We start from the raw sequence: 72,089 nt of genomic DNA, 5'->3' as shown, positions 1-72,089 counted from the left end.
ACTGTTTCTTCTAATACTAATTATATTTAATAATGTTACTGGACAACTTATATAGGTGATAAGTGTGATGGAATGGAATTATGAAGGCCAAACTCAGGGAGGGAAACATGCTCTTTCATCTCCTGAGGGGCGAGGAAGAGATAAGAGGATGAGGCTGGCACCTCCCTGAGGAATTCACTCTGTTTTGACTGGCTGACTTTCAGAACTGAGGTTTCAGTCTGGGAAGATTCTTGCTAGAGGTTGTAGCTAATAAACATTGCTGAACTGAATCTACATGGTCTCCTAGAGTTCCTTGGGCTAGGCCTGACATCAATCTTCCCAGAATCTAACCTCAGTTCCCAAAGTCAGCCAGTCAAAACAGAGTGAATTCCTCAGGGAGGTGCCAGCCTCATCCTCTTATCTCTTCCTCGCCCCTCAGGAGACGAAAGAGTATGTTTCCCTCCCTGAGTTTGGCCTTCATAATTCCATTCCATCACAATAAGCAATGGAAAAGTAGTTCTCAGAATTACAATATACTATACAATACAAATTTTTAATAATGTAAGTAATTACACAGGGCAACAGTGTTTGCCATGGTAGCACTATTGTACGTATGACGATATTTAGAATGTTTTTTAAAATTAAATTTCCCCAAAGATTCCCCCAACATTTCCCCAAGCAACTATCAAGAAAATGGTTCTGATATATTATTGATCTGCCAATTTTAAAATTTTTGTAGAGTTTTTGTAAATAGGATCCAAGAAAATCCTTTTACCAAATATATAATTAAACTAAAAATCAAAATGTCACTTTAAATATCAAATAAATCAAAGTTGTTTGATATTAGGACTGTGCATGCTTATAAATGATGTGAAAGAGCCCTTCAAAGTTCACACAAGTGCATTGGCAGCACTTCTTTGCTATTCATTGAAATAACTGGATTTTACTCTGGCTTCTCAGGAGAGACTGAAAAAAAGTTGCTGCTATTTCAAGAGCCACATTAACTTTAACCAGTGGATTCCTTAAAACAGCAGCACCCGTTTTTTTAAAGCCTACACGGAAACCTCAAAAAGTCAGACTACTATAATTAATAGCACAGAGGTGTTGTGCTTGTATGAGGTTTGAAGCAACAAATTTGAAAAAGATTGTTGAAAGACAATTGTTTACATAACTTTCCAGTTCAGCATCAGCTACGACAGGGTAGAATTCATTATCTAAATTAATTTAAGGTCAAGTATCCACATTGGTGATCTAATAATGCAATTTTAGTGCCCTTTACCCATCCTATCACTAAAAAAAGTTGAATATTTTAATTATTAACAAGACTTAAAAGGAGTAACATATTATTGGTTCATTCTCCAGTTGCCTGATCTTTGTATAAAACTTCCTCAAACTGTTTAAAGTAAATACACCGTCAGAACAAAATAAACTCTAGAAATAGAAAAGATGAGACAAGGGATGACTTGCTAAATGTTACTTGTGTCTACTGGCTCTTCTCTGAGTTTGGAAGATACATCAGTATAGGAGGAATCAGCAACTATAAACAAGGCATGAGTAGTTCATATCTGCTTTAAGAAACTGTCTATGTGAGCAAACTCTTTGGGTAAAGTGCACAGGTCACTATACCACTATATACCTGCTCAGGATATCCTTAAACCATCCAGCCCTAGTTCAGCATTTAGTATCAGACAGAGCATAGTGGAGTTCCTATTGAGTTATTCTATTCAGAAATTATGCATATGATGACTGAACAATTTACTACTGAAATATCTTTTGGGGCTCAATTACACTAATAAAATAACCTAATAAAAATAGTAAGCTTTCACAAACGGATGTCAAATTGTGAGTAGCATAGCATGATGGATCCAATCAGGCTGTTACTGAAGCCACTCAAAGCAAGCCATTATCACAGGTTTTTTTTTTCATTTTATAGGACTGGATGATACAAGAAGAAGATCAAAAAAGTCATGTCCTATAACATACAAGCTATAAAAGTTAGGAATCCCGTTTTATTATATAAAATCTTTAGTATTATCAACAGAAAACTAACTTTCAGAAACTTAGCCAAGCTACTCTGTTGCAGCAAAAAAATAAATAAAAATAAATTGTCTCCAAAATTAATGATAGACATAATAATTTTATTAGCTTTTAATCACTACAAAATTTTCATTTTGAGAAAACTAACATGTATGCATTGAATAAATGCTCCAGTTGATAAGACTATCATGGTAGATTTAAACACAGGGCTGCATTTGGAATTTAAATGTATTATGAAGTTAGAAAAATATTCACCTCCCTAAAAAGTGAGGTACATTTACATTTTTTGAACAGAATAGTTTCTTCTCTGACACACTTTCCAAGGTATTTGAAAATAGAAATATTAGCTTTAACAGAAGTTTATTTTCAAAGTAGGTCAGATCTTGAAACAAAATCTCAAAATGTATGCAGTGTTACAGAAGAAAAAAACATCCTGGTAGATATACAGCCAAGGTGATAATCACTTTTTAAATCCTGAAAAAAAAAAAAAATGTTTTGCACTGCTGTTAAATGTAGCGCTTTAAAATGCACAGTCACATACCTAAGGCTGTTCTTTCACTGTCATTTATAATTCAGTTTTTAATAGCCAACTGAATTGTAATTAACTGGATGTCTTTATTCATTTACTATTTCTATTTCCAAATACTTGGAAACCCTGACTCACTACCCCAAGCTAATTTATTCTGTTCTTTTTTTTATATAATAATTTTTATTGAAGTTTAAAAGTACAAAGATAAAAAACTAATACAAAGAAAAATATAAAGAATAAAAAAGGAAGAATAAAAAAGAATAAAAAGTGCAGAGAAAAAGAAAAAAGAAATATAAAGAAAAGAAGAAATGACTTCCCCCTCCATTAAGAAAAGTACAAACTACTTCAGTTACTTATCACCTTCTCTGATATTTCAACAAAAGATCTCTTTCCGTATCTCATTTCTTATAAATAAAGAAATTATCAAGTCTCATCGTTCAGTCCTAATCAACAAAAGTCCTTAAGAGTTACCAGAAACAATACATACATATTTTAACCTTAATAAAATAAATCTCTCTCAACCCAACTCACCTCACAGGGTTGTTGTTGTGGGGAAAATAGGAGGAGGAAGGAGTATTAGGTATGTTCATCACCTTGAGTTATTTATAAAAATAATAAAGGCAAGATAAAAAAATCTAAAATCTAAAAAAATGAGTTTTATATTCCTTTACTTTACTTTTAACACAGAGATCACCATTTTATGATCTCCTCATGGGGAACCTCTGCATGGAGTGCTGTGGGCAATACCAGGTCCTCCCCTTTATCTGGAGAGGAATTCAGAGGTGTCGATCCATTTGCCAGCTCCTCATTCCACTGTGGTCATCAGCTCCACTAAAACCGGAGCCATCTTTAGTCCACCATTGGTTCCCCAAAAGTCCCTGCTAATTTATTCCTAACTCTCTTTTATTTGTGTGGATAAAAATTACTGAACTGCTAGATGAATTTTTGCATGTTAGGATTACAAATATCCATAGGTAACTGATGTGCTCTTGAATTATGCTCCTCCCAACACACATACTATAACATAACCTACACATATGATTTCATGAAATTACATCATAACCCCATATTGCAGCTTTTCTACCGTTCCTCAGCCTTATTATTGTTATTGTTATTATTATTAAATAGAATATTTTATAAAGCTTTACTTTTTTCTTTGGTCTTTGATTATTGTACTATCATTCTCTGCCCCTCTCACTGCTCTCCTTCACCTCTGCTAATTAGCAGATCTAACCAGTAGTTTTTGAGATAGTATATCATATGCTGTCAAATCACATCTAATGCACAAATGTGTATGCATGTACAAATATAGTCCTACAAAAGAACCTTGGCCACTAATTTATTGTTCATAATTCTGTTAATAGTGTTATTTTGTTCCAGCAAATCTCACACCATCTGGATACATGAATATAAGAATTTTTAAAAAACATTTAAAAGCATAAAATACATTTATTTAGCCTTATTTTTCTTATAGTGATGGTTTATAGTCTGGATTTCTAGGTCCTAGGATCTTGTTGCCAAATATGATTGCCACAATTGTTTGCCTGCTAATTAATTTTATGTTTATCCTAAAACTCACTCACTTCAACCCATTTATTTGAGTCTAGGGATTTTCTGCATAAATGTCTGCATGGGCTTTCTTATTAATTCCAACTAAAGAGACAAGCCATTGTACACATTATGGTTTCATATTATGGTTAGCTAGGACAGCTGAATTGGTAGGTACAACAGAACATTTGTGTTGTTCAAACATCTATCAACACATCAGCTGGATTATCAAAATTCAGTTGGTCAAGTGTTGACTTATTATCAGACGTAGACTGAGGGCTGCTTAAATGTTCTGATGTCTGATTATGGAAATTAAGCAGAAGTAGACCTAGTTAATATATGGATGACAGAAATACTACAGCGGTAGGCTAGATTGGGAAATTAAAAAAAAAAAATCCTGGATGAATGGCAGACTACTTCTGTTTTGCTGCCAAGAAAATGAAGAGACAAATTTGATTCATAGAACTTTTGATCTTTTTAAATCTACTTAAGGCTTAAATAATCTTACCTACATACTGGATTATGACTGCATAAGAGACTGTACTACCCTATGTGTGAACTTGTTTTAGTCAGCAATAAAAAGATTACTAACCTTGATTTTTTTTAGCTGATTTAGAAACATTTCCAGTTGATTATGCATAATGTATAAAGAAAAATAATGAGTTCAATATCAGCGCAAAATAACCCACGATTTCAAGAACTGTCCTGCCCTTGTCCTGCCATACAGCTAGCTAGCCTTAATAGAAAAGTTATAATGAATTATAACCAATCCAAGTCTTTGTGCATTGCATATGCTATAATTAAGAATGGTATAATTCCCTCTATTTCAGAAACATAAAGGTAATTGAATATTTTTAGGAATCCTAAACAGAATCTAACACATATTTGGATCAACAGCCTTAGGATACAACCTAAGCTTTTTATCAGTATTTAAAGAAAATATTGGGAGCAAAACTAAAGAGCCAAACCACCCAAATACTCCTATATCAAGCTGGAATCTATATAATTTAAGCAACAGTTTCACTATACTCAATGATAGTAGCATTTATTAAGTTTCACATCTTGATATATCATAGTTATTAAAAAGGAAGGCAGTCTAACATTTAAGATGATTCCCACTTCTCCAAAAGGAAAAAGTTAGAAAATAAGTTTTCCCATTACCATGTGCTGAGATAAACTAAGCCTACCATCCATTTTTAAAAAATTTAAGGGGGAAAAATCATTCTAATACAGTAGACGTAGATTTACATAAAGTTATTACTATTACTAATTATTAGTAAATAATATGCTAATTACTAATTACTAGTAATTAGTTATATTACTAATTCATCATCTATTCAAAATATAGTTATTATTATTAGCTGATCAATTTTAATTCTATAAGCATTTAAAAACTAATTTTTAAGGTTGACAAATTGTTGTTACTATAATGTTTTTAGGCAAATATTCTCATCCTGTGCTTAAATAACAAAAATCAAATTATCCTTAGTCATATTTCTCCTTGAAGCAAAATATTTAGAAACTTGCAGGAGCTTTCTTGAAAAATTGATTATTTAAAAGCCATTAAAAATAAGGACAATAAAAATAAAACTCTCCCAGTACTAATTTTAGCTTGATTTGTCATCATGCTTTACTCCAATTTCTTGAGGAAGTACAACTTTTAGAAGTATAGATATATTGCTTCATTTCATTTCCTGTAGCAATTTATTTTAAATACACTTGCCTACATTTCCCCCTTATAAACAACATTACCCATGGTGACAGAATGCAAATGGACATTTTACAATTACCTTTAAATTGATGTTCCTCAAATGTTTTAATCCTGGCCTGCATTCTAAATTTATTCTTTTTTAAAAGGTCAAGTCTTTTGCAATAAGTAAAAAGAAGACTTATATATAACTCCACATGGACAGCCCCATTTGCTATGTTACTAGCTTCTGGAGAACGAAGTAGAAGTCCACATTGCCATTAGAAGAAAACCAAAATATGACAACTCAGATTTTTATGTCTGCCTTATACACATTTTTTCCCTCTCAATCTAGAACTTAGTGCTGCCTGTTTCAAATCTGTTGCAGTTCCTTCCCACACCTTTAGTCTCTGAACTTGAGCTGTATTACAAAGTTATAAACTATTGCTGGTTTTTGAAATGCATCACTACACCTTTATGATGTCATACTCTTTTTAAAATTTTTTAAGTTTTTAAAATTCAGAATAAGGAAAAAAAATTACCATGACCTGTTTTCCTTTCCTTCCCTTCTCAGTACAATGAAGTAGCATATTTTAAACCTTATTGACACAAGGTCTGTCTCCATTTATATAATTTAATATATATTTATAATATAATTATTTGTTCAGAACCATCTTTCAGCATTATACAAGGAAGAAAAAAGCCATCTTTACCCCAAGAAGACTGCTTTCTCTATTATTGTAAACAATGTAGGTTACCTTTGGGAATGAGGATTAACATTACAAGCTTTTGCAAGTTCATTTGGAAATAAAGTCCCATTAAATTCAATGAAGCTTGCTCACAGGTAAGTGCCTATAGAATTACAGCCTGAACAGTATATTGGAATGTACACTTATCAGGTACTTACTGTGGGATCCAACAGAGATTATCCCCTTTTACTTAAAAAAAAAAATTGCAAATATGTTCCCTCATGGTTGCAGGGAAAACAAAGTTTTCAAACCTTTTGATAGACAGGTAGTACTGTCTATTAAGATATTGGGGAATTTATACTGATTCTAGAGTAACTCTACTAATTAAAGCATAGCCCTTTCAGGAAACAAGGATTTCTTTACTATTGGTATAGAAAATCCCATTCTGTATAAATTGATATGCACAGAATAAAGATTTCCTTTCATATGAATTTGTTCCCTAGCCTCTTTTGGAATGACAGTTAAAATACAGTAAATAGTATTCTTCTTGCTGCTGAAAGTATTTGATGATAAATAAAAGAAAATGCAAGAAGAAAAAAATCCCATACTTACGTTTTCAGGCTGGGGGCAGGGGGTGGATTTACATTTAATATATGTCCTAAGAGATATTTGTATGTGTGTACTTTAAGACAATATTTTTGCTGTTGTATTCTTTGCTAAAAGAGCCTTCTTTACCACCATATGGATAGTGAATACGGAAAATGTCTACTGCTTTCATATATTTTTTTTAATCTTACAAATATACAGATACAACATGAAGTGTTTCACAACTTCCTCTATCTTCAACCAGAAGAGTGCTATCTTCAAGTGCTTCTATAACTGGGCTGCAAAAGTCCAAATTACAGTGGTACCTCGGGCTACGAACACCTCTGTTAACGAACTTTTCGGGTTACGACCAGCTCCGGCCGCAAAAAGTTACCTCGGTTTGAGAACTCCGCCTTGGGGTACGAACAGGATACGTGGCCATTTTCTCTCCTGTGACACGGTCTGTGGCCATTTTTCTGCCCCTGACATGTGGTCCGCAGCCATTTTTCCGCCCCTGACATGTGGTCCACGGCCATTTTCCGCCCCCGACACATGGTCCGCGGCCATTTTTCCACCCCCGACACGTGGTCCGCGGCCATTTTTCCACCCCCGACACGTGGTCCGCGGCCATTTTTCCGCCCCTGACACGCGGTCGTAGGGAGGGGGACTCTCCCTCCAAGCAATAGCCGCCTCCCTGTCCTCCACGCCAGAACGGATTAACGGTAATTACATTGAACCTTATGGGGAAATTTCCTTCAGGTTGCGACCAATTCGGGGTGCGACCAGAGTCATGGAACGAATTAAATTCGTAACCCGAGGTTCCACTAAACAGCCAAAACTAGAATTAGAAAACAATTTCTTTGCTATCTTGTGGTCATCTGGATTTTTGCAGCCCAGTTCTGATAGCACTAAACTTACCCTCCCCCTCCACCCTTTCAACCTCCCACCCTGTGATACTATCTCAAAACTTTGACGGGCACTGAAAATACACAGATAATGTCAACTATTAAGAAACAACTCTTATCCCATTAACTCTCACTCACTAACTCTGAGGTGACTGAATGGAACTCTTAAGCAATCTATCTGACACATTTTCCAAATCTATTGATAATGATGAGGATGAGGATGACAATGATGATATATTTTTAATAAACAAAACTTACATGTCTACAACATCGAACTAAATGAACAGGATACTGTTCACATTAATGTATCATTAAAATTGAAAAACAGACACAATAGAGATTAGCCTACATACCATTGTTCATCTTCAAAGGTCAGAGTTGACACTGACTTGATGGCATATAATCAATATTTTCACATAATTAATTCATTATTCTGCTCCAGGATAGAGACGCAGAAGTGTATTTTATAGTGTTTGCCTTTGTGAGAGCCTTTTGATTTTAGGAAATGAGCTATGTAGATATTCCAAGGCACTCTTCAAAGTAATAATCTTTATTAGGTGGAATATATATAGAAAGACACAAGGAAGCTTTACATAAGTCAGTTAATGATTAGCTGAACCCAAATTTGTAGCACATCTGTCAGAATTGCCTATCTTCAAATTAGACAAATGAGTGGGATGACTTTTTAAAATTTACTTTAACCAAAGACCTAAGAGTGTGTGTGTGTGTGTGTAAATACACACACAAATTTATATATTTGGTATTGTACAGTACAGTGTATCTGTACATATAGCATGTGGATATGTGTGCATGCGCACATATAGTCTTTACAAATTCCCAAACTCATAATATATTGTTTGTCAATCTCCTTTTTCTATTCTTCTTTCATCTCATTTTGCTATACTGTGCATTTGACATAAACACTGAGTGCAAAATAAAAGCAATAATGTTATTGCCCTGCTGTGCTACTCAGAAACAAGCCATTCCCCTTACTGAGATAAAGTATGAGGATGAGAGCGATTCTGTCTGGTGGGGGGCCAGATTACTGCTTCATAAAGCATCACAACAGTACCATTATCACATAATCATTATCATTATTTTGCTTGCAGCCATACAGATACTTCTAACCCTTAACAGTCTTTGTTCTTGTATCTTGTTCAATCTCCCATCCCATGCTGTGAAATTAGCATCTTCCATTTTCACTAGTGCTTAATGTAATCACAAGTTAAAAACACAAACCTCTGAGAATTGTTCATGTCTGTAGTTATCCATGCAAGTCTTTTTAGCGCATAGTGAAATTTAAAAGCAAATACAATAAAATTACAAAAAGTAGTTAATGCAAGTAAACAATATATAAGGTGCTATTTGATATTTATTTTCGCATTGTTTTGGTTGCAAGCAAAACAGGTTGTAAGACTATGATAGCATATATTATAAAATGGCCCTGCCCACCTAAAATCCCATAGGAAAAAAATGGAATTTTGGAATTAGACAAAGCTGCATGCTCATGTATCTTGAAATAACTATTCTGGCTAGTTTGCTTAGTTCAAACCCAACAAACTGTCAGGAAATGGAATAGGGATTTGGCATGCACAAAGGTTTGGAGAGATAATAGGTTATCAGCATGTTCACAAACTGTGAAATTATGCTATGGCCATAGTATTTGAAGTAATTCTCTGAGGAGACACCAAAGAAGAAGAAACATTTAGAAAGGAACAAATGCTTCATGAATCATTATACAGTAACACAGCCACATATTTTTGCAGGATCTGATCTCCTAAATCAAGCTCCCCATCCCAAGAATATCACAAAACAAAAAAGCCACTAAGTTGTTCCAAGATGATTTTACATATTCGTCTAAGAATTTTGGAGGATAAAACAATTAGTGACATAGGCCAAATCTGATTTAAAATTTAAACCAGCCAGAGAAGAAGAAATGGATCCCACTATTTACCTCTTGTTTGAAGCTGGCACTGAAACCAAATCAAACCTGGAAGTACATGTTTCACCAGCATCACTAGTTGCTATTCCTAATACACTATATAACACCCTCTAACTAAAGTTCACACAGAAAATACCTCACACTACTGAGACCATGATATATTCTGGATGGACTTTTTCACCTGAAAATGTTGGTATATATACTATTTGATTATCATAGGCACTAGACTGAAAAATTAGAAGCTTAACTATAACTATTCCATGTATAATCCAAAATCTGGAACCACAACTGCACATTATCACTAACTGAAAAAACACAAAGATAGCTTTGATAGAAGAAAAGAATTCTTTTGAGAATTTTGATAGAAGAAAAAATTCTTTGAGAATTTTTTTTTTCTTCCCAGTGTTTCCCACAGGCACAGGGTCTGTTTTTTTTTTTTTCAGATCAATTGAATGTTGATCCATTGGTTGCTCAGGAATTAACCAACCAGCTTGTTGCCCAAGCCTGACATTGTGGGCTGAGATGTAATAATATATATATATTCTTTATAATATATAATATATATATTCTGCAATATATATTATTTGATAATATTACAAAACAAAAATATTTACACTAACACACTGGTCTGAATGTAGAAGCAAATTTTAGAATATTCTGCTATTTGCTTATTTAAAATTATTATTTATTTTATTTCCTTGTGTCTCCCATAATCTCCCATTTAGATGACTGATCACATATATAGCTACAGGTAGTCCTTGTTTAGTGACTGCCTCATTAAGTGACCATTTGCAGTTATGACGGTGATAAAAAAGTAACTTTGCAACCAGTCCTCACATTTATGATCTTGTCAGGTTTGTAAAGCAAAAGAAAGCTGAAGTATGATCATAAGCACATTTATGGTTTCACTTAGTGGCTGCTTCGCATAATAACTGAGTTGTCAATCACAATTGTGGTAGCTGAAGGACTACCTGTTACTGTAAGATACAGGTTAAAACAAGAAAATATTTTAACATAAGCTTCTCTCTACCTGGCTTCAATATCACTATCTAAAGGCCCATTAATTTTTACATAAGGATTAGGGCAAATGGATGAAATCTACAAATTTTTTTCAAATCCTATTTGTTACTTATATTACTTAACTTTTTCCTACTACTGTAAGAGCCAATTTGGTGTAGTAGTTAAAACACTAGTCTAGAAACTGGGAGACCATGGAGTCCCGCCTTAGGCACAGAGCCAGCTGGGTGACTTTGGGTGGTCACCCTCTCTCAGTCCTAGGAAGAAGGCAATGGCAAACCACTTCTGAACTCTTGCTGAGAAATCTGCAGGACTTGTCCAGGCAGTCGCCAAGAGTCAAAACTGACTTGAAGGTGTGCACACAAACACTATCTCATTGTATCTCATTTCCTCCTTTTTCATACAGAACTCAACATCACAATCAACCTTCCTTCTCCAGACTGTCCATAACTTCCTTTTTCTTTCCTTCACCTTCTTTAGTGTAATGCCTGCATCCAAACATCATACACTACACTACTACATTATAACACTTTTGTTTGCTTTTCAAAATAGCATATTTGTGAACCATGAATTCTGGCTTAGCATTACTCATAAATGGCTCTGACGTATTGAACAAATCATGATTAAAATATACCATGACTTATTATGGTTTTTGAAGCCAGCGATTTAAGAGTATTCCTCTTCCATTTAAGGTAATGCAATATAAGAACTGTATCCCTCTCACATCTCCTTAAAGTGGACTAGTAACAAGTAATTCATTTCTAATACATTGCCTCCTTCTTCCTTCAGTCCAACTTATTTATTTATTTAAATTATTTTAAAGGCTGCCCATCTCATGGCAGAGACTCTGGGTGGTGTACAAAGTTAAAACAACAATTAAAACAATCCAAATAAGAAATGTCAGAGGTCACAAACGTGAATTCTAACTGACAGTAAAACAACATCAGCTGGTAGGGCTTACTTAATTCCTGGCCCAAATGCCTGGGGGGCAAGCAGGCCTTTAATGCATTGTGAAAGGGTTGGGGCCATCCAAATCTTAATTCTCTGAGCAATGTTTACCAGCACTACATTGAAAAAATTATAACAACAAATCAACTCTTTTGTTGATGTATTTTTTATAACAACATAATATTAAGTTCACTAAGGCCTTTTTGGTGAGGACACTTAGTCAAAGGACTAAGGAAGGCCTATCTTGTCAATATCATTGTCCTTCAGAAAATCTAAAAAACAATGTTCAAGGAGGCTTTGTATACTGATTATGTTTGTTTATTATTTATTAATTTAATGGCACTATTTTGCATTTTTGTAAAGCAACCAAAAAACTGATATAGTTAGGGCAGATCTGCATTTATCATTTAAGCTGCTCTTGTTATATCTTCATACTAGCTTTACTCTAAACCAGTTTAAGAAAATCCCTTATAAATTAAGAAATTTTGGGGAACAATTTACAAGTAGTATAGACTACGGATTCCTGCACTGGACAATTTCTCTGCTGCTGTGCCTTTCCACATTTCTGTTGCAGGAAATTGCTTTTTTTTTTTCTCTTGTGGGCAGGTCTTCCTAGATATATATGCAGGACATAATATACGCACATGCACACAGAGTAAAATTGAATATATATATATATATATATATATATATATATATATATTCAATTTTATATATATATACACACACACACACACAAAATTAAACCATCAAAATACACACATATGCATACTCAATAATCAGCTTTAAAAAATCTTTTCTTACTATCCTGTTTCTTTCTAACGTGTTTTAGACTCATTCTTGCCATAAGTCCTATAACAGTACAATGACTATAACTCTTGTCTTGTAAATAAAAGGTTGGTGGTTGTTCTAGCAGGGGAGCACAACTATTATATACCCTTAACTACAGATCAGTATGCTACTTCTATCTGGCATGGTTGTTGGCTTCCACTCAGCATGCAGCTCCAGGAGGGACACACATGTAGCAGTGAGAGAGGAAGGGGAAACCCGCCTAGCCAGCCAGATCAGCTGAATCAACCCTGAAATAATTGGGGTGATGAATGTCACAGCCATATCGCCCTCACATCCAAAGAGCGGTGATTCCAAATCAGACCAAAAGCCTTATACTTCAGATGATTGGAAAAATGGAGAAACAATGCACTACTGTAGTTTTTTTTTTTTTTTAAATAAAGTAAGTACAGGGAAAAGTAGGATACTCAGAGAAAGAAAAATGTAATTTTAAAGTTTTTCTGCCAGATTTCAAATGTCAAACCATCAACCTTCAATTTGCTAGGCAAGAATTACAGCCATAGTGTTATTGCAGCTCTCATGGTAAGAAGGCAGCTTTAAAAACTATTAAAGTACTGTATATAGTGTTCATTGGCTCAGCTGAAGGAATATTCCTTCCTCCACAAAGTAGCCAATATACTCTGAAACAAACTGAAGCATGCTGCCCCAAGTGGACAGGGCACCTCAAGGCAACATAACATGGAAAAGTGTATTCAGAAAAATGCCCCCTGAGGGTGCCTTGTTGGCGAGTTGGATTTAATAGAGAGTGACATTGTCTATGTCTTCCACAAACAGCTAAATTTCCATTCTGATGAAGGGGCAACAAGGCAGTGCAAAAAAGCCCTTAACTGAGTATTAAACAGAAAAATGTTAAGTACATTCTCATAATAATGTACATTATAAAGCTATGTTTAGGCTAGCATTTAACTTTAGTAATATAACACATTTATAATACAGCATTTCAGATTATAGAAAGCTCAAATACTTTTATTAGTATTATCTCTTGCTAGCATACCAATGACTGAGTTGTCATTGAGTTGTTGTCAAACATCATAGCTGAAAGGGAAAGCTTATATTTTACATAGTTACATAGTAATTTATGTCAAATTCAAAGGGACTTGTTTGGATGTAAACTTCCTAAGGATTGTGGCATCTACTGTATACTGTACATTTTTTTAAAAAATGTAAAATTTACTTTGGTGGTGAATTATATAAAAAAATTAAAGGTAATATCCAGTAAATACAGGTAGTCCTCACTTAGCAACCACATTTGGGATTGGCAATTCCATCACCAAGCACACGTGACCGCGACAGGCTTATGACCTCACTTCCCCTTCGGCTGTTAAGCAAAATGCTGCCATTGTTAAGTAAAATATCACATGACTGCAAGTTACGATTTTACTTCTGCCTTCTCTATTAACTTTACTTCTTGTGAGCCAGTTGCAAAGCACACACATAGTGATCATGTGACCACAGGACACTGTAAACACGCCAGTTGCAAAGCACCTGAATGCAATCATGTGACTATGGGATGCTGCAATGGTTATAAATGCGAGGATTGGTCACAAAGCTATTTTTTTAAACCGTTGTAACTTGCAAAAGCTACTACTACTATTTCCAGAATAAGAAATAGTAGCAGTAGAAAGATAAGAGCAAACAAAGCAACTGAAAATTTGCAGATGCCATTAGGAGCATCTGTACATTCTTAGAAATTTATTTCTTAATTATATTCTTAATTTATCTCTCTAAGGGGTCAGAGAAGTTGCTAAATGTATCTGTCAAAGGTATTTGCGGTCCCTTTGCCTTTGAATTGTTAATGTTTCTGCTTTTGAAGATATGGAAATTCCAATCAAAATGCATCTGACAGTATTATTTTAATTTATTCTGTTGTTGTTGTTCAGTCGTTCACTTGTATCCGACTCTTTGTGACCACATGAACCATATCGTGCCGGGCCTTCCTGTCCTTCACTGCCTGAGTTTGCTCAGTTTCATGCTCATTGCTTCAGTGATACTATCTAACCATCTCATCCTCTGCCGTCCCCTTCTCCTTTTGCCTTCAATCTTTCCCAGCATCAGGGTCTTTTCCAAAGAGTCCTCTCTTCACATTAGGTGACCAAAGTATCTGAGCTTGAGCTTCATTATCAATCCTTCCAATGAGCAGTCAGGGTTGATTTCCTTTAAGATTAACTGGTTTGACCTCCTAGCAGTCCAAGGGACTCTTAAGAGTCTTCTCCAGCACCACAGTTCAAAGGCATCAATTCTTCGGCACTCAGCCTTCTCTCACAGCTATACATTACTACTGGAAAAACTATGGCTTTGATTATGTGGATCTTTGTCGGCAAGGTGATGTCTCTGCTTTTTAATATGCTGTCTAGGTTTGCCATAGCAAACTTTATATTCTGTATGGAGATGCAAATAAAACTTCTAAGTGCAGTCTGACACAGAATACTGCTTTGAGACTTAAAATATAGTTACAGTATTATGGTACAATGAAAAAAAATAAGAACAGTACAAAGGCTTAAGACAAATATTTAAAGCCTGTAGTTCATCACATAAATATTGAAAACAGTGGTCACGCTGTCTCAGAATCAAAGATTATGTTCAACAGTTTCAGTGATTATCAAAAATGTTGAAGTAATAAATAGAAGCTTTTAAAAAGAAAGCATCATAGGAAGTGCTTTTAAAAAAATAGGAAAAAGATTATCAGGAAAGGGGGGTGCTTTTCTGCAACTTGGATAAAATGCTACTGCTTCCTTGTTAATATGTATTTTGTTATAATGCAAATAAGTGTTAGCTGAATGATGCAATCCACATTATTCTCTTCCAATTGCAAGGGAATGTGTGATAATTGTATCATTCTCATCTAGTTATAATAGGGAGAATTACAAAGGGAAGAGCAACAACAAGAAAAATAACAAAATGGATTGACTCCTTCATTGCAACATGTCATTGACTTAGGCTGACTTAAAATCAAATTATGTTACACACAGGAAGAAACAGAAAAAAATTGCTTTACACATAGCTGATAGACCATATGCATACACAAATCAAATAACAGCAAATTAAAATAAACAAAAATAACTACTATTTCTTCAAACAGGTATCTCCTATCTGTATCCATCTAGGTATTTAAATTAGACAATAACTATTTATCCATTTTGATAGCTTTCAAACAAAATTTAGCTACTTTATATTCTGGATAACCAGTCTACAAGAAGGAAGTTTATATCAACATCATCTGAGCGACCAGGAAGATATTTTATAATAAAGATAACTATTAAAAAATGCATGAAAACATTAGTTAGTGATTCCACTGCTCATAAACCATACAGAGAAATACATCTTTCATAAGGATTTGCATTAAATCTGCCTTCTAATACTATATATACGATTATGTTAAATACAGTCTTCAATATTTAGGAACAAAGAACAAATTGAGATACTTCAGTGGTCTAGAGCAGCTGAATTGATTCTGTACACTTAATTTTGCCAAGTAAATTTTACTCAGTTCATTTTGGCATCTATTTCACAATTATTGCTAAAGGGCTAACTTCATCCATTCACACCTCACGGGACATAATGCCTCTAGGAAAAAACCATCAATAAGCATAGAATTTAATTTATGATCCTTTTCCAATTTGTTGAATTAAATGAGGGGAGGTGCCCTTGTACAAAAATAAACTTCAGACAAAAGTTAAATATAACAATTATAGCCTTAGTTCCTTCCATTTGGAATATCATGCTTGACACATATATTGCAATTAGTTTGAATTATATCTAATAAGGAAAAGTTTAATAGTATTTAGTTACACACCATAAAGGAGTTAGCCTACCACATACATTTATTTGTTTGTTTCAGTTTATATGGCTGCCCATTTCATTGCAAGCTTCTCTTATGTGAAAAAAAAAGATACTGCTAAGATAGTCTTTTAATCAATTGTATGGTACATTCAACTTGGGAACTACAACTGCTTATGGCTTGAAAGTTTGTGTCCCAATGTTTAAGCACTTCATTGCTCAATCTAAAATCCATCAAGCTCTCAATTTCTCAGTCTGAATCTTTTCACAAATAACACAATCTTGATATTGCAGTAATTAGTCTGGAAAGATTTCTCACTGCAGCCCTTAGCCAATGCTACGGAGAAGCCTGTGAAGGATAACTGCATGAACTATAAGAAGCACCAAAGAGTCACTCTGCAGTGAGATGGGTGGTGACAAATTTGAAAAATAAATAAATAAATAAAAATAAGTAAATAAATATTTGCCAGCATTGGAAAAGATGCTGTAGATTGGCTAAACGTTCAACTAACAACTTGATACACAAATTGTTTTATTTTACCCCAACTTTCAAACTGTTTCATGAAATCTGTAAAAGATACCAAAAGATTTGTTGACCAAGTTTTGTCCACGTAAATTAGATCAAAGACCTATTTAAATCCACAAATATAGTATAATGAGACTAGTTTGGTTGATCAGAATGTTTCTTAGCAAAATGTTGAAGCACAAAGGCCAAGTCCATTGCTGAAGCCAGCCTGTTCTAGTATGCAGAATGAAACTGCACATTTTTAATATACAGCCTGTTTTCAGCAGGTTTCAGCAGATCATGAAAACATTGTGCGGCTTCAGTGGTTCATCAGCTCAAGGAAGGAGAACGCTGTCTGCCATTTTTAGTAATAAGCAGACTGTTTGTAAGTACAAGTTCGAACTTACATACAAATTCAAATTAAAGACAGACTTAGGAACAGAGCTCATTCTTAACCTGGGGACTGCCTATATTTGCCCAGCTACTCCAGTTTTCTCAGTGCTGATTGCCAATAGTTCTTCAGAGGTTCAAGTAGAATTTTCACCCTAACTAGAAAAATCAGAGAGCAAACTTACAATCTTCTGCAGGCAAAGGATGTGCTTTATCTGAAAGCGATAAACTATATGTAAAAAGCCAACCCAACAGCTACTATGGGTTCTTCCATTGGGCTGGGGTAAAAGTGCTTCATACAGAGCTAATCCTGATCCTCAAAACTATTCAATGACTTCCACAAACTTCTACAGTCAGATCTCCTTTATCCGAGAATTCATCAAAGGCAGACATAACACTTGTCCGTGAAAAAATTCAGGACCAATAACAATATTCATAATTCTATTGGAACCAACTTAACTACAGGTTTGCTTGTCAGCTTTTGAATTAGGTCCACACAGTTTGTCTTTATGAATATCATCCTATGCTAAGTACCTCCTTAGACATATCTGTAAAGCAAACATTAAAATAAATTAACATTTTTACTAGCTTCATAATTAAAAGTGTCTACTCTAAAACAAATATGTTTATCAAAACAGTTTGACTGGTAGACTACATTATTGAAGTTGAAGTCACCCATGTCTAAAGAAAAAAGAAAGCCATCTGGCTCATCTTAGATTTTCTAGAGAGCTTGCAGCTGGTTCTGATTAAGCAGCATCTCAAAAAGTCCCAGAAATCTATTTTTACCTCTGCTGGTTTATTTTTAGGGATCACACATCCAAGGCACATGGTGTTTACATTAATAAATGAACAACCACCTACAGTTATAAAAAGGTTTGTGCAATTGTTACAGCAGACTTGCTATCAGGCAAGATGGATGGGAAAGCTAAATAAAATAGTTTCTGTCCTACTTTTTTTTTCCAATTTCTTCAATAGATTCAGACACAGAGATATAAGCATGCTACCCATCCCCCACTCCAGCAAAAAAACAGTCCAGGGAGGTATAAAAAAAAAAAAACCCTTATAAAACTGAGCTAGATTATATATTGTATGAAAGGTCTCTCTCTGGGAAACCTGTGCTTATATAATAGTCAAAATAAATCTGGTATTCTTTCCAATCATGCTATAGGGCCAAGCTAACAGCTGCTTATAATTCAGACTGACTAATAGATTGTTTGCTCACTGTAACTAACAGTTGATTTGCTCACCTGTGAAGCTAAGAATTCTTTCTTAGAATTCTTAAGTATGGGATCCCATGAAGAAACATCTGTGAGAACTATTTCCTTAATGAAGACTAGTAGTAACTTTGACAATAGTAACTAATATCTAAATGTACCCTAAATAAAATTTTATTTAAAAAATCTATCCAAGATGTGGATCTAGATTATTTTAAAATCAATTCTCCTCTTTCAGCTTTTCCCAAATTTCATGTAAAATGTTTTTTTTTTTCCATTCATGCACGTTTTAAAAATAAATCTATGAAAGAAAAACTCTTAGGATTTATATATTACACAATGCTATAGAAGTTGACTTCATTTCATCCTAGATATATAACAGAACATATAGCATAATTAATAAACAATATAAAAATAAATCAAAATGCCAGATGAATAAACAATTTAGCATATAGACTAATATAATATAGTGTTTGATTCATGTAAAGAAGTATTCTCACAGAAAATAAATTAATTTGTAGCATGGAGGATAAAATACATGATGAAACAGTAAGCAACACAAATGGGCATGTGTAATTGTTCAAATTTCTGATAAGCACTGAAATTGAACTGAATCAATCTGTCTCAACCTCGCATCAACCCATCCCATCTGGTCAGGCAAGAAGGGCATGTTGCAGACTCCGTCAGCAAGAGAATGTCAACTGGCAGGGCCCAGGAGGAGAACCTTCTCTGCCATTGCCCCCACCCTTTGGAATATTCTCCCCCCAGAGATGTGGCAGGTCCCTACTCTCCCAGTTTTCCAGAAAGGATTAAAGACCTGGCTCTGCTAGCTTGCATGAGGTGACAATAATGTTGGGGGCGGCTGGCACCTTGATGATGCTCCCTAAGTGACTGCCAATTTTATATCTATCCTTGGATCTATTTATTTTCTATTTATTTAAGATTATTGTATGTTGTAATTCTAATTGATTTTAACCATTTTGTAAACTGCCCAGAGTCATTTCAACGAGATGGACAGTGATAGATAGATAGATAGATAGATAGATAGATAGATAGATAGATAGATAGATAGATAGATAACCTTGAGGAAGAGGAGGAAGAGCTGCTACCAAGACAATGGTCAGATCAAAGAAATCTGAGTCTGGGGCAGAACTGTAATGTGTAAGCATCTCAGAAAAGACCCTCCCTAGTCTCATGATGATAAAGGGAGGGGGGAAGTGCATTCAGACTTGTAAAATTCTGTTACTATAGCCTTATAATAAAAGTAGTTTTAGCATTCATCACTTTGGTTTCCTAGTCTGATCTGTCTCGAAGGGCTGACACATACTGACGACACCACAGCTCAAAATGTCAGATGATCTCCCCGGCAGTTTCATATATATATTTAACACTACTGGGAGCAAGGTGAAACCTTTTGGGATATAATATCAACAACCTAGGTGTTCTAGCATCTGCTTCTGGACACTACTAAATGGGAAAGACTGGAATTACTTTAAAACAGTGCCACCCAGGCTTAATCCACCTGATGATCCAGAAGTGGTTGATGAAATCAAAAACTGCAAAGGGTCAAGGAGAATTAGAAGGGCCATGCTCTCCCACATCCAGTTTTCAAAGTAGATCATCCACCAAGGCAACCAAAACAGTTTCAATGCCCTACCCCAACTGAAAGTGCAGGTAAAATGCAAGTAAATTTGGCTGAGGACAGCAAAACACAAAAGGATAAAATGGTCAAGTATAATTTAGCTTCCCTGAAGTTCATGCTTAATTTACTGCAAAAATAAGCCTTCAAATACCATATCTAACTACATCTACTATATGTAGATGACATATAAGTAAAATAACATGTTCTTCCATCACAAACTAATTTGACTCTTAAAGGTAAATAAGGCAATTTTTCACTGAACTGGAATTCACTGAACATCCTAGTTGAATGTACTTTTCTTTATTATATGTTCTTGGCATTAGCACAAGCTTCCAGGGTTGTGCACTAGCTCAAAAGCCCTTATTAAAGCAAACCTATTTATACCTCTGTTTCCCACTTTTTCCATGTGAGGTTTTCCCACCATTCTTCTCAGTTTTTTGGACATTCTCTATTTTAAAAGGATAAGAGGAGAGAGTTTGAGAGAGAGAGAGAGAGAGAGAGATGGCAGTAATTACACATCATGCTTTTGTTCTGCAAGGTAATTTTCAATTCACTTTGAAACTTTGGAACTTCTTGCCAGCTGCCTGTGCCACCCACTGGCTATCTCTTTGCAAAACTATGTTCTGACTACTTGTGAAATATCTGACTGCAAATTACCTTTTAAACTTATTTTCAGACTCATTACTGAAATGTATCTGTACTGTGAGACAGGCTACTTAAAAAGTGGTGAATGGGTAAACAAAAAAAGTTGTCCAACATGTTTTCTTCAGGTGTTCAAAATAATGAAGCTCATGCAGCATGGCTTTCTCATAGTTTGAGAATGGCAAAAGTCTTAACTGATGCCAAATTGCTCTCCAATACCTGATCTAGTTCCTCCATCCCTAAATATAACCTCTATGCCTAAAGGTAATATCAGAAAAGTTTCTAAATGTTCCTTAAAACATACAGAAACAGAATAAAATATTTGTAATGCTTAATCTTCAGGCATAACATATATTCAACTTCTCTATCAGCTTTGACAAGTTTTTCCATCTGTTTCAAATATCTTTAGTACACATAGAATTTTTAATGTTTTCTCCCAATTCCTTATGTATTTTCACATAGAATTGTAGAATAAAAGTATCCCCACCCCACCCCCACCTCATTAAAGGCTTTTTCCTTCCTTTCTTTTCTTTTGTTCTCCTTTGATTGGACTACTTCCAAAATGTGTATCATATAATCCGCACAAGGCTAAAACGCTACATTGAAAAGTAAATAAAATATTTTACTTCTTAAACATTTTTAGATGTACTAGGAAATACTTTTCTGCATAAACATGTTTATGAAATTCTTTATCACTGGAATATCATATTGTTTCATTGTGGCAAAATAATGAATTGTTTCACTTCATGGAAGAGAAGTCTCTCACCAATTCCTGATAGTTTGCTCATCAAATGTCCTTACAGCCTCTCCTAAAAATGTATGGCTGTATCACAAGTTGATAGATTATGCATTTGCCAATAACAAACCTTCAATTAATGAGCGAAAGCTAAATCCCAGTCAATGAATAGATACAATTAAAACGCACGACCAAATATTTTTGTCCCTAAACATGGACCATACTATTCATTTATTGTTTAAAAGGCAAATGTGAAGTGTTTTCCAAACCCATTACTAGCAATAACAAATAATTCATCTCCTTTGAAAGCAAATAGCTTTTTGATGAAACAAAATTTACTTGATCCTAAGATTCTGTGTACAAAGATTGGGGAAGAATGTGCAATAGCAACAGGATGTAAACATTTCCTTAATGACAGCATAGTTTAGAACAAACAAAGCAAACAGCAAAATAGAAGCATTTACCTTCTCCTGGTGGGATTTAGCATTTGCTTTATAGCTGTAAGAATGAGCCATTCATTTAGACAAGGCTTAGTCCCTAAAGACTCATAGGGCTGTGTTCAATTAAATTGGTTCTGGTGTTGTTGTAAATAAATGTTACTACACAGGAGGCACATTTGTTGCATCATGCAATTGAAGGAAACATTCCATGTTTTAGTGGTGTGAACAGAAAATACTCAAGCAAGTCCCTTTGAGATCATCTGAGTAACAAATGTACTTTTGACTTCGTTTGTTATTATTCAGTTGTACCATCAACTAGACAAAAGCACCCATATTAATGAAGTTTTGAGACCACACACTAAATCTTGCTACCTTTTCAAATGCAGCTGCCCTAAGGTAACAATTTCATCCCATACATTTTTGTTTCATAATAGGAATGGATGTTACGGAAAAACAGCAGATGTGGATACATCTGTTTCTCACATTTCCAGTGTAAGTTCTGGATGGAGAAATCAGATATGTGTATACCTTGTACATCTGGGGAAGGAAAAGAAAACATTTAAAAAATATGACTTAGTTTTTTGAATAGACCCAAATGATTATATAAAATTATTACATTTTATAACATAGAGATCTGAATGAATACATCCCATACTATCTTGCTCTTTTTAAATCATCACTCAAGCAAATACAGCTGCTTCTACTTAATCAGACAGTATTTCTGAACTGTTTGCACAGTCCCAACATAGCAATACCAAATGTTTGACAATACTGTCTTTAACATAATATTCTGGGTTTACAAGATGCTAATCTTAATCTGATCACCCGGGATGTGCTTGTAAATATACTGGACTTAAATACAGATGGTTAGCTTGTGACTCCATGCGTCATTCACACTTTGACTTCAGAGGCACTGACTCTTCTGTATCTCACACCTTAATGGCCACAAGGGACAGTCCCCTCTTTGTCTAACACTCTACTTGTTATTCATTGATGAAATCGCCAGTGTCAGGGTCACTTTCTTTGGCCTTTGCTCTCATGCATGCATGCACTGTGTCAGGTTCGGTCAGCACGGGGCTTCGGGGAAGCTCCACCGGCGGCAGCTAGCGAGGAAAAGAGGAACTGAAAGCGCCGCTAATTAACGGGCCACCTGCGCCCAGCCAAACAGGAAAACCGCAGCGGAAGCTTTTAACTATAAACTGATAACGGCGCGAGCCAACAATGAACGGGGCCGCAGGCAGCGAAACAAGATCGCGCGCAGCACAGAACCCGCGGGCTTGCACGTAACGGGGAGGGACCAACCCAAGCCGGGGGGGGGACTGCCCATCAAGGACAATGGACCCTGACCGAACCTGCCATCATGGACAATCAAGGGGGATTATTGGGGGGGCCTAATAGCCCACAGCCGCAACGCGATCACAAGGCGGGAAAAAGCGCGGGAAGGGGGAATATAACAAGTGATGCAATTGTACCAAGCCAGTCCTGGCTTTGCTTGTGACTACTACGTTACGCATGAGTAAACCTTCTTTGTGAACCACACGTGTCACGAGAGTTTCTCTGTCGAACGGGGCAAATCTCACATAAAGCCAGGACTCACATTGAGTGCTACCCGGTACACACCGAGGAGCGCTCACCTTTCTTTCCCTGCAGCCAAGACCGGAGAGGAATTGATTAACGGCACCAGGAGATGGCAAGCGATGGGGAAACCGCGTGCCAGCTGGGCTACCAGGAGCCCAGATCCGAAGGCGTGATGGCGGGACCAGTCCGGGGCGAATGGCGCACGGACACAGCCAAGAGGGCGCCAGAGGACGGGTGGTCGTTCGGCGGGGGCAGGAGCCCCAACGGGTCGCCAGCATGGGGGGTCGCGACGAGTAGTGACTCGGAACCCGAGGCCCGAGAGCTTGAGGAACAATTCACCCAACTGGAGGCCAAGATCGAGCAGCGGATGGATGCTGTCCAAGTGATGTTGCAGACCATCTTCCGGCGGGGCAAGGCCCCAGGGGCAGAGTCGCAGGCGAAGAAGGAATCGGGCGATAACGGCAGCAGTGAGGATATGACCTCAAGAAACTGCACGGAGCCTAGACCAGAGGTTGCGCAGATGACTCCAGTCCCTAGCGTGAGGAAGAGGGGACCCACAACCATGGCCAGTTCGCGGGGCGCCAAGCGGGCGCTCAGCAGCGGGACGGAGCCAGAGGGCTTGACGGGACATGCGGTTCCCGGGAGCAGCGGCGCAGGGTCCGGGAGCCAGGAGCCGGAGGAGAGGCTGGACGGGCTGGAGGGCGACCTCCAGCAGCAGACGACAGCTGTACCGGGCATGCGGGAGGCATGGAGTGGCGGACCCAGGGCCCCGGCTGGGGCAGCCGCAGAGGGCGGCGTGGAGACCAGGCTAGCAGAAGTGGTCAGCCTGACGGGGAGCGCGAAGGGGGGTCGGCGGCCAGCAGAAGCGCCCCGATTCAGGAGCTCAAGGAGCGAGCTCTCAGGGCGCCCCAAGCCACTAACCTATCTCCCTGTGCAGGACAGGCTCCACTCAGAGATCCAGGGGGGAGCACCCAGTAGGGACGACCTGGAGGCTCTAGTGAAGTGGAGCTGGCTGGTGGAGACGGCGGGGGATGCCGGAGACCCAGGGAAGCGAGAGGCGCGAGCCCCGATACCAGCCACAGCGGACCAAAGTGAGGCGGCACCGGAGGCGAGGCGCAGGAACCGACGGCAGAGGATCGAGGTTGGAAACGCCCGGCAGACTGCAGGGACCTGCTACCGGTGTGGAGGCAAGGGGCATCGGATGGTGCAGTGCCCCTCGAGGCAGGGGGTCTTGGCGAGCTGCACAAAGGACGGGGGCCGGCGATTCCCGGCTATAAGGGACCCCGACCGATCCTGGGAGGAGACAGCAGCTAGTGGAGCGGTGTGCAGCGGAGCCGGCTGGCTCACGAGGAAGCCCGGCTCTGCGTGGATGCGAGAGCGAGCCAGCGGGAGGCGATGGCCGGCGACGCTGAGGCGCACCCCAGAGCAGCCAACGGAGTGGCAGCATGAGGAAGGGCGGGACAGAAGAAGCTACTCGCCCATGAGGATCAGGGTCCACCTCAAGGGGGTGAGATCAGAAGCAGAGGCGAAAATCGATGCCTTGCTGGATTCGGGATGCACCCACTGCCTGATCCACCCGGTACTGGCATCCGCGCTGGGGCTCAGCGTGAGGAGACTCAGGAAGCCCCTCGCACTCAGCCAGTTGGATGGATCGACGGCAGGGGGAACCGGCGCAGTATCGCACTGAGCCGGTCGGTTTGACAGTGGGGACAAGCCGGGAGGAGCTAGGCTTAGTAGTTGCCCCGGGGGCCAGCCATGCACTAGTGCTGGGGCTGGCATGGCTTACGCGCCAGAACCCGCACATCGATTGGGTGGCCAAGACGGTGCGGTTCGGCGGCACCACCGAGCAGACGGGGTCGAGCTGCGGAGGTGGCACGAGAACAGGGGGCCCCACAGAACCCGGCGAGGTGGCGGCTGGGCGACGGCGAGCCGAGGGCCAGCGAGCTGCGGCAGCGGCGGCAATAGAGCCCGGGAAACCAACTGCACACGCGGCGAGGGCGGCGCCGAGGGAGACCGGCAGAGGAGCCGAGGCGGCAAGCGCACGAGAGAGCGTGGCAGCAGAGACGGTGCGATTCGACGGCACCACCGGGGAAGCCAGGTTGAGCCGCGGAGGCGGCGCGGGAGCTGAGGACCCCACGGAGCTAGGCGAGGTGGCGACTGCGCGACAGAGAGCCGAGGGCCGGCAAGCCGCAGCAGCGACAGCAGCGGGGCCCGGGCGACCAACCGCCCGTCAGGCGAATACGAGGACGGCGCCGAGGGCGACCAACAAACGAGAGGGGTCAGAGACCGCCGAGGTGGCGGTGGCATCGACGACGAAGGGCCCCGCAGCAACGCAGGGGTCGGCTACAGCAGAGACGGTGGCAGCGGGACCCGAGGGCCCCGTGGCAAAGCAGGCGGCGATCACACTGGCATCAAGAACGGGGGCAGGAGCGGCGCCGGGAGCCGACTGGTCCGCGCCAAGCGTGAGTGAAGCAACCGGCGATAGACCGGGACCTGGCCGCGGCCAGGGGAACCTGGAAGGTTGTAGGACACTGAGGGAGCCGCCGCTCGAATCCAGGGACCCAACAAGGACGACCCAGCTGGAGGCGAAAGGCGGAGCCCAACCCCAAGGGAGAAGCAGGGGAAGGGAGCCGAGCCGGAGCTGAGGCGGCGCTGTGCAGAGGCGAGCGAGGGAGACCCCTGGTTAGTAAACAACAAGGACTCCCTGAAGAAACAAGGGACCTGCTGGGAGCACAAGGGGAGGCTCTACGTTCCAGAAGCTTGCCGGGTGGATGTGCTCCGGAGAGGGCACGCCGAGGACACTACGGGACACTGTGGGTTTGTTAGGACTTTCCACCTCCTGCGTGAACAGTTCTGGTGGCCGTCTCTCCGGAGGGATACGAGGGAGTACGTGGCCAGCTGCTCGACGTGCGCAGCGGCGAAGGAAGGGAAGGAGGGGAAGGAGAACCTTCGGGGACCCATCCTATAAGTGACTTAGCCAAGGAAAGGCACACCGTTATGGCAGATGGGGGGCAACACCCTAGTAGCCCAATTAAGAGGGGGACTTGTCTTCAGGGGGGCGGTATGTCAGGTTCGGTCAGCACGGGGCTTCGGGGAAGCTCCACCGGCGGCAGCTAGCGAGGAAAAGAGGAACTGAAAGCGCCGCTAATTAACGGGCCACCTGCGCCCAGCCAAACAGGAAAACCGCAGCGGAAGCTTTTAACTATAAACTGATAACGGCGCGAGCCAACAATGAACGGGGCCGCAGGCAGCGAAACAAGATCGCGCGCAGCACAGAACCCGCGGGCTTGCACGTAACGGGGAGGGACCAACCCAAGCCGGGGGGGGACTGCCCATCAAGGACAATGGACCCTGACCGAACCTGCCATCATGGACAATCAAGGGGGATTATTGGGGGGGCCTAATAGCCCACAGCCGCAACGCGATCACAAGGCGGGAAAAAGCGCGGGAAGGGGGGAATATAACAAGTGATGCAATTGTACCAAGCCAGTCCTGGCTTTGCTTGTGACTACTACGTTACGCATGAGTAAACCTTCTTTGTGAACCACACGTGTCACGAGAGTTTCTCTGTCGAACGGGGCAAATCTCACACACTGAACCCTTTCTTTCTGACTCTCTTCCCAGTAAGGTATAGTTAGCTAGGTGCTAAGCTTTGTCTATGCCTAGCATGTTATATCTTTAAATAAACCTGTTATAAATCTGTTTCACGACTCATGCTCAAGTTATATTACTGCTTTCAGGAGCATTCATACAAACGTACAAACACTTTCTTCCAGCAACAGAAACTTAATAACTTACTCAGGCAGAAGAGGCAGCTACTTGTAAGGGAGGGCAGGGAATAATATGCACTGGTCAGATCTAAACTATACAGCATTTTCTCTATGACTGATCTATTTATCTATACACACATGCACACTTTTTTTTTTAAGTCTATACTACATAGACTCTCCTTAGAATCAATTTTCAAAATAACTTTTAATAATATATCATGTAATCATAAATACACAAACATATCCCAAATTTATCCGCTGTATACTACTTAATCGCTCACTGATCCAGAATCTCTATTTGATATAACAGATGAACTCAGCGTGTGACAATTTTTTGCAGGCAATAATTCAGTTTTTACTTTGAAAACCTCAGGGAGATTCATGATAACTGAACTCATCAGGAAAAAGAAGATTCATATGGAGAAATCCTGAATGACATCAGATGAACCAACTGTTTCCCCTATGCCTGAGATCTTCTAGGTATTACAAATTATGATTACACAAAATATTGCTCTATGCTGGAATACTATAATAAATAACAGACCGGTAAATATGAAGAATGCAAACTATGTAACCACACATTTTCCTCAAAAATGAGAAATATTTGACTACATTTCTAAATTAAAATTTGAGTTAATTATTAAGGAAAGTATATTTAATCAGTATAAAAGATATGATGATAAGCAAAAATGTTTTTGTGCGCACAAAAAATTCTGAATGGTAACAGGGGGAGGAATCAGACAGGGACCAGGGGTCCAGTAAACCATTTTTTTTTTTTTTTTTAACATTCACTGACCATATCTCAGAGATAGCATGCTGGCCTAGTAGGAAGGAATAAATAATAAGAAGGTCACCCAGATGGTTTATCAAAAACATCCCAATATGCTGTAATTTACACTGTGTCTACCTTTTTCTTTGTCTTGTCTTTGAAACGTGGTAGGCCAAAGGTATATAAGCCGTGGCTCTGCTTTTGTTCAGGGCTGCTCAGCAAGCTGCCAATTCTTTGCTGAGAGCCCAGTGTACACTGCAATTGTATGATTGCTAATAAATGTATGTTATATCTTCAAAGTGATTTGATTGCTTTAACCAAGCCAGATTTTGGCCACAATGCTAATAATGTTACTGCTCATATTTGGATGCTGCAAGCAATGGCAATACTGACATGTTGATCAAAATAAACTTTGCACAATCATACAAACAGCACATATAGGATATGTTTACACAGAACACCTTGGAAGATTTTTTTTATCATGATTTGCTAAATAAACCAAAATGGCATATTCTTAATCACATATATACAAGCCATAATGAGTGAATTCACATTATCACAGTAGGCCAGAATAAACCACAATGACTTATGTAAAACCAGTTTTTCATTAGCATTCTATTTCTAATTGGCAATCAAATTCTCTAGCATATCTTCAAGTCAGCAACTTTTCCCCAAATACTGGAATTCAGTGCTTCTGAAACTGAAGGTTCAATATCTGAATGCCAATGAAATATAGTGTAAAGGTAAGAGGGTTGTACTGACTCCAGAGAGACCTGGATTCAAGTCATTATTCAGCAGTCCTTTTGTATGTTATTATGCTTATAATTCCTTCTCAGTCTAGTTTACCTTACAAAGTCATTTTGAGGAGAGAACTGAGAAACAACGTGGATTCAGTCTTTTCCCCCAATGCTTACTACTCTCAGAATCTGCTGCCTGTAAAATCTTTGATATATAGCTGCTGTGCTCTGTCCCATACTTAAGAACTATAAACATTTAGTTGAAACTATTTACATGTTTTTCATTCCTCACTTGCAGACTATGTATGTATATAAAAGTAACAAAACGAATCTAATTCTGCGGGCAGAATTAATTTGAGTACATAGATGCAATTTCAGTAATAGAAAATTTTCAAAAAATTGATGGATAATTTGACTATATGCTAGATTCTATACCATGACATAAATCTCTCTCTCACACACACCCACATGCACACACATGCACACACACACTTACACACTTTTTTCATAACACTAGGTTAAAAATAAAAACTGAGATACTCTTAGGTTCCTTATTTAAAAAACAGACTAATTCTCAAGTTTGAAAAAGTGAGTGAAATGTAACATCATGAAATTGCAGCTAAATTATGTGATACTTATGTGAACTTTTAACACCACCTATATAAATTGATAAACAAACTTAAAATTAGGACAAAGGTTTTTGTTCCTAAGAAATACAGACATAAGATAGTTGTTAGAACGCTATTCGTTCAGGTTTCTTTTTAATAATTCAAAGAAGCATACGGTCCAAAATCTAGGTTTCTAAAACTGCCAGTCCATTTTGTAGCTATACTAAATAGCACATACTGTGACACCTGCTTTCTCTCTCACACCTCCACACACAATTCACTAAATGGAATAATATGGCTGTAAACATGCAAAATTTGGGATTATACTTATTCTTTGTTATTCTCAATGTAAGCACGTGCAGCTCAATGTGTTTAGCAAGATTACTTTGACAAATCTCAGTTGTAGAACATTATTTATTTATTTATTTTCAAATTTATATGTGCTGCCCACCTCACTGCAAAAGTGACTCTTGTCAATTCTAAATTCAAAAAAGATGAAGCAATAATTAAATTTATTTTGCTATTGTTCTTAAACTATTTTTTTGGTTACTTCTAGATACTACATGTTTGCCTAACAGATATTTCTTTAAAATGGTTACTTCATCAAGGGTACAATACTAGAATTATAAAAATGTATATATATTAAAGGAATACAAAGTTAGTCACTACTGTCAAACAGGCATACTTTCATTCTAACATATTTTTTTTAAAAAATAATCATTTTAGCAATTGTCATAAATTTCCTTTCCTTAAATAAAAATATAATTGTTAAAATTATAATGCAAAATTCCACAAACATATATGCAACATATCCTGTTTATGGTTTCCTTGCCACTTTTTCTTCTAACCACCAGTCTGATTGTATATTTGTATACATTTCTACAAACACATTTTATCTCAATTTTCCCTAATGTATACTTTTTGAATAAACACATTGCCTACCATAACAGAAAAGAAAAAGAAAAAAATTGAAAACTGAATGATAATTGAATTCTGGTATGTATATCAGTTTCGGAAACACAAATTAAATTGATTTGTTTTAAATATAAAACATTAAAATCCCTGTATTAAAAAGTGAAATATATTTCTCCCTCATTTTGGGTAAGCTAGTCAGTGAAACTTAAGCCTATTTTACATTACAATATTGTTTAACTATAAATATATTATTGGGTTGTAAGTTGATAAAAAGTTTCAGCAACATACTACATTTACTGTATTTCATTTTAATGTATTAGAGATTACTTATTCTTTCTTATATTCATATATTCATCTCATTTTCTTACATTCATATATTCATCTTATTCATAAATACTGAATAATTACTTTTTTTAAAAAAAGCCTTTTTCATATTCTGGTAGTCTTTGGCTAAAGTCATATAACTTCATTACTAACTGCACCTTTTTTTCAGAATTCCTTTGGCAAAAGTTTAGTGATGCATTAAAGATAATGTTATTATTCCCTAAAATTTGAAGAGGGGGGGTTAAATTTACAAAATTTGAGTTTGAATTCCTATGGGTATTTCAGCAGGTGGCAATGCCAGGTATATGCCACCCCAGGTATTGCTAAGTATATACCTATGAGTGTCTGTGAAAGAAAGGTAATCCATGCAGCTAAGTTTTGTGTGCATGTAATCTACTACTGTATAGTAGTCTCTCTATCATGTGTATATACTGAAAAAAACAACAAAATCATTTCAGTCTAACTCATTAAAAGGACACATTGAAACTAATATAACACATGCAAACTAAAACAGAAAGGTTGGGTACTAATATTTCAAAGAAATAAACATAATGAAGAATACAAAAATACCTACGGTAGATTAGTAAAGTTTTGTTCTTTACTCACAAGGTTTTGTTCTTATTTACTTCAAGACAGGTCACAAAAAAATGGTACAGATGAAAATCAGCATGAGATTTATTTATTTTTAATCCAGGTAGAAGTCAAACAATGCTGACATTTAAATCTCTCATCATTTGACTCTTTGGTATTATGACACAAATATTGATCTTGCACATCAGCAGGAGGTTAAACAAAAACAGACTGACCTGATTGTGCTGTGGAACTCATTGTTACCGAAGTGGAGATGAACAGTGGACACAGAGGTATCAAATATTAACAACCGTAGTTCTATTTTTCATGGGCTCACCAACTTGATGTGAATTTGTGGCATTCAATCTATTAATGAAGAAAAATATTTTAAATATATTACACAATATGTAAAGAGAGATACATAGGGTAAGATCTGGTTCTCAGATTGACAGAAAATCCATTTAGTATTGTTAAAATTTCCATACTTACTGGAATTATTGTATTCTTCCTTTAACCTCCTTCATAACATTAATGGGAACTCAAAGAGACTTGATCTGAGGAAAAACAATTTTCAATACAAGCTATTATCAGATGTCTGACATTAAACCCAGGGAGAATCTACTTTCAGGTGAGAAACCTATATATAGGCTAATTGAGTTGGGAAAGTTCTGCTATTTTTTCTTGTGCTTTCTATGTAAAGGCAAGGATATTTTCTCTTTTTCAAAGATGGTGCATGTTGCACCTATTAATTGTTTTGGAAATGCTTACTAGACTCTAATAGATCTGTGAACCAGCTCTTACACGTAAACATGAGATCTATTTTATGGATTAAGTCAAAATATCAAACTGCTTAAAAATATATATGAGATACAATGAACAATAAAACTGGACAAGATTTCATAGTGCACATGATAATATACAAGAAATATAAGAAAACTAAGACTGTCATTTTGAAAACTTTTATTCTAATATATTTCTAATACTGGAGTAAAATTTGCTGAGTATAGTTCTCATAAATCCATGCATTCAACCAATATTTTGCTTCTAAAACACTCATTCAACTTCGTCATCCTTAAGGTGATTAACATATGGATTTAATGTCTTATTTTGACACCTTGCATTTTTCCCTACTGCCTATTTTTAATATAATTTTCACATAATATTTTGACCATTTCATCATCAGAGGGTAGTACAATATTTTACATAATTAAATTTATAGTCAATGTCAAAAATGGAACAAGAGAAATGAAGTAGGTGGCAAAGACCTTAGGATCAGAAGTCTCGGAACACAACAGCTTCTTCTTTTTAAAACAATGCAGGTAGTCCTCCCTTAACAATCACAGTTGGGACCAGCAACTCTGTCACTAAGCGACACAGTCAAGCAAAACATCATGTGACTGCACTATACTTACATCAGTTCCACTGCAGTCGATAAGCAAATCACCACTGGTCATTAAGTGAGACATGATTTGTGATTTTACTGCTGGCTTCTCCATTGACTTTGCTTGTCAGAAACTGGCTGTGAAACTTGGAAATGGCGATCACATGACCGTGGGATGCTGCAACAGTCGTAAATTCATGCCAGTTGCCAAGCACCCAAATTCCAATCACATGACCACTGAGACAGTTGTAAGTTCAAAGACCAGTTGTAAAATTACTTTTCCAGAGCCATCATAATTAAAGTATCACTAAACAGGGCAGTTGTTAACTGAGGACGACCTGTATATGCCTTTTAGAATAACAGACCACAATTGCCAAATATATCATTTATCACACAGAAGTTCCCTGTGGCTTCTAATTACTTCTCTACATAGGTCAACTGATTAATAAAGAACCTAAGGGGAAGGAAAAGGGGGGGGGATGGGACACAGGAACTTCCTAGCAGAAGAGAAGTTCCAACATTCCTCACTTGCACACCATTCTTGCAGCTAAAACTGAGCCACACGTACACCTTGTTTTCTGCATGTTTCACATAATTCCATGTTTACAAAGGTAACATCTTTTTTCAGTCTGGAAATAAGCAAATTGAGGGAGATCTCATCATGTTTAACTCTGGGATCATCCATTGACAACAGATTCTCTACAAAGAAATGTGATCTCGACAGAAACAGATTCACTTACAACACTGCTTCTGCACTAGTACTCAATGTTAGAATCAAAATTAGCAGCCTGAGGGACTCCAACCCCTTCTAACTGCCTGAGGCTTAAAAAAAAAACAAGCAAACCAAAATGCAGAGTGGGACAGGAAAGTTCTTATCAGTAGCCACCATAAGCCCTGCCTCCATACAGAAAATAAAACTGAAATTTTCACTTTTTAGAAAATGTTGAATTGAAATATATTTTCATTTTTACTTGATAATTTTATAAAATATAATTAAGACAACAAAGCATTAGATCCAGTCTCTGACATACTTAAGGAGCAGGCCCATTAAAATAAATTGTATATAATGTAGTTCTGACTATCTTACATTGTAGTGATTTTAACAGATGTAAGTGTAGATCCAATCTAATACGTTTCATTACATAGGAGACTTTTTCATGGCATGTAATCAAAATACATCATTGAGTTTATTCCATGCAAGTCTTAATGTAAAATAGAAACAAGGAGATCCATATACATAATCCATATGTCTTTTTGTATACAAGCATTCTTCCAGGCATACATTCACATATGTAAGAATATGGTAGTCATTTATACCAAACTGATATAAAATTTTCATATATTTACAAAAATACGTAGCTGTATATTTATCACTAATTTAGGAATTTAAGTAAAAAATAAATAAATAAAACACCAGAGCAGGGAAAAATATATGCATACCATGTAACCTTTATTCTAATTGTCGTCCACTTGCTAACTGTTGATAAGCAATGTTATGTCCACAGCACTGTTTTATGCTTTTAAGTGAGAAAGAATATTGGGGGGAAAAATGTAATGAGGCTTAGAACTTTCCCTGCCTGTCCATCTGTCTGGGTAATTCCATCAGCAGGATTATTCTCCAAAAACTAAATAGAACAGGAACAAATGAGGTGTTTGGGTAGGGCGGGGGGGTGGGGCAACAAAAGAAAGATCAACTTCAAAAATAGGCTATATGTGTTCGGATTATGGGGAAAAACATTCTTTCAATTTACCCCTATGGCAGTGGATTGGAATGATGTTGACTAAGGCTCTTTCTTTCTCATCCTTCCTGATGGTCATATGCTATGAAGCATATGCAGCCTGCCCTGTGCTTCACAGTATACACACACATAGAAATCTACACATATATAGTATAATATAAAGAAAACGCAAAAACAAACATAGAGATGTAATATGTCATTTCATTACACAGAATATAGGCACCTCCTTTGGATGGAAAGAATTGAAGAAGCCATGCTTCTGTGTGCCATTCTTCCCATGTATGACAGTCATTTAAATAAATGATATCTTCCAATAGAGAACTAACTATTGTAAACACCTGGGGCTATCCTTGAAGATGATCTGGAGGACACAGCCAGTGAAGAAAACAGCCATATGATTTTTAAGTGGAAAAGTAAATGACACCACATAATACTGATCATCAAAGCACTGCACTTGGTTGTTTACAAGCTATCAGTCTCAATTTAAGATGCTTTCATTCTCTATAAATCTCTAAATAGCTTTAGGTCCAAGGATTTAAAACTTTAACTGCCCCAATAGCTCCTGATGAGCTACGGAGCATCTACTCATGGCATATTCTGTGATGGCCAGAAGTAACACCTTCTTGGTGATAGTGACCCAATTGTAGAAACTTTTCCGGAGGAAACTACAGCTAATTCCCACATTGTTGTGTTTTAACATGTTTGTTTATTCAAGCATCTGCAGAATAACAATTTCTCCAGTTCTTTTTAATTACTTTTTTAATGAACTTTGTTTTAAAGTTTTCTTACAATTTTTAATTTTAGAATAAATAGTGTTCACTGTTGATAGTTTTACTGTTCTTTTTCTACTCTGTGTTCCACTGAAGAAGGGAGAGCAATATAAATAGAACAGCATAGAAAAGATAGAAAAAAAGAATGTTTTAGGCAGTGAAATAGACTTATCTAATTCAAGATAAGATACAGGCAAAGTGATCCTTAGCATCTGCCGGGATCGCTACTCTGTTTCATATTAATGAAAATATGATACACTGCAAAACAAAACATAAAGTGAAGCACCACTTTTATATGCAAGAAAATCTAGCCCCCTCTTTAGCAACAATAGGCACTCTTACAATGTAAAAATTGTGGGTGGCTGTAAGCCACTGCTTTGTTTAGAAATTAAAAATAACAAAAATAAAGGTTGGTAGGATGAGAGCAGTATGAGGTTTTGAAGAGGTACTTGAATTTGTAAAAGAGAAACACCCTTTCAAAGGGGCATCCAGATCAAAGGATTGTTTTTTTTCTGATGCACCAATTTGGAGCAGCCATGCCACTTCAGTCCACATGCTATGCATTTCTGCACATGTGAATAGATGTTCGTCTATTCCATATCAATGAAGCAGTTATCCAAATTAAATCTTTCTTACAATTTTTATTGTTTTAGGATAAATAGTGTTCATTGTTGATAGTTTTTATTGTTCTTTTTCTACTCTGCTCTGTGTCCCATTAAACAAGGGAGAGCAATATAAAGAGAACAGCATAGAAAAGAAAGAAAAGAGAGTGTTTGATACTTTGATTTTCCAAGGCAAGGCACTGTCACAAATCCAATCAAATTAAGGCAACATCTTGAGAAATGGCATTGTTTCACATAGGCCTAGTAGGAAGCATTCAAAGGGTCAAAGGGTTATGGAACAGAACAACTTCACCACTTTGCCTTATAATAATGAATGTTTTATGATTTGCTGTGCCTATTATCTTAGCCATTTTGTAAAGTGAGCAACATGCTCACAAATTTCCAAATATGCACATCACCTTACTCTTGGAATTATGACTTCCCTCAAAATAACGTGCTTCTGTAGTTTGATGCTTAGCTGAACAACATTTGCATACATCTGCGAAAGCATCTGCAAGGGGATCTATTGCTTAGAGATATTTGGCAGGGATCGGTTCCTTTTCTAGTGGTCTACTGGGCAGAAAAAAGAACTATCAAATAAATAGAGAGCAGAAAGAGATAAGGGAACTTCAAGAAAAGAGCATGAAAAATGTAGGTTAAATAAGAAAGAAAAAGGCTTCTGTACCCCTCCACCACACTTCAGGTTCCATTGTGATCATTCATAGAAAAAAATGTTCTGCATCCTTTCTTGTTATCAACCTGAAAACTGTAGAAGAGTATGGAGCTGACTCAGAAAAAGGAATTCAACAACCATTATGTAAACAACAGTTTAGGCCAGATAGACATGAGGTCAGGAAAAAACTCAAGATTGCCCTCCCCTTGATTAGTATAGGAGGGGAGAGAGAGAAAATCTCTCTCAGGTTGTTAACTGTAGTTACATCTCATGGAGTCTTTTAAGGGGTTTTCAAACTTTTTCAGGCTGTGATAGCTGTTCATTAAAAAAAAAAAAAATCCCAGAACCCCTGATCACGAGGCAAAGCTCTAGTCATTGAAAACTGGCTGTGTCCAAGTGATTCTTTTTTTTTTTTTATGCTTAGTCTCTCATGGAGCCCCATCAAGTTCTCTTAAAACTCTGTGTTAAGCCACATACCATAGAAAGTGCTGCTGCAGGCAGAAGGTGCTTTTATAAACAACAGAGAAAATGTTTTACTTCCTGATTGCTTTATAGGGAGCTGAAGGTTATTTGAAAGCAGTATGGCATCTTGTGCCATACACATATCCTTAAAAAAACCTGAACGTTGAATTTGGGATTAAGGATGACAGGGAAACAATAAAAAAGCCTAGGTTCACCTTGGAGTTGGGCAGCATCTAAATCTAAATCTAAATCTAAATCTAAATCTAAATCTAAATCTAAATCTAAATCTAAATCTAAATCTAAATCTAAATCTAAATCTAAATCTAAATCTAAATCTAAATCTAAATCTAAATCTAAATCTAAATCTAAATCTAAATCTAAATCTAAATCTAAATCTATCAATAAATAAATGTTCATCCAACAGGAAGCAAACACATCTTGGTGGAGAGCGGAGACAATGACCCTGGCAAGGACTGAAGAACTGGTGAGTAGACCAGTCCTTCAGAACCATTCTGGACGAGGGGATGGGAAATCACTCACATGTGCTCCAGATGGCTGCTCCTTTTGAGGAGACTGCAGGACAACAGTCCCCCATGAGTTTGAGTGCCAGGAGACAAAGGGATCAATCATCAAGCTCACAGCCACAGTCCTTTTAAAGGACACTAAGTTCACTAACTTCGCTTCTAATCACTTTCGGAAATTGCCTATTTAGCTATCTTAAGAAAGACAAGTTTGAAAAGCCACCGGTGAGTCTATCTTCATCTCTGAACAAAAGAAAAATCAACTATAAGTTTAAGAACTTAATTTGAAATGAATGGCAAAAAGCTAAATAAGATTTTGAATCAAGCAAGTTATAAATGAATAAATTTGGAATATTGCAACTTTTACTATAAGATTTTGGAACTAACTATATAAAATAAACAGCTTTTTGTGAGAACCAGAATTATTTTGTCTGCTGTAAGTCATAACAGAGATTAGAGACCTTATTATTTAAATTGGACACTAGAGGGAATAAAGATTCCAGCCCCCCCCCCAAAAAAATTGGGATTTACAAAATGACACAAAATACTATAACATTTGAAATATTAAAGGATATCTTCAAAGAATATAGCCATAAATTAGTAGCCACAATATCAACAATTTCAGTAAGGATGATATTGTTAATAACATCAGGAAGAATAACAATCTATGTTTGACAATGATGATGATGATGATGTCATGTCAGATTCAATCATGTCAGATTCTCAGCAATTCTATGGACCAGCCCTCTCCAGATTTTCCGATCTTGTATGGCTTCTTTTACTTGTTTTACGCTCTGTCTGGTGTCAGCTTTGATGGTGTTCTGTTTCAAGGTAGCAGACACATAACAGTTGCTGAGAGGCAGAAACACATAACAGCAGACAAGTTGTAAATCATAAACTGAGCAAAGCAAAGTACAGTGGTACCTCGGGATACGAACGTCTCTACTAACGAACATTTCGGGTTACGACCAGCTTCGGCAGGAAAATTTTACCTCGGGTTATGAACTTGCCTCTACTTACGAACCGGATCCGCGGCCATTTTCCCTGCTGTCACGCAGTCGCGGCTTCCTGTGGGCGAGGTCGCGGTAGCAAGGAGATGTTCGGTGAGGCTCGTGGTGTGTTTTGCAGTGTTTCGTGAAGGTTTTTGGTGTGCGTGTTAGCATGGCTCCAAAGAAAATGCAGAGCAGGCTTGGCGGGAGTCAGGCTCTGAAGAGGAAATTGCCTCGGGTTGCGACCAAATTCGGGCGGAGGGCGGAACGGATTAACCGGATTTACATTGAACCCTATGGGGAAATTCGCCTCGGGTTGCGACCAAATTCGGAGGGTGGAACGGATTAACCAGATTTACATTGAACCCCATGGGAAACTCTACCTCGACTTGAGACCAACTCGAGTTGCAACCAGAGTCACGGAACGGATTAAGTTCATATCCCGAGGTACCACTGTACCATTTGCAGTCCAAGTAGCGAAAGAGTAGTCTAATTAAATTGCCAAATTGGGTAGTCAGCCAGTCCAGAAGTCAGGAATTCAAGAACAGGGTACACAGAAACACAAGACATCAGCTAGATTTCCAAACAGTTGTTTCCAACAGAGAATGAAGCATACTCTGCATAAATCTCTCTGCTGGCAGCTGGCTGCAATTATTCAGGCCTCACCCTTTGCCTTGCAAGAAGTCTCATTCATTGACCCTGCTCTGCTCGCCTCTGTGTGCCTCTGAATCTGGGGCATGGGGGTCATCCAGCTGATCAGGAGATGCCTTGGCTGATCAGCCTCAGATGATTCCTGAGCCTGATATTCCACAGGCTCAGCTGGAGCAACACTGTCAGAGTCAGACTCTGAATTGTGGCTCATGACAGATGGTGTCTACCGTGTTTTCTGGCAGCCTTGTTTCCTTTTACTGCTGACCATTCCAAGCATAACTGCCTTTTCCAGTGAGTTTGATCTCATGACATGGCCAAAATAAGTAAAGTGGAATTTTGTGATTTTGCCCTCCAGCAGTATGTTTGGTTTTATATGCTCCAGTACTTGCTTGTTTGTCACTTTTTCTGACCAAGGAATGCGCAGGAGCCTTCTCCAATACCACAGTTTGAACGATTTTCTTCTTGTCTAGTTTTTTCATGATCCAACTTTCGCAACCATAGGTAGCTATGGGAAACATGATAGTGTGGCCTAATCTGCATGTACTTGCCAGGCTGATGTCCTTGCTTTTCCATACTTGTTTCATACTCATCATTGCTGTACGACCCAGTGCGATATGACACTTCATTTCTGGACTGCATTCACTGCTTTGATCATCTGCAATCCTAGGAAAGTGAATTCTTGCACACATTCAATCTCTTCACTATCAATTGCTATTTTGACATTTCCACTTCTCACAGTGGTCATGAGCTTGGTCTTTCTGATGTTCAAGAAGAGGCCAAATTTCTCACTTTCTTCTTTAATCCTTTTGATCAGATGTTTCAGGCCTTCTTTGTTTTTCTGAGATGAGAGTTGTGTTATCAGTATATTAAAGACTATTGATGTTCCTTCCTCCAATCTTTACTCCAATTTTTGATTCTTCAATTTCCAGCTTCCTCATGATCACTTCTGCATACAGGATGAATAAGAAAGGTGAAAGAATGCAATGTTGCCATACTCCTTTCTCTATCTAGAACCAATCAGTGTCTCCATATGGTTCACATAGTAGCTTCCTGATTTGTGTACAGCAACTGTACCAACTTGACCATATGTGTTAGCACCCCTAGCTCTTCTAGGGCTCTCCACAGCTTCTCATGATTGACACAATTGAAGGCTTTCTTGTAGTCAATAAAGCCAATATAGAAGTTCTTTTGATATTCTTGAGATCCTTCCATGATTCAGTGTAGATTTGCAATATGGTCATGAGTGCCACAACCCCATCTGAAGCCTGCTTGAACATCTGGTAATTCTCTTTCAATGGTCGGCACCAGACATTGTTGTATGATCTTAAGGAGAATCTTGCTAGTGTGAAAGATGAGTGCAATTGTGCAGTAATTGAAACAATCCTTGGAGTTGCCCCTTTATGGCAATGAGATTATCATTTCCAATCCTGTAGCCATGTGTCCATTTCCTAAATTTTCTGGCACAAGGCTGTGATGGTTGTGGGTGGTACAGGCCTCAGCAGTTCTGCAGGGATGGTGTCAACACCTGGGGCCTTGTTGTCTGGCAGTTGGCTCGTTGCCCACATGACTTCTTTCTGAAGGAAAAGGATGGCTGGTTCTATTTCTGCTACCCTTTCCTCACATCCTGAGAAGTCTGGCCTCTTTGTTGCTGGCATACAGCTCTTCTGTATATTCTCGCCATCTTTCTTAACATCTGGTTGGTCAGACAATTCTTTCTCTTGCTTGTTTTTGATGATGCTTTTATGAGCAGTAAATGGTGTTCGGATCCTTTTGACTTGCGCAAATGCATTCCTGGCATGGCCCTTCATGCAGTCCTCTTCTAGCTGCTTACAATGCTAGTCCCAGTAAACTTCATTGTCTTTCCTTGCTGCTCTTTGGAAATCCGCATTCAATCTCCTTGCTTCTTCCCATTTGCCTGCCACTTTGGCTGCTTTTCTTCACTCGGCTATCCTGATGGTTTCATCTGAGAGCCAATGAGCTTTTTCTCTGGCTTCTTGTATGGTATATATTCAACTGCTGCTTCAATAATGGTTGATTGAATTTCTTGTCACAAGTCGTCAGGCATCTTCTCTGCAGTATCCAGCAGTTCAAATGTATTTCTCACCCCGATTACATACGTGGAAGGGATTTTGATGATGTCAAGCTTCTTTGGTGGTGCTCTCTTTTTGATGTTGCATAATTTGGCTCTGATCTTAACCACCAATAATTCATGATCTGAACAGCAATCAGCACCTGGATATACCTTGACAGCAAGGACTGAACTGGACCCCATCGATGGCTGCATAGGACATAGTCAATCTGATTTCGGTGCAGTTTATTTGGTGAAGTCTGTCAGGTTCAGCCCAAGAAGAACAACGAGGCAATCCAGTACAGTACAGTTTCTTTATTAGCTTGCACCTAATAGACAGAATCTCACCAGACTAAACCTATGCTAAAGGTCCCTAGGGAGGGACTAGCCTCTTCCTCTTTCTATTCCCACACTCTTGCTGCGGACTGAGGAGGCGCTTGCTCTGGAATGCTTCCCCTCCCTCCTGATAACCTTGATCCTCCATTCCAGTATCCTCCTTGCCCAAGCCTTCCATTACAGGTCCAAGTATATAAGTAAAACCTGTGCTGTTTGAACCAGGTATTCATGATTCAAAAACAATTTTCATAGCAAAATTGAACCAAACGATCGCCTGCATCATTCTTCTCCCCAAGTCCAAAGCTGCCAGTAATGGCTGGTTCTGCTTGGCTGCCAATTTTTGCGTTGAAATCACCCAGTATGTAAACAATGTCTTTTTTGGGCACGTGCTTCAGAGTTTTTTCAATGCTGACATAGAAACCCTCTATTTCAAGCTCTATTGCTTCAGTCATTGGGGTGTAGACTTGGACAACCGTGATTTTAACTGGCTTGGCACAGATCGGGATGGTCATAATGCGATAATTAACCATTGAGAACCTTTCCACTGTTTCGGCGAGTTTCTTGCTTATGATAAACGCCACTCCATTCGTGTTCCTGATGTCATATCCCGAGTAATAGATAGTGAATTCCTCAGACTGGAAATAGCCATTATCTATCCAGAATAGCTCACTGATGCCAAGGAGGTCAATTTTCAACCTGGTCAGCTCCCATTTGATGATATCCAATTTACTCTGGCTCGTTCCTTGGACATTCCACGTTGCTATCCAGTGTGTCTTCATGCAGCGCAGACTCTTGCTTTCATCAAAGGCTGCATCAGTAGCTGGGATTCCTGGTGATTTGCGCCAGGTGTGTCATTAATGCCTTGACTACTCACTGCAGGTCCTTGCTCTTCTCCAGTAGCTTGTTGGGTACCTTCTCACCTGGGGGTCCTACCACTGGGTACCATATCTGATTCGTTTGAGAGCCTTTCCATAACATTTTCTTGGCAAGGTTTTTAACAAAGTAGGTCACCAGGACTTACCTCAACCCTCCCCATTTATCCGGGCTTGGGACCGGCATGCAAGTGCATGGCTGGGTTGCTTCTATGTTTAAAGGATGTTAATGAAGGAATGACAGATGTGAAACAAATCTTGCTCGATGAAGTAATAGTAGAATCTGAAATACTGGATTAAAAAAAATGTGGATTACAAAATAGAAAATGTATTTAAAGTGGAAATACAATTGGTAGACCAAGAAAATGACTCTTTACTGGATATACTGGATTCTTTTTTTTATTTCACTGTTTCTTTTTTCTTCTATTTTTACTTTTTATTTCTTTGCACTTTTTAATCTTTCTTTTTACTTTCCTTTCTTTCTCTGAGTTTAGTTCATACAGTATTAGTTTTTATTGCTGTAATTAAGTTCTTTAGTTAAAAATTTACACACACACACACACACACACTGTTCCACTCTAACAGTTGTTGTTGTTGTCATTAATGAATCTGTACTTTATTTTTCCAATACAAAAAAATTAACTTGAAATATCCCTTGCCAGTCTGAATTCCATCTGTTTAAATGGAGTAAGTCCTCAGTGGAAGAAGACAGATGTTTTATGGAACTATAGAATATCTAAAATCACCAGTTGGGTTGTGGGCCCCTTAATCCACTACTCATGCCCAGTATTAAAATTCTCTTCCTGAGCTCCTGCCAACTCCAGAAGAAAGAGAGAAAGTTCATGAATTTAAACATAAACCCTTAATTCCAGGGCCTCTTGTATCCTAACTATATACATTTCAAGGCAGATCTCTCTTCTTCCTTGCAGAATAAACAGTATTAAATGAATAAAATTTAGTTTGATAAACGTACTATGTTATCTGATACAGTTTTATACATACACACAAACACTTACTCTTCCCCACAACCAGTGATATTTTAACACAATCAGCAACATTCTTCAGACTCTTCAGCATCTTACAAAATATCCTTGAAGGCCACAGTCATCTACCTTGTTAGGGAGTGAAAATAGAAATTGTTACATGTATGTTTACCTACAGGGAAGCAATCAAGAGTATAGTATACCTTACAGAGAGGCAGGTTAACCCTTTTTCTTCAATGACAGCTTGGGAGAAACTGCACTTCAAAACAAGCCATTTGGCTTGATATCCTGTTGTTTTTGAAATAAAATCAGCGTATAGTAAATGTAGTCTTTTAATTTAAAACTATTATGTTTTTGAACCAATTTAATGTTGTTTCTTTTTTTCCAGCCATATACAGTAAGTCATTTTTTGCTTGTGCTGCAGTGCACTTTGATTCCTTCTTGCTGCATTAGCAGCATGCTGCCTTTCCCATATGTTTATCAAGCATTTATCTTGCCATGCCCTGGTTTTGTCCATTCAGCCTGTTATTTGCAGATCAGCGGAAGAGTACAAATCAACAGAACTGATGTTGCTGACACTGCTCCTCTTCATTAGGTTTCAGTTAATATACTGTACGCAGTGCAAGTCACCAGAACTAGATTTTATGCTTTCGGTACAAATACACACCAGTGCTACACACACTAAGAAAATTCCCTTTCAGTTCCATCTTATCACTCAAGATCTTGCCAATTTTTTTTTTACTTTTACTATAAACAGGCAGTAGCAACTAAAATCTCATTCTCTTCAGTTCTTCTACTCAGCATGGGATATAATCAGGCCAAAGCGCTCATTAAACAGCATGCAGCAGACACAGAGCACCAATGGATCTAGCCAGGTCCCCAACCTTTATTGCCAGTGAATCCAACAGGTACTCTTACTCCCCTATGACATACTTAACTAAACTCAAAGTATATAATCACCGGAGGGCCTTTACTCTGGCATGATGTCATGTCCTCCCTTCAGCTGTCCTTTTTTTTTTTCTTAATAATATTTTTATTAAAGTTTTACATAGATAAAAGCTAATACAGAACTAAAAAAGATATGCAAACAAAAAAGAAAAAGAGAGAAAGAGAGAGGAGAGGAGAGGAGAGGAGAGGAGAGGAGAGGAGAGGAGAGGAGAGGAGAGGAGAGGAGAGGAGAGGAGAGGAGAGGAGAGGAGAGGAGAGGAGAGGAAAGGAAAGGAAAGGAAAGGAAAGGAAAGGAAAGGAAAGGAAAGGAAAGGAAAGGAAAGGAAAGGAAAGGAAAGGAAAGGAAAGGAAAGGAAAGGAAAGGAAAATAAAAAGTGACTCCCCCCTCCCTCCAAACAAGTATAAACATTTGCAGTAACTTAACACCTTCTCTACTATTACAGGAAAAAAAACCCTCTTCTTCCCATTTCTTATCCCTTAACAATAGCCAAATTATAAAAAAATTAATCAACCAATCTCACTCAGCAAAAGCATTAAGAGTACCAGTAATAAAAACGTATATATTTTAACCTTAGACAAATAAATCCATTATGCATTTTGACTTATAATTTTCTCTTATAAGTAAAACATAAAATATTTATCCTCATAGGCATAAAAATACCAATGATAGTAACATATATATCTTAGGATCTAGAAAGTTTATCCTCATATGAAAAAATGTCTAAATCCTCATAGTCCTGGTCAAAAAAAAAATATTCCAATAATAATAGCCCAAAATCACAACTTGTTAAACTGTATAATTTAACCCTGATCAAATAAATCCACTTTGAACTCCTTTTTCTTCTTTTTACAAGGCTTGATCTTCAGTTGCTTCTTCAAATAAAGTCCTATATGATGATCTCTTATCATTTTCTCCCTGTTTTCAGGAACAACTTCAAAAATTTAGTGCTTCCCTTCTGTGGATCCAAAATAAGATAACTCTCAGAGTCACTCTTCTGATTTATAATATGGATGTACCCTTTAATTGTTAAGACATCAACAAGCACAATTTGTAGATCCAATGCAGCTTCTTTCTCCATGTCACTCTTATAGTCAAACATTTTTAAGTCCCTTTTCAAATCCATAACATCTTATTTCTATATCTTCCATATCTCTTTCATAGTCTGGCAATTTTTTAAAGTCCACTTTAAGAACCTTATTCAAATCATCCTCAGGCTCTGTTTTATCCAATAGAACCTTTTCTTCTAATAACCTCTGTTAGGACTTATTTTCAAAAAAAAAACACGATACTTTCAAAGTGGAACCTCCCCTCAGCTGTCCTTGAAGGCTGATACAGGAAGGTCCCTTGCTCAGAAAGACAATGTGCCTGTGACTCTGGGCACACAGAAACAACACAGGGTGTGCTTCTCCAGTGCCTGTATTACTGAGACATTCATGCTAGCCTCATCTCACCATTATTGCATAAATACACACAGTACAATTCTACACCTGTCTGCTGCTTTCAGGCACCAGCCCTGCTACAATAAATAATGTTCCCAGGTTCTGTGCAGCAGCAATTAAAATTTGTCAGATGATGACCTGTGCCATAAACTAGTCTTAATGAGCATCTAGATTCATCATACTAGAGTGCTCTGTAATTAGATATAGTCTGCCATATGCTAACCTTTATGCTCCCCTACACCCATCTAATGCTTCTACCCCTCTTTTTATATTCTTTTTAGATATATATTTTGTTATATATCTTTTAGCTATTATTATTATTATTATTATTATTATTATTATTATTATTTAAACTCTGATGTATTTTCTATGCTTTTTAATTGGCTGCACCTCACTCTCCTTATGCTGGTCTTTGACCATAATAAAGATTTGATTGACTATAAAGACTACACCTTTTACCATATAACTTTTGATCAGAACTTTACTATCAATAGTACCATATCTGGCTACTGCGATTCTTATGCTATTGATGGTTAATGCTATTTAGACTGAATGGACTTTAGAGAACAAGCAAGGCCAGATTTGAATTAGCATATAATTAAATTAGCCATTTTCTAACTGTTTTTGCTGGTATATTCCAGTTTATCTGTATATTTCTTTTAGCCACTGCCTTGTTGGTGTATTTTTTTTAATGGAATAATGATTTTTTTCCCATTGTGTTTAGCCATCCCAAGTGCTTTGGTGAAGGCATGGAAAGAGGAGTTTTAAATAAATAAATTAAATAAGGCTATGGGCTACAATAAACGTCTATGCAATCAATGTCCAGTTTATTTATTTATTTATTTTCACTGCATGGCTATCGTTTTTACTTAACTGTAAGAAAATTGCTCATGAAGGCAAAACACCTGTTGTCCTATGCATAGTTCTAAAACAATACCTTCAGAATTAAAAATACACTGTTCTCAGATGAAAGGGAAAAGAAGTATCATGGCTACAGAGGTAAAGGCAGTTTAATTTCATGTGAATTCATGTTACTCAGCTATTTCCAGGTTATTTGTTACCTTACCAATAATTATCTACTGGTAAGACTTCAAGATTGTACTGGATTCTGTTGGTATACTACCCAGCCTGCTGCCCATGAGTATGTTTTGCCCGTACTGATAAACATAGTCTAAGAACTGATTCTGACTTCTGCCAAGCTATTTATGATAACAAACTTTAGTATTCTCATAAAGCTTCTCTATCAGGATTCTGTAGTTTTGGGGAAAGTCCCCCCAAAATTCCCCCCCCCCCATTCCCAAATTACTATTGGTATCACACTGGGCAGGGGACTTTGTTTTCACATTCAGGATGAAAGCAAACTGTAGGAACCGAATTTGACAAAATCAATTGTTATGGACTTCATAATAAGGTTTAGATTTGCTGAAACAACTGTAGAGGTGAGAGGTTCTATTAAAATGATTCGAATACCTTTGAAATGGATGGATTTAATATTTTGAGGAACATTACAGCTGATTAAGCTAGCAACCCTGTTGAATGTGATTTTTGCAATGAAGAAATTACTTGGCAGTTGACACAATTATCACTCCTAAGTGTCTACTATTTCTCAGAGCTTGGAACCTTGGTTTTCTAAAGAATTTAAGGCACTGAAGCATCAAGACAGCTAAAGAAGGAGTTGGCATACCAGACTGCCAAAATATGCTTTCCACTCTTCAAAATAACTGAATTTACACAAGATGACAACAATCTCATATAAGGATGTCACAATTTTGCAAATGATCAGACAGAACATTTTGGAACAAATATCAATTAACATGGCTTTGAATGATTACTTCAATGATAGCGTTAGTACAGCAATTTGCCATGCTTGTATTATCAAGTGTCATCCAGTAATGTCATTTCAAGTAGTAACTGGTAAAGAAGTTATTACATTCTAATCTCAGAAAAGGCTATAGTTTTATCTATATCCTACTAAAACTCTCAGTGTTTCTCTGTTTGTAACCTTCAATAGGGTGAAACCGTGCATCATAGGGCAACAATTTTTGAATCAACATACTTCAGATGGGCTAACTTAAAGAATGCATCCAAAATCCAGGACCCATTACTCCTATGGGATTGAAATTTGGCAAAGTTTCCCCACCTCCCTCTGGTCCCTGCACCCAATCAGCTGGCAACAAGGCCCAAAGGGTGAGCAGCGATTGGCTGCTTTGGAACCAAGGCTGAAATTGAAATCTCTTAATGGCGTGGGTGATGAGGGAAGGATGAGAGAGTGACTCAGATGCCTGCTGGAAAGCTAGGGCTGTCTGGGGGGCACCAGCAGTTAATGGGTGAGCCCTCTTCCTCCCTGATGGGCCCTTGAGGACACTCCAGGATGGGGAGCAGGGATGCAGTTTTCCTTGCAGTCCACAGCTCCCTTTGTTCCCTCCCCCACCCAGCAAAGTAGCAGGCAGTTCCACGGGTAGGCAAAGGAGAAGGAGGAGTGATTTCTGACACTCCCTGCCAGCTTCCCACAAGCACAGCCAATGGAGAAGCCAGCAGGAAGTGGGAGGTGGCTCCCGCTCCCACTGCTTTTTTTGCCCACCCATGGTCATTCTGTTTCTCTGTTTAAGAAAGGAAATACCTCTGAAAGGATGACCCAATGAATCACGAGTTTTCTAGTATGATCTAAAGAGAAATCAGAACACACCTCTATATATATAATGGCAGTGTTTAATTAAATTCCCCATTATAATCTCTAGAATATTTACCATCAATATTGTACTACTGTATCTAACTAGGATGATTCAAACAGTAGTACAGTGCAAGTAAATTATGGTGACCATGCACAACTATCTACCTATATCTCCATTCAGAAATATGTACAAGTAAGTATATACTTCTGTTCAATATATATGGGAATGGAACTGTGCAACATAATATGGGAATTATGTAAACACAAAGTGGGAATTCCACTCCCAGTAAACTGGCAGTCAGATCATTATTATGTTATTGTATGCTGATGGTGCTGCAATTTTATCTATCACTCTACCATATTAGATATGTTATATAATATACCATATTATATTGCAAGGAGGTCAAACTAAATATAAATCACAGTAAGTCAAAAACATTTTTCCAAATGTCCTAAATTACATCAAGATGTGGTTGACAGATGCGACATTGAACAAATCTGACATTTTAGATGCTTCAACATTATCTTCCAGACATCAGGTGACTGGGGAAAAGCAACAGTGGGTAACACTCATAGGATTTGAAAGCTATCATAAGCTTCTCTGCAACTAGAGATGGTAACTATTAAGATGGTAAGGTTAAAACTATTATCAGATGCTATATGATTCCTATATATGTATATAGGAATATATGTATATATAGGAATGACAGAAGATCTGAAACTGTTCAGTCGGTATTCCTTACACCAATCTTCCTTCTTCCTTGATGCAAAGCTTGTGCATTGCTGCAAACAGAATTTGAAATGACTTTATCGAAGGCAAAAGCTAGGATTTGTAATTGGAATTTTTGGTTGAAACTAGCACTTACTGCTCAATCATGAATCACTCACATTTCCAGGATAGGCGTAATGAGAGAGATTCACATCCTGGTCACTTGGACATCCCTCACTATAACAGTTAAAAAACCAGCTTTGCCAGTTTACATTAAGACCATCAGTAAAAGACTGAAAAATGTCTATCTTAATTACCTGACAGATAAAGTGAGTTCTAAAGAAAAAGCACTCCAGTTGCTAAGATTTCTATAATCCTATCATATTCTCTTTCAGTCAATCCTGTTAAAAGAAACTGGAATAATTTTGATTTCTGTTGAAGTGGGCTACCAAGAACTTGAAAACAGGTTTGCTCATCCTCAGCAAAGAAACTGAACAAAATATGCATTCTGGGTTTTCAATTCAATTACTTAGCATGTTGGGTCTAAACAGAGCAAGGTGTTAGATGAAGGACACTGATCATCAGAAGAACATGGATATGCCCTTCCCCACAACTTGGACAGGGGGTTCGAGACTCTTTAACCTTGCAAACTATCTGACAAATATCAGTTATGATAGACATTAGAGAACCTTCTCCCTACCAGAGTCCACTGCCCAGTGTCACTGGCAGCATGCAAATTTAATAAATTATCACCATCATTATCATCATCATCAGACTAAATGAATTCCCTCCATGTTATTAGAGGGAAAATAACATAGCAAAGTGAATGTGCCTGTATGTCTAAAGGAAACATAAACAATAGACAACATCCTACTTTGTTGTCTATTTTATATAGGGCTTCAAAATAATTTACTATAACCATTCATTTTTACATATTAAAGTAGGTCAGAAACAGAGTATATGAATTTGTTACTGGATGATTTTATACACACACACATACACACAAACATCAGAGGGGGTCACAACAGTTATATGAATTACATTTATATAAAATAACATTTAGTGAACAATTCTGAAAAAAATCACTTCAAAAAATATCTTCCTTTTTTCTCTGTATAAATGTGGTTTTTATTTTTAATCAATGAGGAAATTTTCATTATGACCTGTAAAATGTATCAGTAAAGTAATATGGGCAATATAAAAGTTCATGGCTCCTGTGCTACAAAGACGAGGTCTTTCACATATGGGCTTCTTAATAAATCTTAATAAAGAACTGAGGGGGAAAACATGAAGAATAGCTCTGAAAAAAGCTCTTTGCTGGCCAGGAGAAATTAAAGTAATTAAGTAAGTAATTAATATCATATCAATTAACTGACACTGCTCCCAGAAATGTATTGGAAGTCACTGGAGCTGGTAAAGCACTTTCTAGCTACCCACTTGTGTATTTTGTAAGGAAAAGCTCCAAATGAGTTGGAGATTCTAAAGACAATTTTAAGCTAAATTCCAGCTACTTTAAAATAAATATGGGAACCTGTGGCCAGATGCAACTTTCAGCCATTTTCCATATATCCAAATGAACCCTTTTCATTTTTTGTCTGCCAACTAGCTAATAAGATGGCTGATTTCTCTATTACTAATAGCAGTGGAGAATTTCAATATGGATCACTGAGTAGAGTGAGTGTTTAAGCTTCTAGCTGCTATCTCTAGCCTAAATCTAGAAAGAGCTTAAGAGAAAACAGCCATCAAAACTACAGTGTGAATCTTCATGTTAGAACTTGAACAAGATACATTATTAGAAATAATAATTTTGCTCACGTGGAATATGTGATTGGCAGAAGCAGAGAGGTGAATACAATGGTCTCTGCCTATGTACATTTTCACTGTTCTGTGGAGTTTCAGAACTGACACAGTGCCCTGATGTTTTCCTTTGACACTGTAGCCAGGTAAAATAGTATAAACTGTTAGTCACTTTTCCAGCTATAACATTCAGAACCAATTCCAATTTTGACAATGGCAGCATTTTGGCTAATACTAGATGAAGTTTGTTGAAGGCTAATTTTTCCTTGGCAAAACTGAAGTTCTATATTAAGCTTTTACATGCATGGAACTATTAAAAACATGCTTCTATATTCTAGCTGGTAAACATATGTATTAACATTTAGATGAATCGGACAATTTCATTTTTTCAGAAGAAAAAAAAAAGGATTAGAATGCCAGAATAGATGGTTTTACATCACTATAGAACCAAGTTCTCCAGAGGACCCATTTGTGTCCCTTCAAGGATAATCTGCAGATCTTATGGGGCCATCTGAAGCATGGAAGTCAAGACAACTTTGCTTTAACATCATCTAATTATAAACAGAGCCCCTTATAAATATACCAAAAAAAAAAAAAAAAGATCATAGTATGTTTCAAACATAAATTAGCATATTAATATGAATGAGTCACCTCAAAGGAAGGGGAAGAAGATTCAAAGTTTCTGTTTCTGGTTAACTAAAAAAAAGTGATTTTATGTAGCCAAATTTAAGGAATTATGGTTTGTTCTAACCATTGTTTAAAAAAACAAATAGAATGCTATAAACACATTTAGTATTTCCACTTATATGTCATAATATTAAAAAAAGATATAAGCACATACCAAATAAAAATGTTATGCTAATATTATAATAATAGACTTCTTGCCATGATTCCACCTCGGTAAAATGTGGTGTGGACCAAGTTACCAGTGGCAAAACATTAGTTCACTATTCAGACTATTCTTTTATGTATTTATATATATTTATGTTTTTAATGTTTGTTGTGAGTCGCCTAGAGTTCCCCCATTGCGGGGAGATGGGCAGTTGAGAAATTTAATAAATAAAATAAAATAAATAAAGTATTCAACCATTTCGACCAATTAAAAACCCAATATTCTCCAGCAATAGTTAGCAAGGATGTGGCTTTAATGGCATAAAGAAGAAGAATCAAATGTATAGGCTTTAACAATATACAACCTACAATGGGGTGTAAAACATATTACTATGCCCTACTATGACAATATAATGTGCATTTATAATGCACATATATTAATATGGCACATATTAATGGGCAGCAAAAAATAGTAATTAGACACTTCTCTTAGAAACAATCACAGTTCTTCATTTTTCAGTCTGTGACTGCACAAGCTATGTTAGATAAAGACCCCATCAATACAACTTTTATAAAGTTGCTTGCAAGTACAGCACTAAAAGCCTAGTTTAGGTTTAATGCAATTTTGAGGTGAAACTATGTTTTATCAAAATCAGCTCCAAGTAATTCACATATTAAAATGACATGGAGCCTACCAACTGCAATATTCCCCTGTCAATAATAAACTACGCCTACAAAACAAGAACTTTCTGCCATAAATTAAAACCTGTCTGTGTTGAGCCATTTTGTTGATTTCTTCATTGCTCTAATAATTGATCTGATACTTCTATTTTTATTGTATTTAATATATAATGTTAGCATCTTAATGTGAACTACTCTGATACTCCTTCCATCGTGAAAAGCAATGTATATATTCTGTACATAAATCAATGAAATGACTAAGCCAAGAATAAAATTATATGACATGGCCTAAGCAATCTTGCCTTGCACAGGATATGAAATATCTATCCAATCAAATTTACTATCAATTTTACAAGGTTAATTTTTAAAGAGTTTAAACAAAAGGAATAAAAATATCAATCACTTCCAATCTTGATGGCAATGTAAGACCTGTAATATCAGAGAAAACGTTTTTCTTAATACCAGTTGCTGAGAAACGCATAAAAGCGGGCACTATTGCACTTCTATTTTGTTAGATTCTTAAATGCATCTGGTTGTCCACTACAATAACAGAATACTGATTGAACAGGATTTCAAATGCTCTAACTGCCATGTCAAAGGGAGGGAACAGGAATCTCCATCAAGATCACAGATAAAGAAGAAAACTAAACCTTCCCTTCCATACACTCCTTATCCTGATTGTCAGTTCAACCCCTTATTAGCAGACAAGGATAAGAGAACAAATCATCAAAACTTATGTTCCTGACACCAATCACATTCATTAGGTTTCACTTAATATATTATTGATTATACATAATTCAAGTCCAGAATCTCTACAATTACATTTCTCAGAATGAGAAACTGCATCTCAGATTTAATGTTACACAGGTCTAGAAAATCCATGTTGAATTCCATCTTATCATTCAAGGGTTTCCCTTGTGTTTTTAAAAAAAGAGTATTAAGCTTCCCCTTTCAATACGCTGCAACCTTGATTAAAAAAAGAAAAAAATACCTTTTCCAATAGGATTTGAAATCTTACATCCTAATTCTCCTTCCTTCCTTCCTTCCTTCCTTCCTTCCTTCCTTCCTTCCTTCCTTCCTTCCTTCCTTCCTTCCTTCCTTCTATATTCTGTCATTTCTTATTACCAGCCACACTGGCCAGGATGAAATCTAATGGGATTAGAGATAAAGTTTGGGCATTAAACAGTGGGTAGGTAAGTGGAACAGAAGTAAGATGGAGACAAGTATGCGGCCTAGTTAGATAAGAGGCAATTCAAATTAAAATCTGATTTAAAATTTAAACCAGCCAGAGAAGAATAAATGGATCCCACTATTTACCTCTTGTTTGAAACTGGCACCCAAACCAAATCAAATCAAACCTATATCTAATTCCTGGAAGTACATGTTTCACCAGCATCACTATATAACACCCACTAACTAAAGTTCACGCAGAACATACCTCACACCACTGAGACCATGATATATTCTGGATGGACATTTTCACCTGAAGATGTTGGTATATATACTATTTGATTATCATAGGCACTAGACTGAAAAATTAGAAGCTTAACTATAATTATTCCATATATAATCCAAAAACTGGAACCACAACTACACATTACCACTAACTGAAAAAAACACAAAGATAGCTTTGATGGAAGAAAAGGTACTTCTCTGAATTTTTTTTTTCTTCCTAGCATTTTCTCGCAGGTGCAGGGTCTGCTTTTTTTTTCTGGATCAAGCAAAAGTTGATCCATTGGTTGCGACAGGAATTAACCAATCGGCTTGTTGCCCAAGCCTGACGTTGTGGGATGAGATGTAATAATATATATATTCTTTATGATTTACAGTATAATATACATATTTGGTAATTTTTTTTTTGAGAATATAGACTACCAAATAAAAATACTTACATTAACAAACTAATATAAATGTAAAAGCAAATTTTAGAATATTCTGCTATTTGCTTATTTTAAATTCTTATTTATTTTATTCCCTTGGGTCTCCCATAATCTCCCATTTAGATGACTGATCACATTTATAGCTATAGGTAGTCCTTGTTTAGTGACTGCCTCATTTAGTGACCATTCACAGTTACAATGGTGATGAAAAAGTGACTTTATGACCAATCCTTCTCAAGTCTGTAAAGCTGAAGTAAGATCATAAGCACTGTTGCAGTTTTGCTTAGCAACCACTTTGCTTAATGACCGTGTTTCCAGTCCCATGTCTGGTCGCTAAATGAGGACTACCTGTATGTAACTTCAGTAATACAACAGCATCACATGCTTTCAAATTATTCACTGGAACCACTCTCTGTTTTAATTATGGGGAATAAATATTTGTCCCTAGAAAAAATGCCATTAACTTCAAGAGAGTCTATGAATCAGAACCAGAATCCAGATTTGAAACAGACATAAGATTCCAGTGGTAAGCAGTGCCTTTACAAGAAATGATGTAAAATGAAATTATTGTAAAGCAGAAATTCACACTGTTAAGAAACATAGCACTCTATTGCTCAATCCATGGCTTGGTCACTATAAAAATATTCGAATTAACATGTAGTTGGTGACCATGACCATCTCGACTGTGAGATCTTGCTAAACAAAAAGCAGGATGCTACTAAAACTGGCCAGCTTTTCCCCACCACAATGTAATGCAAAATATACTGAAAATGACAGCATGGATTGGGATCTGGAAAGCAAGATACAAAGTTTCAGGATTACTGTGCTCTCAAATTGACACTACAAAATCTAGTACTGTCAGTCTGTGTAATTCTTTCCCAGCTCAGAAAAGATCTGCTTATGTTGTAATACGTAAAACATAAAGGTCCCATAAAACTTCAGGTTTTTTTCTTCCAAACGTAGGACACATAATGGGGGATGCACGGATGGAGTGCTGTTCTTTTTATCAAAGACTGTGTAAAATCTAACATTGGAAGATCGAATTCCTCCACAGAATTGCTATGGGTGACAATATGTGGCCACAAACATAAATTAGATACAGTATACAGATTCAGTATACTATCGGCCACCACATCAAAAAGTTGAGAATGATCTTGAAATGGTAAAAGAAATCAGTAAGGCATGCAAAGCAGCAGCAGTTCAAATAAATTGGAGTCTTCAATTGATCTTGCACAGACTGTACATTCAGGCTAATTCCATGACAAAGAAATTAAATTTTTAGATACCCTAAATTACCCCATCAAAGGATGGCTGATCTTGGAACCAATTAGATGCTCATTTGGAATAGTGACTACAATCTAAGAATTGTGGTATACACTAAATCCAGAGAGATATCAGTTTGTCTTTCTAATAGTGTCTAGGAAGTTGTGAAACTTAAGAAGGCCTCCTTCAGGATAGTTTCCTTCAGAAAATAGGAATTCTGTTGAATTGAGGAGAAAAAAATAACAGCACAAACACTGGCAAAAGAATGTGGTGGGGAGGGAGAGAAGGAGAAGATTATTGCTATAGGAGCGGATGACAAAAAAATTAAAAGTAAGAACTTTTAAAAGTATATTGGAAGTAGACCAGCCAGGAAAACAGTTGGGCCACTGGATGGCAAATAGTGAAAGGATGCTCAAGGATGATATGGAGATTACAGAGAATTTGAATTAATTCTTTGGTCTTATCTTTATTACAGAAGATATAGGAAAGATATCTGAACCTATATTAACCTTCTTAGGGAAGGTACTGGAACACTTATAAAATTGAGGCATCTTATTTATTTATTTATTTATTTATTTGACTGAGATATACTCCACCTTTCTGCTCTAATGAAAATATTTTAGGACATCTTGAAAAACCACAGTAGCAAACCATTGGGTCCTGATAGAATCCACCAAGAATTAAAGAATTCAAATGTAAAACTGCTGATATCCTAATCCAAACATGCAATTTGTTCCTCAAATTGGTCTAAAGAACAGGAAGATAGCCCATGTGACCCTCATTTTTAAAATGAGTCCTGGGGAGATCAGGAAAATACAGGTAGTCCTTGGTTAACAACAGTAATTGGGACTAGGAACTCCATCACTAAGTGACATGGTCATAAACCACAACATCACATGACCATACCAACTTAAAATGGCAGTTCCGGCAGTTCCAGTTGCCATTGTTAGGCAAATCCTGCACAGTCATTAGGTGCGACGTCACAGGATCTCCATTTGTGACCTCCTGCCAGCTTCCCCATTGACTTGGCTTGTCAGAAGCCTTGCAAATGCCAATCATGTGACCACAGGATGCTGTGACTGTCATAATTGTGAGCCAGTTGCCAAGCACCCAAATTGCGATCATGTGACCATGAGGACACTGCAATGGCTGCAACTTTGAGGACGAGCCATAAGTCTCCTCGTTCAACAACATCATAACTTTGAATGGTCTCTGAATGAAAGGACTACCTGAGGACTACATGTAAACCACTGACTGATCAGCTTTACATCTATTCTGAGCAAATTTGTGGAACCAATTATCCAAGAAAAATATAATTGATCTTATAGAGAAACAAGCCTTGCTGAAAGAAAATCAGCATGGTTTCTGCAAAGGGAAATGCTGTGTCGCCAAACTATTAGAGTTTTTTAAAATTATCAACAGCCACATGGTTACCGGTGAACCTGCTGACATTGTATACTTGGACTTTCAAAACACCATTCACAAATTTCTTTATCAAAATTCTTGAATAAAGTTAACAATCATGGGATAAGAGGACTTGTCCTTTATGGACAGTTCACTGGTTAAAAAACAGAAAACAATTAGTAGGAATAAGTGGGCAATGTTCTCGGGAGCTGTGTTAGGACTAGTTCTTTTTAACTTATCCATAAATGATCTTAATATAAAGGTAAGCAGTGAGGTGGCTAAATTCACAGATGACATTAAACTCTTCAGAGTGGAAAAAATAAGAAACAATTTTTAAGAACTCTAGAAGGATATCTTTAAACTGGATAAATAGTCAACCAAATAGCAAAAGTGGTTCAACTCAAATAAGAATAAAGTGATACAAGTTGGAGCAAAAAAATTCTAACTTCATATATATACAAATAATGTCTGTAAACTAACCAGAAAAAAGATCTTAGGGTCATAATAGAGAGGCCAATGAAGATGTCAGCTTAATATGTGGTAACTGTGAAAATGGCAAACTCCATGCTAGAGATCATTAGGAAAGGGATTGAAAATAAGAGTGCCAACACTGTATTGCTATTATTTAAATCAATGTTATATCTCTATCTGGAATATTTTGTACAGTTCTGGTTGGCATAATTAATAAAAGATATAATAGGTCTGGGAAAAAGGAAGAAAAGATCAAGCAGAATTATCAGGAGGGTTGAACATCTTCCTTGAAAGAAAAGGCTAGAATGTTTCAAATTCCTGAGCTTCAAAAGAAAGTAAGTTAACGGGACGTGGCTGAAATGTGCAAAATCATGTATTGCATGTAGGGAGTATATATGTTTGGTGTTTGGTTTTTGTTTTGTTTTGTTTTGTTTTTTGTGCTCCCTCAATGAATCCAGATAAGCTAACTGGGAGGAGATTTTTAAAAGATAAAAAACAAGAGTACTTCTTCACATAGCACATAATTAACTTGTGGAATTCATTGCCACAAGAAATGGTGACAGCCACTGACTTGAATGTGTTTAAGAAGGTTGGATAAGTTCCTGGAGAACAGGGCCACAAAGACAGTTAATGCTACTTGCAGATTAGGGGAATATATCTCAAATTCCAGTTGCAGGGGAACAATGGTGAGAGAGAGGAATATCCAACTTCTGCTTGTGAAGATCTCAGAGCATTGGCTGGTTACTGGGAGACAGAAAATTATGGACTAAAGTAGGTCTTCACCTAGCAGAGATATTATGTTCTTATATACTTATGGTTTACAGAACAAAGAATAATTAATTTCCATTTCTATTGTCAAAAGTATATGGAAAAAAAGAAGGTATTAAATAAAGCCATACCAAGATCCAGTATGAGGTAGAATTAATCTGTGAGTCTGCTGAAATTACACTGGCCCTAGATTTTGTGATAGAACAAAGCTGTTTCATAAAAGAATTTAATTATTCATTTTTTACAAATAGAATCATTGAATTGGAGGGAGCCATTTAGGCCAAGGTGTCCAACTCCCAACTCAGTGTAGAAAAATAAATTAAAACATCACAATGACTATCTAGCCTCTGCCTGAACACATACAGTGAAGGGGAGGCCATCACTATTTGCGTAATTGGATCTACTACTGCCCTTACTATTAGAAAGCCAGAATCTCTCTCCCTGTAACTTAAATCTTTTATTTCATGGCCTGCACTCTGGAACAATAAACAGTGGCATTGACCTTCTGCTGGGTGGCATCCTTGCAGATACAACAGGCTTTATTATAGCAACAATCCTACTTTCTTTTACAATACATAAATATTTATCTGAAGTATTAATGATTCACAGAACCCAAAAATTTTCTTAACCGAATTTTTAGGGGATTATAATTGAAAATGTAAAACAATTAAGAATTTTAAATTCATACACAGCAAAATTAAGCAGAGAAGTAAAACATTTCTTTAAACAAAAGTGTGAAACTAAATTTACTGCAATTAATATATTTGGAATTGTGTCTAAAAAAAGTGAAAATCAGTGTAATGAAGGTCATGAACTATAAGCCAATGTTCTTTCTGATTTTTCACTGAGTGGTTGAATAGATCTGGTCACAGCAGCACACCCAGTTCTTCTACAATGCATATGTTCATGTGAGGTGCTTACTTCAGGGAACTTAAAAACTGCAAAGGATAAAGTATCAAGTCAGTAAAGCAATTAAAGATGATTTAAACATCTGCTTAAGGGAGGAGCATGCTTACATCCCAAGGGAGAAAATTCAGTTCTAAAAAAGAGAATATACTCCATCTCTCTTCATAACAAGAACATCACATGGACTAGGCTTTACAGTAAAAGGTTGGTTTTATTGTAACAAGTAACCTAATTTAAAGCCTGTCCTGGAAGCAAGCATATTCATATTCATATTCTACTTCACATGTAATCACTGGTGGCGAAGGTAAGAAAAGGCAAATGACAGAATACTATGTGACTTAAATAGTTACATCTGTGGAAGAATTTAAGCCATTTGCGTATCTCATGTCAGGACACAAGTACAGTGTGCTTTTGCAATGCATGTTTTATCATTTTTTTTTCTCATCATAATTTGTACTAGATGCCTAATGTTCATGTGTACTAAGTTACTGGACTATAATAGACAATTGAAAGAAAGACTAGCAACTCGATATTACTAGAAGTATTAAGTGTGACAAAGTTTAGAAATATTTAGACTCAAATCAATGTGGCTCCTAAGTCATTCTTGCAATTTAATTAATGTTATCTTGAATGAGTTATCTGTAACATTGGGTTAAATATAAGGCAGAAAGACTGTTTTCACAATAAAAGAAAACTCTACAAAGAAGTGGATAAACCTTTCCTAAATAGGGCTGTTCAATCACATCTTTCAAATGTGAGAGTTGAATACAGTTTTTTTAGGATTTCCTAGTCATTTCTGTTGGAAAAAGAAGTGAAGATATTTTACAGCACCTCTGATGTAATAAAACATCTATGCACTTCTCAGTCAGGGGAAAAAACTTTATTTCGTGCACTTTATGCCAGTAAAATGAGCCTCTTTTAAAGAATCTTTTAAACAATGGTGTAAACTGATCTAGATTCTTGACTTTACTGTCCCATAGGCCATCCTTTTAAATGGCCATGTTTGCGGGATGGCTGGAGGCTTATATTGCTTCCATTCTGAGGTACTTTTCTCCCTCCCACCAATATTCCTGAGGTGTATCACAAAACAAAAGAAAATTTACGTCTACCCTACTTTTAAATAAATAGAAATACTCTGAGCAAGTATAGGCTGCCATTTTAAACTTAAACCATGATGCCATTATGGCTTTACAAATAATGGGGTTTGTTTTTGCTTCCTCACTGCTTATCTTCTTTACTTGAAAATAAACATTAGGTTTTTGTACCTGGTTTCAAAATACTGAGTGAAACCATCTATTTTACAGTAAAAATAATTATGTGAGCATTTGCAACTATGAACAGGTATAGCCATCCTGATCAAATTATGAGAAAAATGAAACTGTAGCCAAAATCATCCACCCCTGTTTCCCACCCACCCACCTCCCACGCGGCTGTGACTGCTGAGCATTGATATCAAACCTGCTTGCTGTTACACCCTTTATTTGCATTGCCTGAGCTTTGACTTCACAGTCAAGCTTAATTACAATACCAGCTGTAAAACTAAAAAGAGGAAGTTGCAGCTAGTTGAGTGGACATTTCTCATCCTTAGAAATCTTTTGCTATTTTTCTGTTTTTTTAAAAAAATTATTTTAACCATTTTACTGTTAGAATAACATGTAAACCACTCAGAGCCCTATTGGATTGAAACAGCATATAAAACCCAGTAAATAAATAAATACGTCCAGGCCAAATGATATAACCTGTCATTTTGGGGCTGCTTTTAGTAATCACAGGAAATGTTTTTAAGGCTGAGCCTCTGCAATAGTTAGTACACCCACTGCTGGCCAGGGTGGGAGCTAATAAAATAAATAAAGGAAATGTTTCACTATTGGCAATAGAAAACAATGTTCTCATAAGGTCTTCTTTAATCAGATTGAAAGAGAAAAAATATTAGGTTTTAGAAATAATGACAGTTGGATACTTTATCTTGCTAACAAATGTTTGATGGACTGGGGAGATGGTTAACCATTTTCCTGATAAAAGAAAATGTTCCATTTGTAGATGTTCCAAGCTAGCAATGCTTTTCAAACCATTGTCCACTTTCTCAGGCTGTGAAAAGCCCATAATGAAAAGGCTAACTCAATCAGACTGACTGCAAGGGAGCAAATTAAATAGATTCTAAAGTGCTTGTTGAATATTAAGTAATTTTTAAAAGCTAAATCCATAAAGGTATGGAAATATTACATAAGAATTATTTTTAAACAATTGTAATTAATTGTTAAATAATACCTTGATTTTTCCCTTTATTTAACAGCAATTCTTTAAAACATTAAATTTAATTTGTTGCTGATATATGGAGTTACAAATTATTAACTATAAACTTGCTCTAGCATGTTTTTTTAATGCTTCCCAACTGTAAAGAAAAAAAAGTAGTGTAATTAGGAAAGCAACACAACCTCCTTTTGTATTTGTTATGCTATAATTAATTTTAAAGAAAGGAAAATATTGACAATAATTCATTCTTTTAAGTAGAGGTAGCAAAAAAACTTCCTTTTTGTACTCCACCCTTTGTTCTCTTCCTTCCCTTTTTTCCCCCAATAATGCATAGAAAAAAAATTGGGACAATTTACAGTTTGTAAGATAAATAAGAAATAGCATTAAAATGAAGACTTACTTATTGGTGCGAAGGCAGCACATGATGGGAAAAGATTATGCTGACAATGTCTCTTGTTAAAGCAGGTGGTACTTTTAGCTGATCTTAGTTTTATTTCACAGGCTGAGAATATATATGTTAGATTTAACTATTTTATTTTAATTAATTATTAATTAATTGTCAAATTTATATGGCCACCCATCTCACACCAAGTGACTATGAGCAGCATACAATAAAATCAGCAATTAAAACTTTCTTTAAAACCAATTAAAACAACTATGATGTTTGTGAACTGAAACCACATACAGCCAGCATTGCCTTTTTCCATTTGAATCTCATTTTTTATTGAGAGTTTTTACATAATTGAAAGATGAACAAGAAAGAGTATATAAAGAGAAAGTAGAAAAAGAAAAAAGAAACAGTGATAGAAACAGTTTCCCATATGAGATTAAACTGTTGTTTATAAGATCTGACAAATGTTTGCAAATGTAAATTCTTATGCATCCAAGTATATTATTAATATTTTTAGAATTCATACACAAGCATACTATACTGACACAGTACTATTATGCATATATTGCCATCTATTTAGCTGGCATTTTTCACATAACAGGTTTGACAGGTCTTTTCCCTAAGGAGTTCACAATCTAAAAATAGACACAGGGAAAAATAGATGAACAAAAGGGAAATGAAAACATGGAATAAACTTTGTACAGAACATTCCTGGAGATCATCATATCAAGAAAGGCTCCAGTACAGAACTGACAGGGAAGTTTTCAGAAGTTGCCACTGAACCTACAATTACATTCTTAAATGTAATTTAAGTAAAATAAAATAATTCTAAGACTGATATTACATGCCCACTATAATAAATTCTACTTATTTTAATCATAGAATACAAGCTCTGACTTTACAGCTCATCCTTTAAATTTAAATCCTAGTGCTTGCAAGAACATGTATGTTATATAAAAGGTGCCTGTCTCATCTAAAATACATAATCAGTATGTAATCTAGGAATACTTAAATAACAGTTTACTTAAATTACAAAATATAGATTGTAACCAGCTAAATACTACTAATGAAATAATCTAGATATTAGAAAGATTTATATCTGTATGAATGTCCCACCAATTGTTTTTAAAATGCAAAAAATAGCATACAATTCATAATATGCTTTCTACCCAGTTAATGTGTTATATAAACAATATTCATTTACTTTTCTTTTCAAATATTTTACTCTTCTGTCTTAAAGTCATCTCTTTTGAAAGTAAAGACTGAAATTAACAGCTTTACCTCCTAGGGAATCTAATGATATATGTCAAAAATGGGTAATTAAAATTTTGTTTAAGTTTCATACATTTAACAGAACACATGTACTATATAAATTTCCCATGTTGGGTCCGGTATAGGTCTGGAATACAAAAATAATTTCTATGCATAACATTTGATGCAATCTTGGAAAAAGCATGTGACTCTTCTCTATTGTTATAAACAGTATACTGGGTTTTAAAGAATAGTATCTGTCTTAGTGTAATACTACAGTCTTCTGCTATTAATATATCATAGAGCAGTAGTACCAGGGCAGAGGCAGGGGGCAGACCATTTACTGATAAAACTCTAAACTTTTTAACAAATATAGTACAAATCTGATCTCCGGAAAAACCTGACAACTGATATACAAATTAATCCCATACAAAGTTGCAGAGAATTTGAATTTTAAACTTAAGATCTTAAAGTCAAGTGCTAATTTTGAAATTTGAATACAAATTACAAAGTACAATTTATAAGTACAGTGCAATTTAAAAATATGGATTGAGTAAAATTGTGAAAGTTATTTTCTCCAAATTAATGTCAGTTCCACAAAGAAAGGGATACATAAAGCAATATTTATGCTAGGGATTAACGACTTTCTATTTGCCTAAGAGCTATCTCTGGAAGACACATACAGGACACATACAGGTTTATATATGCTGATAACTATTTACCCAAACTAAAGTACACCAAGAAAATACAATAAATAATTAGCTTAGAAACAAAAAAAATGTACATAGAACATAGTAAATATATTCTCTGATTAGCTATACAATCTTAATATTAATCTATGTGGATTGTATAATATAATATAACATTCAAACTGTAATTTTAAACCAAAAGTTACTTTAACTAACATGTAGCCAAGTTTACTTAAAAATCAAAAATACTGATTTTCCACAGGAGAGCTCACTTACAACTAGGAAAAGGAAACGTACAATCCTACATATGTCAACTTTAAGTAAACTCCACTAAGTTCAATGAAAATTACTGCAACCTCAGCATCAAAGCCCAAGGTTTCCTACTGTTGATCTACTGGCAATTATCTTGATAGCATTTAAGGAAGAAAAATCAATCACATATACAGTTTTGGGTTCTTTTACATCATTACTGAGAAGTCAGTGGTATATAGAAATATGCAAAAATACCTATTGCAGAAGTTTCTGTAATACTGTAGAAATTCTAAAGGCAAGAAATTTAATTCTATTGCAGTTATCTATACCAAACAGTCTGTAGTGATTTTTAAGTAATTATCCCAGCTGACTTTTATAGCTAAATACAACCTGAGACTATATAATGGCCAAGGTGTAGAGCAAATTGGAAATATATATATTCACATTTATTTGAAAAAGAAGGCCAATGACCTCAAATTTCTTCTAAATAGAGATATACAGAATGGAACTGTCAATCATCTGGATCTCTCCAGTCATATTTCTTTATCCAAGACCAACAGCTAGAGCAGGCCTGCACAGCTCATAGAGGAGAAAGGGCCAGATTGCTACATTAAAAATAACTGCAGGCCACAAAGGAGTATTCGGTGGCAAAGATAGAGCTGGGAGTGTTGGTGATGCCTGGAGGGGTTGGAGGGGCTCAGCAGTGTGTCTTTCGGGGCAGAGGTGACAGCGAAAAACTAGGCGGCAGCAGTTCCTTCCTGGCAGTGGCAACATTTGGAGGCAGTGAATTTGTTGAGTTTTCAAAAAACACCCACAGGCCATATGTTGCACAGGCCTGATCTAGAGCCACTGTTTGAACTATAAGCCATTTGCAGGACTTCAAGATTCTTCATCATCATCATATCATTATTATTCTGCTTAGCCTCAGAATCATCACCTAAGATTTCCTACCATATTATCATCAAAAGTAAAAGTATTTTTTCAGTGTTAAAAGTTTAACAGTCCAGTAAGAGGAATTACATGTTGTTCTTATATTTTGACAGAACTCTAAGAGCTTTGCTGACTTCCTGACATCAGTGTACCATGAAGTGATATTCCTTTCTGTTTGCCATATTTCTAAAATTGTGTCTTCTAGGAATCTTAATAGATTCATATATAAATTTTACCCAATGTTGTTGAATTTTAACCCAAAATACTTCATAAAAACTTATACAAAACCTTTAAAACAGTTAAATAAAGTTATATAAGATCTCAGAAATTAGGCTCACAAAGGTTCAGAAAATAATAGAAGTAAAACTCTGGAAATTCCATGCATTTGATGAACACAGAAAAGCTTGTGATAACAAATTTCATGTTCTGCTGCAAGAGACTAATATAACTATCTCTTTAAAATCTGGAAATTCCTGGACATTAATTCTAGGAATTGCATGAATGGCTCTTCATTCATTCATAAGTTCTACAAAGGCAGAAGCATATTTGTAGGAAACAGGCAACAAGGAATAGAAAATCAGAAATATAAAATTATTTCTTGTCTCTTTATGCAATATAAGAATTTGAAAAGCCATATAAGTATACAATTATACTAGAAGTTCAGGATACAGGAATTAGGTCCTGTGGAGTCCTTGGGGTTCTCTGAGCTTGGTTCTTTTCTTGCAAACATTTCATTACCCATTTGCAAGAAAAGAACCAAGCTCAGAGAACCCCAGGGACACCACAGTTCAACCCTGAGCTACACATATTCACCTCTATTGTAATTAGGTCCTATAAAACTCACAAGCTGTAAATGACCTCTTTATATTATTATTGCATTCTTATCCCATTTTTCAAACAAACTTAGGCAGAGAATCACAATTTATCCTGAGGAAAAGACACTTTTCCTTATGATGTATTGCTAAAGGATGGCCACAGCAAATTTCAGACTCATCTACACGTGTAACATCTGCATCCATTTTATATTAGCCCCAGTTTAGCATTACATCCAGACTTAAAATCTGACATAATCCCAACTCTGGTGTCTTGAAATAAGTCAATGTCTTAAACTATAGTTTGAATTTAATTTATTACATAAACAAAGCTGCCATCAATCTAAAATGGAAATAAAATCTTCTTAGTAAGAGGAAGGAAGGAAGGAAGGAAGGAAGGAAGGAAGGAAGGAAGGAAGGAAGGAAGGAAGGAAGGAAGGAAGGAAGGAAGGAAGGAAGGAAGGAAGGAAGGAAGGAAGGAAGGAAGGAAGGTTGTGCAGCCCATGGCTTCATCTTATGCCATACTAAATTTAGCACCACACCTAAACAGCCCACACCTTAAATTTCTTCTAAATAGAGAAATATAGAATAAAGTAGGGAGCTGCTACCAGAACTCTGAGTGATCACTTTGGAAGATTTTTGGAATGAAGCCAACAGCAACATAAAATTTGACAAAAGTCTATATGCAGTTCTGGGGTCATAAGATGCCCACCATTTGCACTACAGTATATCATCACCACACTAGGAATCCGCTGCAGAAAAGATGTCTTCAAGATGCCTAACATAAACACACTTTATAGAAAATGTCTCACTAAACACAGTTGGACATACTTCCGATTCAGAGCAAAATCAGCACCTGCTCTCCTTGGGCAGTTCCCAGGCTCTTACACCTCACTAATGGTTAGGCTGATAATTAACCTAATATTTTTACGTTCTGTGCATTAAAGTAATTAAACTATTGTCTGACATTTAATGGTCTGAAAATAATAATGGCATTTTTTCAAGGAGAAAAAAATGTATTATGTTTTTCATTCTTTTGATTATCAAGTTGAGTATAAAAACACAAAGACTTTTCCAACTAACAAAAGACTACTAAATATATAGTAGCATATACTACTAAAATGATTTATTTCTTTTAGACATATGCAATTTCCATATTTCTGCCTACCTAATGCATTTTATTTCTTCTTTAAAATTTAAAAAGAATCTTCATTTTTAAGTTCCAATATTTCAAGAACAGATACATCTGTTTTCAGTAAAAATAAAACATAATTGCTGCACTGAGGTACAATACAGTAACATTCTGTAACTTTATAACATCATACATCTTTTTTTTTTTAAGTAGGCTTATATATGTTATTGAATATCAAAACAACTATAGTTCTATTCCAAAGAATAACTTCTAACCACTCTAAAAATACTTTTTTTCTCTCTTTAAAAGCAAACAGAAGCTATTTTCATAGTTTTAGGACTAGAATTATTAATCCCAGACGTTTGTTCTGTAAAAATTTCTTCAGTACCAGACTCAGCATTTTCTTCTCTTCCAATAGTTATCTACTGAAAGAATCCAACCTGATAAAGCAGGTGAAAACCAGAGGGAATAGTATCAATTTAACTTCTGGATATGCCTCCTATGCACTTAAAATAAACCTTATCCGTGCTAACTTGAAAGCAACTCCCATTTTGTTCAGTGATACTTCCAAATCCTCTCATGACTGCAGCCTTAATTTTTTAGAAACACAAAACCCTGTAATTAATTAATTTAAATAAATTTAAGCAACTACCCAAATTGAAAAAAGCCCACCCCAAATCCCAGTGATTGGTATCCTATCACTGCATGTTATGTGCACAACTAAGTTCCTCTACCTGTTTGAATCCCCACTATACATTCCCTACTGTGGCACCTTGGAGAAGCTTATAATTACACAGTTCATTTTAACAAGTGTATAATTCAATACGTTCCTACTCCCCTCCCTAGTAGCCCAGATTTTTTGGGGTGGGGGATTGGGGAATGGGTGTCAGATGCTCTGTTTAAATAATAGCTGATGTAGGAGAGAGGTGAGAAAAAACCTGCACAGGCATTTCCCCAGCTAACCTTGCAAAGAGCTGCCAGCCTCCGAAAGCGACGCCGAAGCAGCTAAACGGTTTAACTCCCGGCCAGCCCGGAGCAGCATCCTAAGCTATGCAAACGACCACCGCGCGGGAATCCCAGGGCAGCCCAACTTCAGGCACCCCCAGGCAAACACGCGGGAAACAGAAGCCACTTGGCGAGAGGAAGGCGGGAAAGGGACAGAGGAGCAGAGACCCTGACCCGGTCCTCGCCGGCAGGTGCTTCTCCCGCCCTCCCGTACGCCCACTGAGCTCCGTAGGGATGGAGACGAGTCCCCTCGGAGAGCTGAAGCGTAAAGAGGAAAAAGCGATTTCGAGAACGGGCGTGCGGGCGGAGGGGATGTCCGTCCATCCGTCATCGCTGCTGCTATCCCACTCGTCTTTGCAGATGCTGCTGGTGTGGTGGCGAATTATTATTATTATTATTATTATTATTATTATTGCCATAATCCTCTCTGCCTCTCCTCTGGGGATGCATTTACTTGCACACCTGCCCCAAACTGCCATCTTCTGGTGGTGCAGCCAAGGGGTCTAGGACGCGGAGGGCTGGGGGAAAAAGTTACCTCGGTCTCCGTTACCCCGGTTGTGGCGGATGAGGCTTCCCACGATCTGTTGCCCAAGCGAGCAAGCCGGCGGCCGGGCGAGCGCTGGGCGCGGAGGCGGAAGAACCAGCCGAGGCTCGTGGTGAGGTCGAGAAGGAAGAGATGCGAGGGGAGGGACCCGGAGAGGAGCCGCCGCCGCCGCCACGAGGGGCTGAGCTTTGCGCTCTCAGCCCGCCGCGGCGATTTGAGGAGGATTTACTAAAAATAGCAGCGAGGGGGGAGGGCGGAGGAGCCGCCGCCGATTTCACTTCAGCCCACGCGCCTGGTTGACGCTGCCGCCCGAAGAAGCGAGCGCGGAGGGCGGCGACGGGGACGGAGAAGGGAAACCGTGCAGGAAGAACAGGTGCGAGGAGGGGCCGCCAAGTTGCCGACCCTCCGGAAAAGCAAGGGCAGATGCGGGGGGAGGGGACAGCCCCTGGCTGTGTACATCTCATTTGCATGTGTGAATAATCCGCGAGCATCCGAAGCGCGAAGGCTCTTTTTGAACGTTGCCGCGAGGCGACTTCTGAGGTGAGCATTCAGAAGACTTGCTCCCTTTCCTGTTGTCTTAATTGTTGTATTTTTCCAGCCAAGCTCGTGAGCCGTCTCCCATCCTTCGTGGCTTTCTGTGCTTCCACATCTTCTGAACAACCCAGTTTTCTAGAACTACAAGACTTGCTAAAGTGTAAATTGACTACAGAGGATGGGTTCACACAAAAGGCTAAGCTAAACATGGTTAGCTGTTTGTGGTTCAGTGTGTCATCAAACTGCAGCCACAGCCTGAGTGAGAATTATGACCCATGCCCTGCTATCTCTGGATTAGAGTTTTCTTCAAGGGTCATACTGAGCTCAGGGCTGCGAATAGTAAGGTTAAACTGGACACATTTGAAGAACATCAGGTAACACATCGCAGTTAGAACTGTCTTTAAAGATTAATAAATACTGATGTTGGTTTAAAAAAAACAACAATTACCTGGCTTCTCCAGAAGCTGGAACATTTCCAGACAGGTTTAAATAACTTACTGATTCACGTATTTTTTAAGCCATGGTCTGTCATAAACTAAAGTGTACAACTAGCATGGCTGGCAACGCACAATATATTTAAGCCAAAACCAAACTAATCCCAGTGTACTGTAAGGCCTGTATCCACTACTAAGTTAAAGTGCACAACTTTGAGGTGCCACCAAATAACGCTGGAACAAAATTTGCTATTCCCATTGCCAATCTCTATTCTGCCTTGGTTGTGTCCATTCTGTGCCACTGCTGAATGATGTCCTGATTTGTGAGGGTGTCAGTTGTTATAGACAAGGCATTTGGTTTCCTCCTTTAGCTCTGCCACTGTCTCCTTTCAATGCATCACCACCCAGTGAGAAAAACATCCACTAATGAGGGCACCACAGCAGAAAGAGACAGTTTTAACTTTGGAACTCTTAGGCTGGATTGTCCGCCCTTCCCACACACCCCTTTTGGCCATTTCCCAAGTTTTAAACAAAAAAGTGTATAGGAAGGCAAGAGGGCAAAAAGAGCCTCAGAATGCAGGAAGGTAGATCTGCCATGAGGGTGCAGTTATGCACTGAGGGTGCAACTAACTGGGCCTTGTAGAGCAGGAAAACTGAAGATAACTGAAACTAGCAAACTGCTACGCAACCAGATCATAGACTGGGAGATGGGGAAGTGATTGAAATTGTAAAATGTAGAGAAGCTGACAAATGTGAGACAAAAGCCAATTTCATCATCCCTCCGTTATGGCAATTGCAAGAGGAAAAGCAGTGTGGTTGTATCTAAAGTAAAGATACATTTCAGAATACTCTTAACAGTGATTGATTAATTATGTATCATAAGTCAATGCTGAGTATTAGTGACCACATACATAGACCTTTTCCAGGATGATCTCTACCCAACCTGGCCCTTCAGGTCTTCCAAAGGGGCACCCATTGTCACTGTTACTGAGTCCATCCACCTTGCTTCAGGTCATCCTCTTCTTCTCTGTCCTTCCACCTTTCACAGCGTTATAGACTTCTCAAGAAAGTTAGGCCTTCTCATAATTTGTGCAACATGTGATCATTTGTGCCTGGACATTTATCCTTCAATGAGAACTCTGGAATTTTTTTTCTATGAATCTTTGTTGGGTTTTTTGGGCTATCTGTGGTATTTTCAAGAGTTTTCTCCAACATCAAAGTTCAAAAGTGTCACTATTCTTTTATATTCTGCTTCTTCAAAGTCCAATTTTCATTTTCACAGAGTGCCACAGGGAAACCAATTGCTTGCACATAATTCTGTTTTTTGTAGGTACAGACATCACAGCATCTGACTTTCTTCTCCAAGGTCTTTGTTGCTACTACCAAGGGCTGGTCTACGGCATATTTCTTGGCTACTGATTCCTTTATTGTTAATAAAGGCAGAATCTATCAACTGGTAACAGTGGAATAGTTCAAAATTATCCCCCCTTTAAGGGTGTCTGTGGAGGAGGAGGGTCAAAAAAGTTAATACGGTAGTTGTAACCATGTGGTTGAAGCCCTGTTGCTTTTGTATGTACATCAACATTATGTATACAATCACACAGTTGCAGCTGCAATATTGACTTCTTTGACTGGAGCCCATGTGGACACACCTACCTTCTCCAAACACAATAATGGCATCTCTGCCCTTCTGTAGCTTGTGGGAAATGTAGGGAGAAGTTGATGTCAAAAATGAGAGAGGGAAAGGATGCAAAAGGAATTTAGAAAACTAAATATGCTAATAGAGAAGGCAAAAGTTGGGAAATAGATGGCAGAAAAGTTGGCTAATGACCACAGAAATTCTTGTCATTATCTTGTATCTGCATGTCAAAGTTGTTGTTGTCGTTCAGTCGTTCAGTCGTTAAGTCGTGTCCGACTCTTCATGACCCCATGAACCATATCATGCCAGGCCTTCCTGTCCTTCACTGCCTCCCTGAGTTTGCTTAGTTTCATGCTCATTGCTTCAGTGATGCTATCTAACCATCTCATCCTCTGCCGTCCTCTTCTCCTTTTGCCTTCAATCTTTCTCAGCGTCAGGGTCTTTTCCAAAAAGTCCTCTCTTTGCATTAGGTGACCAAAGTATCCAAACTTGAGCTTCATTATCAATCCTTCCAATGAGCAATCAGGGTTGATTTCCTTTAAGATTGACTGGTTTGACCTCCTAGCAGTCCAGGGGACTCTTAAGAGTCTTTTCCAGCACCACAGTTCAAAGGCATCAATTCTTCGGCGCTCAGCCTTCTTTATGGTCCAGTTCTCACAGCCATACATTACTACTGGAAAAACCATAGCTTTGACTATGCGGATCTTTGTCGGCAAGGTGATGTCTCTGCTTTTTAATATGCTGTCTAGGTTTGCCATAGCTTTCCTCCCAAGGAGCAAGCGTCTTTTAATTTCATGGCTGCAGTCTCTGTCTGCGGTGATCTTGGAGCCCAAATAAATGAAGTCTGTTACTGCTTCCATTTCTTCTCCTTCTATTTGCCAGGAATTGATGGGTCCAGATGCCATGAACTTAGTTTTTTTAATGGTAAGTTTCAAGCCAGCTTTCGCACTCTCCTCTTCCACCCTCATCAAGAGGCTCTCTAGTTCTTCTTCACTTTCTGCCATTAGGGTGGTATTGTCTGCATATCTGAGGTTGTTGATGTTTCTCCCTGCAATCTTAATTCCGGCTTGTGAGT

The 72,089-nt window shown here is 37.5% G+C and overlaps 1 long non-coding RNA gene across 1 annotated transcript; it reads right to left on the bottom strand.

Annotated features, from left to right (window-relative positions):
• Positions 1–31,568: 31,568 nt before the first annotated feature.
• On the bottom strand, positions 31,569–68,526 carry LOC148214585 (uncharacterized). The gene is made up of 3 exons (XR_015797774.1): positions 68,399–68,526; positions 31,822–31,886; positions 31,569–31,698 (listed from the first exon to the last, which is right to left on the bottom strand). It is a non-coding gene; the product is annotated as an uncharacterized LOC148214585 (long non-coding RNA).
• Between the last annotated feature and the right edge of the window lie 3,563 nt (positions 68,527–72,089).

This window comes from Python bivittatus, unplaced genomic scaffold, assembly GCF_059951505.1.
Source record: "Python bivittatus isolate LINGU-HERP-01145 unplaced genomic scaffold, Pbiv_v1 ctg000610_np1212, whole genome shotgun sequence".
Classification (NCBI taxonomy): Eukaryota; Metazoa; Chordata; class Lepidosauria; order Squamata; family Pythonidae; genus Python; species Python bivittatus.
Note: the sequence above shows the minus strand (reverse complement) of the source record. Positions and strands in the feature narration are given on the sequence as shown.